Genomic DNA, 51997 nt, shown 5'->3' with positions numbered 1-51997 from the left:
CCAACACCAGGGCCAAGGGGAAAGTGATGCCCTGCCCCCCATCCTGGAACTGGGTTAGAGGCCCACCCAAGGCCACGTATTTGGCCTGATCCCCACATGTAAATCAGGGCTGTCACTGGAAGAAGGGAGAATGGCTACTGCAGAAACCTCAAACCACCACAGCTTGCAAAGCAGTAGCTTATACTTCGTCTCAGTCTCCCCTAACCCACCTCAAGGTTCCTGCTTCCATTCGTCTTGGGCAAGAGGCACATGGTTCCAGACCAGTGAAGCGGCTGGTAAGCAGGGAGAGACAGGTAGGCTCTGATCTGAGATCTCTCCCCACACTCTCCAGTCTTCCCTTTTGGTGGGATGATGTCTCCACTGCCTTCCCCCAGTCCTGGTTTTACTGCCCACCGTTTGCTTCCAACTTAGATATATGAAACACGCATTCCTATGTTGTGTAGCTTCCTGAGACATTTTTTTTAATTCATTTAAATTATTTCTTCCTGTGAGGTGTCCTAGTCAAGTGGAGAAGACATACAAAGAAATAATTACAAAACGATGTGAAGTGTGCTTCCATAAAGAGATATTTAAGCTGCACTGAGAGCAAGTGGGGGGTTTAGGAAAATGCGGACAGCTCCCCAGAGAGAAGGACTTGTGAGCTGGAGCTTTACCTACAAATAGGAAGTTCCCTGTGTGGCCAGAGGAGCACAAAAGGGACTTTCTATTCCAAGAAAACAGTGTGAGCTGTGGTACCACGAGGTCACCCAGTTTCATTTACCCCTCCCCTCTTTTTCCCCAAACTCTAGACACCTCAGGAAAATTCCCTTCCTCTCTTGCTCTTTTTTTCATTCTGAGACAAAAATAGAACTCACGCATGGGCGTCGCATTAAAGTACAGTGTGGTTTGCCCTTGCATGGGGGCAATGAACACCTAGGCTTTTAAAGAGACTGGGCCACTGAAATGACCCGTGGCACCTAAAAAATCTCCAGCTGCTTCTGCCACTTTCTCAGATGAAATCCATTCCTTTTCAAGCATAGGCATTCAAAGCAAACACGTTTTTACTTCGTTAATTTTTTCTCTTTGGCTCAATTACTGTATTGCCACAGAATCGTTTTCTATTTTCATTAACAGAGCAGACGTTTCTGCAACAGTCTTTCGAGCCTGGGGACCATTTATAGCTTTGCTTCTATGGGAAAAAAGTGCTTTTAAGTTCCAAACAACCAACTTACAAATAAATGATTGAACTCAACTGCTTTTAAGCAATGGGCTTCCTGTAATGTTTTGCACACTTCAGTGCTAAAGGCTGGTGTGTGTGTGTGTGTGTGTGTGTGTGTGTGTGTGTGTGTGTGTATGTTTAACATTTCTAAATATGGGTGCCAGGTGTTACATTTTCAGACTGACCAAGTGTAACATTTTTTCCCTCTTAAAGTAACAGAATCATTTCTTTGATGAACACATATATACCTGTTTAAGAGAAAACCTGGTGAAAGAAATGGCTGGGGCCAAAAAAAATAAAGGAAATAGCAATGCTGAAAATTTAAGGGAAAACATATATTTGCACAGTGTAAGAAAAGAGGTTAACTTATTTATTTAACTTTACTATTACAGGTTTAGGCAAAACAGTAAAATGCCTCCAAGTAGAGGGAGAGAAAGGACATCAAAGCCCCCTGAACAGCTTGGTGTGACTTTGAGCCCAGTCACCCAAAGAGATTGGCAAGATGTTTCTAGTCTGTTACAAAGCAAGCCCAGAAGAAAAATTTAAAAACCACACAGTGAAGAGAGCACACAATCTGTTTCCTTAATAAGTCAGTATCATCAGATACTACACACATCAAAAGGGGTGACCATGCGAATTGTTTTCTTTGCATCAGAAAAAGACTACTGGGCTCAATTCTTAATTAATTTCACTCTCCTACTCTCGAATCCGCTCTTTCTTTTCTACATCCTTGACTGATCTTCTCTGTTTAGTTTCTTTATTTCTCTCTCACTTCCTCTAACGGTAGAGGATGACTAGAGTGCTTATAGTTAATGCTCCTGTACCAAAGAAATTAATTCAACTATAGTTTTTTTCCCTTTCAAAACCATTAATTTATTGCTAGTTATTAAAAATTCAGACCCTTTGTAGATACATAAGCATAAAATATAAACATTTTTCCCTATAAGCATTTGTGTGTAATTTTCTATGTACCTGAATAGTAGGCATTTTTAAAAAAATAAAATACTGATATGTATCAAACATTTATAAAGAAAACAAACGAAAAAACAAAACTTCTTTGCCCTTTTGAACAAAGCCCACTATTTCATAGTATGCTGGACTGACTACATATTTGTTTGGGTCCCAATGCAAAACGAAAACGTGAAGACCCGTATTCAAAAATTACTAAGAATTTCAGGATGGTGAAAGCAGATCATTAAACCAAGTGTGGAGCTCTTCTGAATGTGGGGCTCTATGTGACTACACAGGCCACATGTCCCAAGGAGCCGGCCCTGCTGGTGGGTTTTTTGTTGAGAGCACACACGTATAGATACATGCACAATTCTCTAAACTGGTATAGAATTAACCAGAAATTCACACTGAAAATTTAATAATGTGACCCCACAAAAAGTGCAAGCATCCGGTGGTGATTTCCAATAAGACACTTCCTGAGAATTCACTTATTTACAATAACTGACACGGAGAAAATAGTGTAATTCATAACAGCACCTGGGCCAACTGATGAATGGGGTGATCTGGGGGGCCTGTCTTCACACTTTTAGAACTTACTAACTCAGAATGTGTGGCTAAACAAAGAAGAAATTTTGAAGTCACCTTTCCCCTCGGGGCTGGGAGCATTTGTAATAATGCATATGGAAGAGCTGCATGGGTTGGAAACCGTGATCAACTTAGCCACCATGTAACAGATTGACAGAATGGCTGGTAAAGCCAGATTTACAGGATTACCAACAGATTTCTCTGGTTCCAACAAATTAAATCACAGTCACATTTTTCTCCATTAGATATCCCTTACCTGCAACCTAACTGGTGGTTTTATGAGTATTCTCCTAGTTCTTCTTCTGCTGGTCTCGTGGACCCCACCCCACCAAGTCTCCATCCAATGCCTGCACTTCTTTCCCTCCTGGACACTATCTTCCCCTTGTAATAATGGAGTCATCATCCCATGTCCATTCTTGCAAACTTGGCAGGGTGTCAGCGGCATCTTCCTCTGCCCAGACTTCTGCTGGCTTCTCAGGGGGAAAGGGCATTTGTCTGTGGGATGGGGAAGGATGATTGCCTGGACTCCAGTGGTCCCTGTCTCTGGCAGGATTGGTTGCAGATTCTACTGCAGTTCCCAAAAGCAAACATAAGCCACCATCATGAGATTTATACTTTTGCCTCAATTGCCCACTCCAACCCCAATCTAGTCTCCCATGAGCATGAGGAATGCATATATGTATCACTGCTTCAGAGATAAGAAAAAGGGGCTACTAAAAGAGGAGGGACTCTGATTCAACCATTGCACTGCCTGACCTTTAGCCTTTATTCTGCACTACCCATAAAACTTGCTATAAGTTAAATTGTAAAACAGGAAATTTTAACATTTTCTAGGAAATAATTATATTTACAAGACCACAAAGTCCACTCACTCTCCCTCTGGTTTTTCCTGTTTTCTGTCCCTCCATTAAAATTACCCCCCTGCCCCCATGCTGATTCACCTCCCTCTCCCTCAGAACTAATGAATGATTCTAGATTCCTAGTCTTCACTTCTCTTTTTATCATCACCTCCCCCACCCAGATGCTGTCAGATAACAGACGAATAAACAAAAGTCACCAAACCCAGAATGCTCACCAGCAAGGTAAACACCTGCAAAGAAATTGGAAAGATTTCAAGAAAGTTGATAAATATAAAAATCTAGAATTGTGTTGCCTAAGTTAACTGGCAATGCTATACCAACTTGTAAAAATTCAAATGACTTACATGCCTATAGACCTTCATAGTTTATAAAGCTCTTTCACATGTATTATTGCACTTGAACTTCATAATACAGTATGACATAGATGTTATTATTAGGTCCATTTTACAGAGGAGAAAACTGAGGCACAGAGCAGTTAAGTGACCTGCCCACAATTACTCAACAGGAGAAGTGAGGTCAGGTTTCTAACTTGGGAGCCCATGTTCTTTCCACTCTCCCACACAGCTAGTTGTTGAACTAAATTTTCAGATCAATGCACATGTATTTGTTCTTTTTCCAAATAACAAGAGACACAATTCAGAAAGAGCGAAGAGTCTGAAGTTCTGCAGCTTGGACATCCTCCTGTTGCCAAATTTAGAAGTCACTGAACTTTTTTCAAAACTGAAGTAGGTTTCAAATCAATGGAGAAAATACAGATTATTTAATAAAAGGATCTAGGACAACTAGGAAGCTACTTGGGGGAGGGAAGGAAGAAACTTGGATCCAATACCTCACTTTGTACACAAAAATAAGTTCCAAGCAGATTAAATATTTAAACATGAAAATAAAACCATTAAAAAAATTTAAAAGAGAATGTGGAAAATTTTTTTTTTCCTTTTTTAGAATCTCAGAGTGGGAAAGGGCTTTTAAGTATGACACAAAACACAGAAGTCACAAAAGATAAGATTGATATATTGACTACATTAAAAAAAAAATCTATGTTTAAAAAACACCACCATTTACCAAATCAAAAGTCAGAGGAAAAATTGGGTCAAGTGTTTGCAACCTATATGCAGGAAAAGGGCTAATTTTGTCATATGTAAACAAATTCCACAAATCAATAAGGAAAACACTTAATAGAAAAATAGACAAAAGATGGTTTATAGAAATAGACGTAGCCCTTAAATGATTGAAAAGATGCACAAATGCACTCATATGAAAGGAAATGAAAATGGAAACTCCACTGAGATACCTTTTTCCGATGTCAGATCGGCAATGATCCCACAGGTTATAACAAAGTGTATGTTAAGAGTGTGAGGAAACGGGTCTATTCCCACCTCTCTGATGTGTAATCTAAGTGTAAAATTAGTACATCCTCAACGGAGTGCAATTTGCCGATGGGAAATATCTATAAAAATTTAAATGCACATGTGGAGGACTCAAGCCAATTACCTTGTTATCAAGTGTAAATGGTGGAACCTAGACTTGGTTCTGAACGGCATACTACTGCACAGCACCAGAGCTGGAGGACCATGGGCCAGAGCAGCCCCTACCTACGTGTTAAACAGACATTCAATAAGTAGCCACAAGTGCAAATAACGCCTTTAATTTTCATGATAAATGGAAAGTATTTATTATGCATGAGGAGACTGACTCAGAGAGGTTAAGTTTCTTCTCCAAGGCCACACAGCTGCAACGTAAATGGCGAAGCCAGGCTCAAAGCCAGAACCAGTCTCTTTTCTTACAGAATTGCTGCCTCCAGTGGTTGCCTCTGCCCGGTTTATGCTGACATCTGGAACCCCAAAAGCTCCACAGGCAGAGGGATCTGTGGTACACAATGCTAATCCCCAAAATTTGTTGGTCAATTGAATGAATGGTGTGATCCTATGCTGGCCTTTGCAGATAAAGAGGATGCTGTCCCCCTTTTCTGCACAAGGAGGGGAAAAATACAAAGCAGAAAATGAAGGAGTAAAGGCTAAGGGGAAGAATATTAAAATATCTTTAAATAATTTATTCACCATCAGATGCTCCAGACTTTCTCCAACAGGAACTTTGCTTTACAACCCAGAGACCTTTTAAGAGAGAAAATGCTGACACCACATGGTGACAGCGAGAATGTCTGTGCTTGCATGAGGCAACAGAATCATTGGAAATGAAGCACGACAATGCCTGGCCAGCTCACTAAATGACAACAATAATTCAGGCAAATTGGCTTGTCACTGGCACCACTGACAGGGTTCATTTTGCAGCATTTCCCACACGTGTATGTCAGGATTCCTTTTTAGCCACGAGAATCCCTAAACATATTAGGGTAGCAACCCCACTGCTAACTTGTACTTCTAAGTTCTTGTTTACACTGCCTTGGTCTACAGTGTGTGGAGATATATATATATATATATATATATATATATAAATTTAGCACATGAAAATGGATTTATAAGCTTATGTGTAAGGGTGCAAGACCACTTACCTCTGGTGTACAGAGAAAATGTGATCTTTATTATTTTGTCTATAGAAGAGCTGATTTTCTTTCTTCCTGCTAGAATGTGGGGGGAAAATTAAGCTTTAGTCTCATCTAGCCATTTTGGTCCAATTCAATAATTTAAATTGTGCCATTAGGTAACTCAGTGTCTTCCTGGATAATTCCGGGAAATATAACTCCCCCAAGGTAGCGCCTGGGTAAATGAAGAAGCCTGTGGCCCTGTATCCTTGTGGCGCTGGGAACAATGTCTCACAGGGTGGCAGTGAAGTGGATCTGCGGCTTAACAGGGGTTGATGCCTTCTTCTATGCCCTGCTTGGTGTCACCTGGCAAATGCTTGGTGGAGCAAGTTTGACTTGTCCGGAATATTGAGGGAAACACTCCTTCTAAAAGTAGTGAGTTCATTTAGCAAATTTGAATGTCAAAAGGGAGTAGGGAAGGAGTCTGTCTCCATAACTTTTTAGCTTTATATGAAGGAAGACAAAGTACAGTTAGCAATGGCAGCCATCTGCAACAAATATTCTAAACCAGTGGTTTCTCAGCTTTGGCAGTACAGGAGGATAACTGGGGAGCTTGTAAAAAACACAGATGCCCCCAGCCTCACCCCCACCCTCTGACATTTGAATTCCATTATCCGGGATGGAGTCTGGTCCCTTATATTTGAAAAGCTCAGGTAGTGCTATTGTGTAGCCACCAAAGTTCTAAGTAGAGAACAAATGTTTATGTAACAAACAATGATTTTGTTTTTGCCTTTGTTTTTTACCCCTTGTCATGGACTGAATGTTTTTTGTTTTGTTTTGTTGTTTTTTTTGGACTGTTTGTGTCCCTCAAAATTCACATGTGAAGCCTTAACCCCCAGTGCAATGATATTTGGAGTTGAGGCCTTGGGAGGTCATTAGGTCATAAAGGTGGAGATTAGGGTCCTTATAAGAAGAGATGAGAGATGATACAGCAAGAAAGTGGTTCTCTGCAAACCAGTTAATAGGGTCTTCAACAGGCACCAAATTAGCTGGCATCTTGATGTTAGATTTTCCAGTTTCCAGACTGTGAGAAATAAATTTCTGTTGTTCAAGCTACCCAGCCTATGGTATTTTTGTTACAGCTGCCCAAACTAAGACACCCATCATGCCCCAGGAGACTCTAATATCTGGAATTTACTGAATTTTCTCTCAGAGCTGCCAGCTTCCTCTTGGATTTTCCTGGAACTCTCTCCTTTTCCTCCCCATGTTCTCCTCCCAAACTGGTTTTGCTCTCTGAAGCAAACTTCTTTTAGCAGGAGTTCTTTCTGGTGGACCCTCTTCTACCTTTTCTAATAGAGCTCAGACTTACTACTAGTACATAGCTTTATTTTTTTCTGAGACTAAGTAACCTGCTGCCTCAGAAATCTTTTGAAAGGAGCCAGGCTCTTTTGCACCACAGTAGCATATAGTTTATACAAGTTAAAACATTTGGTTAAATATAATCAAACCATTTAGCAAGTAGTTAGTTATAAGCTAAACTATTGTCTCTAAAACTTTAAAACATTGAATGTGAAATTTTCTGTTATTTTAAAAAAGTAAACAATTGCTCACAAACCTTTATGAAAAAAATTACTATGTTGAAAGTGAGCCCTTGCTCCCTTCTCCCTAAATTATTCTCTTTGAGAAACACCCATTCAAAATAAATTTCTCTTAAGTCATTGCATCAAGAACTGAGTTTTATAGCTTCTTCACCAATGTGTGATTGTTTCTGCTGGACCTGGGCGGTTGAACCCCTTTTTCCTCCCAGGTGGTGATAAAAGACTTTCACTTCCTGGCAGGGAATAAGAGAGGGTTTTGGCTGCATCCCCAGCAAACCCAGCTTTAGAGAAATGGTTTGGCACAAACCCTTGTGGGTCTGAGCTCTCCTTTTCTATGCAGCAGGGGTGTGTCATACATAGACTGCTCATTGATCTCTCTATATGGAAGCAGAAGCGGTACAAGGGCTCTCACCTCTGTACAAGGACCCATTGCAGGCCCTCTTGGGTACACAGAGAGGTCAAGGATAGTCTCCTTGCCTTCAAGGTTATGCCCTAGGCAGGAAGATGAGCTGTGCTTGTCTACATGAAGAAAGGTAGTTAGGGGCAGAAGACAATCAAAAGAAGGTAAGTATCAAAGGTGTGTTCTAAGGGAAAGTCCCCGGGAAGCTGGCCCTGAAACGGGGATCTGTGCACTGGAAGTCTATTGGGGATGCCCTTGGGATCAACATCTGTGGCAGACTGAAGAAAGTTGACTCAATATAGGGAATAGTTGGTCCACAGTGCAGTCACAAGACAGGCCTCAGCCTGTCCCACAGGATGTTCTTTAGCTAGAGGAGCCCTTGACACAAGATGGCCTGGCCTTCATGACCTCGCACTCCCACCTGTTGTTGGATGCAGACTGTCCCCAGAAAAGGGCCTGACCTTAAGCTCTTCGACAGCAAACCATCTGTTCACAACACTCCCAGCAGCAGAGGAAATGAGTGTCTCCATCCTGAAGGGAGGCTGTAGGCAGCACACGGCAGCATCTACTCATATCAGTGATCAGGGATCTACTCTGGGGGAATATCAGTGACCTTGGTAGTGAATGTTTACAGCAGGAGGGAGAAAAAGGCCCATTCCTAAGGGACTAGGTGCAATTGGGGAATTTGAAGCATATTATTTTCATCAGGCTCTGTTTGCTATGCATTTCACTCTAATCTAAGACCATCTCAAACCCCTAGAATTACAAACACTACTATTGCATAAAATGTCTCCCCCATAAAATTATCTCCTAATTTCATTTATTATTACCTGATTAATTTTCCTAAGGCACCATTTTTATCACATCCTGCCTTTGCTCAAACACCTTCAACAGCTCCCAATTCTTTGCAAAAAAAATCCCAACTCTCCTATTTCAAACTCTTCCTCGAGGCAACTCTCTGTACTTTCTCTCCTCCATGCCTGATACTCATGCTTTCACCTACTATTCTGTGCATGGCTGGGGTGCAATAAATATTTTAATATATAAGGACTAGAAGTCACAATTGCCTTGTTCTTGCCATCATTTCTCACCTTGTGGACGAAGGTGAAACCCCAACTTATCACTAAAATATAGAATTGCCTTGTGTTTATCAGCATCAAGGATATATAGCTACAGATTGCTTCTCAATGACAAGAAGCAAATTTTCCAAGATTTTAGTCACTCATGAAAATCTTCCAGTTTTCCTGAGGAGGCAGTTCTAAGCTCCAGAAGACACTTGTTGCCAAGAACCAAACACAGCTGTTCTGGCAGCAGAGGAAGTTGGTGCACGGTAAAAAAAAAAAAAAAAAAAAAAAAAAAAACAAACCAAAACAAAACTCTGCCCGCACGTTCAAGGATGGCAAAGTTCCCAGATCCACAGCTTGAAATAAGTAGATGATACAAGATATTTCATATAAAAAAAAATAAAACTGCCGGAAGCAGAAGTTTTCTCTCTCAAACGGACTTCTTCCCGTGCATCTATAGAACGGCAGGACTCCTAGGGATAAGAATAACATTTGTTGCTGGGAAGAGACTCGCTTCTCCACTGAACCACGGACAACTTGTACCCCTCTCTCGTCTTTCCTGCCCATACACTCGCCCTCAATAAAGATCTCTAAGAACCATCATGTGGGTACCAGTATTACCCCAAATGGGAAAACAAATCAATAAAAAGCTAAGAAGAGCAGCAACAGCACCGGAGCGTGAGAGTGGCAGCCAGTGACCAGGTGTGCCTCAGTTTCTTCATATCTGTCATCACTGACCCAAGCCAGGAACCCTGGTCTTGCTTCCCAGCACATGGGAGGAGCAGGGCGAAGGGGAGGGTAGGCCAGGGACCAAACACACACAGTGGACCAGGCAGGTACGTTCGTGTTATATTACTTGTCACTTACAATGCAATGAAGTTGGCCATAATCACTATTTTACAAATCGGAAGCTGAGAATTCCACAGAGTTAAGTGACTGTCCCAAGATCACACACCTGGTGAGTGAAAGGTAGATAGATACCAGACCTGGTATCTAACCTGGTGTCTAACTCCAGGCCCCCAGGCTTAGTGCATAAGTAGCCGTCAATATTTATTCTATTCAACAAGGTGCTGTAAGTGTTCTCGAAAACAAACTAAACAAAAATACAAGCAGGTTGGGAATACATTGGGCTAAACAAAATTAAACAGGTTTTAACACAAATTGTATAGTTTCTCGGCTTCCCTGAATTTAATTCACTATAGAACTTTTTGTTTTGCCTAGGACACTTTGTGAAACTGGCGCTCTCTGGAGCCCGTGTTGGGAATCATTGCAGGACACCCCTCCGGTCTCACTGAGATCCTGAGTCTGTGCTTGAGTGGGCCTGAAACCACTTTTGGAAGAGTCAAGGGAGAGCAAAAAGCCAGTGAGAAGTATTCTGACAGAAACCTCTCAAGTGTATGGGGACATAGGGGCGGGGCAGAGAAGGGAAGGGGGACAAGAAGGCTGCAGTATTATAGTAACAACAAACACTTCCGAGCCATTGTTGCAGGCCAGTACTCTTCAAAGTGCTCAGTTAATTCTCATAACCACCTATCAGATAGAAATCTTAAAACCTTCATTGCACACACGACAGAATTAAGGCACAGAGAGGTTTGGTAATTTTCCCAAGGTCACACAGCTCATAAATGTTGGGGTGTTGAATTCAGGTCGTCTGGATCTTTAACAACTGTATTATACTTGCTCATATTGAAGAGACATTTGAGAACTTGTAGGGTGGAGAGCAGTGGTGATGGCAGAAGAATCATATTATGGTCACCCAAACAGCATAAAAGTTTAGTAATAATAACATAACATCAACTTACATGTGATTTCTAATTTATTCTGTACTTACTGGTGCCTACTGCACAAGGTACTGTTAGATGCTGTTAGATGTGAATGTGACCTACAGGATTCCTTCTCCAACAGGACTTACAGCCCCATGCAAGGTGCACACAAGGGATTAGAGCTTTGCAATACAGAATGACACGTGCTATTGTGGGCCAGAGGCACAGAAGACTGTGGGAGCAGCGAAGGCACCTGACCCAAACTTAGGATAGTTCTTTGACATTTTATAAAGTACTTTCCCCTCTACGTGGTGTTTATGTGTCTCTCCTAAAAAATATATATGGAAATGCTGTGTCAAAAGATTTGGATACCTTAAAGATTTTTTCACACTGTTGTCAAATTTCCCTTTAGAAAGAGTAGTGTAGGCGAATCCCTTTTCCTACAACTCACTTTCATTGGACACTGTATCAGTCCAATGAAGCAAGAGCAAGTCCAGAGCAAGTATAATACAGTTGTTAAAGATCCAGTCCGGACAAAGGAAAGCACACTAGCTAGGTATTTCAACAAATGTAATACAGGGGATTGGTTTAATAGGCAATAGAAGGCTGAAAAGTAAAACAAGTACACTGCGAGTAACTGCAGAAAGCATGTCGCACCTCTAGGGTTGGGGGGAACAAAGAGACAGAATTGGGATTGTTGAAACCTGCAAGTGTGAAGCAGGGGGTCCCCAGGGACCTGAAACACAGACCTCTGAGGAGGGGGTGCTGCTTGTTGCTGCTGGCATTGTAGGAGTTCATAGGAAAATCCCTGCAGAGCTGGGACTCAGACCTCTGAGATGTTTTGGGCTGGTGTTGGTCCCTCTGAAGGGCGTGACAAAACTATGCTCAGTTGTGCAAAAAAGGAAAAGAAAGGGGGTAAGAATAAAAAGCTAGAGAGTGGAGCCAGCTGTTGCCACCAGAGGAAAGAGCCATTACTGAGAAAACCCTGACAGTATCAGCAGGCAAACCAAAAGGATCACGTCCTCCTCTCTCCGGCCTTGCAGTCTCCCTCTAGCGCCCCCAACTGGCAGAGCCTAACATGGAGCCAGCTGACAAAGGAGAAATGGAGTTTGCACAGCCCAGCCCCAACCTCACAGAGCAGAGAAAGGTAGATGTGAAACTGAAAGACAGTCGTCTAATAACCAGGCATCATCACATTTTAAATTTTTGTTGGTAATCGTTTCAATATCAGTGATTCAAAGCAAGTTAAATAAGACATTGGTTAGTATAATATTTTGATGATTTAAGAGTTTCATAATACACATAGATCTGCTTTTAGACCAGACTGGGACTTCTTTAAAAACAAAACACCAAATTACTACCAACTGACACTTATTTAAAGTGCTTCCTCTGTGTCTCGCACTCTGCTCCGTGGGTTATCTCCGTTAGTCCTGATTTTACACATGGGGGAGACTGAAGCTCAGAGAAGTGAAGTAACTTGCTCAAGGTCACAGCTTCAAAACATTGGAGATGAGATCTGTGCCAGCAGCCAGATGTCAGAGCCTGGCTCTTAGTCATATCTCTATACTACTTCTCCATCCCCTTTACTATTTAGGTGACACAATGATTTATTTTTCCCCTCTGGCCATACCCTGGGATGAACACAACAACCTCAGAGTCTTGCCAGAATCTTTTGCTTGCTCCATGCTAGGGGCCACTTTGTAGTTAAGACTGTTGTCATATGAAACTTTCAGCATTTCAGTGACCAAATGCCTAACAGTGAGGGTCAGAATAGACTCTCATCCCCAGATTTTGATCTTTAGCAAGTAAACATGTCATACTAGAATCACAGAGCTGCGTTAAAAGTCCTTACCAGATAATTGAATCTCTTCTGTAACATTTCAATCAACAGTGGTCCAGACTCTATTTGGACACTTTTCATACCTGTAATGTCCCACTCTATAATGTGGCCTCTCTATATTTTTAGACAGCTCTAGTTAATAACAAGTTCTTACTCGCAGAGAGCTAAGACCTATTACTCTGCCGGCTCCACCTGAAGATGTTTTATCTTGCTCTCTTGAACAACACAGCTTTGCAAATGCTTGAAGGCAGCTGTCATATCAGTCTTCCCCTGGTGTGGTGAGAAGAGCTCATATACTTTTGGAGGTAGCAAAAATCTCAAATAAGGTGTCAGCGTGGATGAGCAGAGCTTAGATTTGTTATTGGGGAAGACATACATAAAAGAAAGCTTCTTGGTGGGTAAGTGCACAGGTTTTAAAATCAGACCAGTCTGAGTCCCATTTCTAGCTTAATCATTTCCTCCTGGTGACCACTGACTAGCTCTGTGACCTTGAGCAGGTCGTGTAGCCAAATGGGAATGCTAGTAACTATGAGACAGTGGTACTGCAAGGACTCGCCCCGCTAAGCTGTGTAGGCTTGCCCTGACCACATCGCAGGTGCTCGGGAAATGAGATCGATCAAGTACATCGATGAAAGACACTAATTTCATTTTGCACATAATGTTATGAAAATGTCTCTTTATAGCAGTAATTCTCATCTAAAGATCATCCCATTCCATCCCAAAAGATCAATTTTAGAGTTATATGTCTCCAGACAACCTCAGTTCACTAAAAAAGTGGAGGTACATAGCATTTGGAGTCAGAAGACATGAATTCAAGATCTGGTTCTGCCCCTTATTTTGTGATCTTGAGTAAACTGTCTGAGCCTTGGTTTCCTCACTTATAAGAATGCACTGACACAGCTAAAATGCCCCCATGAAATACGGTGGAGCAATTAGAGGCAATAGATTAGAACACAGAGCAAGATGGATCGATCTGAAAACATAGTTTTAAGTGAAAAAAAAGTGATCAACAGAATGAGAAGCATAGCAATGCCATTTATATAAAATCAAAACAACCACCTACCACGAACGCCTAACACCCATGCAAATTATAGACATTCAATGTATTGTAATGGTTGCCTATGAGAGGAAGAGAATGCAAGTGAGTTAGGAGGTTAAAAAAGGATCAAAAATAGAGAAAAGAGGGGCCTCAACAAATGTGTAAATAAATAAACAAATATATACCTTCCTCACATGTTTATTCTGAGGATCTGACGTGTTTATGCAGAGGAAAGCAAAAGTTAATTTACTGTTTCCATTATGATCCCTATATTGGACAAAGGAGCTGAACAGAGGTAAAAATTCCCCATCGCTTTTCAGTAGGAAGCTGTCCAGGGCAGGGCCCAGGAAGCCTTGCCCTGGCTTCAGAGTCTGCTGGTGAGATGACATCAGAGCTCTTCATGAAGGAGGGGCAGACTCACCCTCACTTGTGGAGACACCACTTGACGGCATAGCCAGAAGCAGCTGCAGCCTCTTTCCATGGATACCATGCCAATGGCCCGTATGGGCCCTCGGAAGAAGAAACCCAGGCAGATGGGTGCCTCAATGGCCTCCCCTGCTCATGACATCAAGTTCCGAGATTTGGTCCTCTATATTTTGGAGAGGAAAATGGGAACGACCCGCAGAGCCTTCCTCATGGAGCTGGCCCGAAGGAAAGGATTCAGGGTTGAGAACGAGCTCAGGTAGGACACCACTGATTTGGTTTGTGAATCAATTTTATGAAGAGCTTCTTTGAAACCCAAGGAACCCGTGTTTTCTTAGGGAAGAGGTAATGTGCCCACCAGTAGAACAGGTTTGAAATCAAAGAACAAATTTGAGCCAAGTAGTTGTGGGAAATAAGATGAGTGTGAACTGAATACAATTACATAGAAACTAACTGGCACCGAAAGATAAGGCAAATTTTTGTGTTTGTTTGTTTGTTTGTTGCTTTGCACTATTATTCACTAGTATGAGATGAGGTGTCTAGAGATGATAAACAAAAACCAAGTTAGAAAACTCAATGCTGAAACCACTCAAGTTCATTTTTGAACGAAACACCACTGAGTTCAATCAAAAACTTTCAGCTACTTTGAAGCAAAAAGGATGGTTCGTTTGTTTGGCTCTTAAGCTAAACAGCTGGCTGTGCTGAGGTGACCAGTGTCTGACAAGCTAGGATGAGTGACTGCAGCTGGCTTTCTATAGGCTCCCCTGTGTGGCCTTGATCTTGCTTTTCCAAAGAGCAAGCAGTCTGAGTGGGCTTTGCAGAGAGAAGGATGCTAGTTGAAGATTCGGGGACAGCTCTATCCAAGGGTGGTAGATACCATGCTGAGAGTGATAAGATCACTCAAGAGAATCCAGACAATAAAGCAATTGAAGCCACCTTTGGGGCCGCCTAGACTGCTTCACTCCCAAACCCACTTACATCCTAGCAATTAGCCTTGTTGTTTTCCTAACTGTTACATAAACTCTTCATTGGCCTCAAATAGATGGAAGAGAAAACAAAACAAAATCCAGAAACCAATGGTATTAGAACCTTGACTTAAATAGTTCCAAACAGAACTGCCAGGGAGCCTGCAATGAATAAAGAATGATGATTAATGCAATTGGCTGGCTTTGATGGTCCAAGGAATAGACAGACCACATTTTTTTTTTTTTCAGGAAAAACTGTAAGAATTTTATGTGAAAATAAATTTCTACTTAAAAAACAGTCTTTGATATTTAAAAGTAAATCTGACAAGCATTTCCTGGTGAAGAAATGTCAGCTTCAAATTGCTAAAGAGACATATGTCAAAAGTCGATATTCAGATATGATAATTTTTACAAGACCCATAATTCATATGAAAAGGCAATGTCACAGAAACATTTTTATTTTTTTCTTAAAATGCCCCATTCAGAAATTCCTGAGTCTCTCATGGTCTCTCTCCCATCTGACTTCTTTTCATATGGTCTCCTTTGCCTTTTCCCGGCCTCTTTTAACCCCCTATCTCCTTTAGGATGTTAAGTCCAAAATATCATTTTGGGCTTATCATCTTTTCCATGAAATCTGAGATTTCATCTAATTGTTAAGTCTGCTTAATTTTACAGACTTACATAAAATGTTGGAATTGGAGGGAGGATGTGGAGGAGATGACATAGGCAAAGAGGCCAAATATCAGAAAAGAAAGAAAAAAAGAAATTGAAAAAACAGAAATTAAAAGCCTTAGAAAATACGGAACTGCTTTTTGCAGTAAAGAAATTTGGCAAGGGCCAGGCAGGAAGGTGAGAGCCAGATGGTCAAGGTGCCACTTACATAGAAAGCTCTCTGTTGCACCGTCCATACTTCCAGCAAGGGCTGATTCATTTAGTTATAGGCACAGCTACAGATACATACATGCGGGCTGAGGCAGGTACTTGGGGAGACGTTGGGAGGCGAGTTTCTTCTTTTGGCAAGAGAGCCGAAGAAGCAGCTCCGTGCCCCAGAGGCCTGGTGCCAGGGACCAAGCCCAGCTGCTCAGGCGACAGAGGAAACTGGTGCGTGGTGAGCAAACTGTTGCTGTGCATGTGATGGTGGCAAAGTTCCCAGGCTGGCAGCTCGGTAGACACATTAACTACAAATGTGTTCTATGGCACAAAAATAAACCACAGAAAGCAGAAGTCCTAGCTCTCAAACGGAATTTCCATACATAGATACCTACACTTTAATTGGGAAGGACAATAGAAATCATTGTAGGGGGAAATCTCTTGATAAGAAATGTAGAGACCTCCAATTCTGGCTCTGACCCTTCCCAGCCACGTGTGGGGTGAGATCCCCTTTCTCCTCTCCGACCTTAGTGTCCAGATAAATGGTCTAGTCTACCTGATGTGACCACCTAATGCCATGATGGATGTCAACGTGCTCTGATAAATTAAACAGTTATACAAGTGAAAAGTGTGATTGGTTTCTTGTTAATTAGCTGGATCCATTGATCTTTACAGCAGAACCTAAGGAGAGGGTTCTCTCTCCATAATATGAACCAGGTCAAATGATCTAAACAAATAGAACAAAGACAGGAAGGAAACCCATCAAAATGTTATAAGTGGTTATTTTGGCGGAGTGGGGGAAGGGTGTAGTAGGGAAGGATTTTAGCTGCTTTTATGCTCTGTGTTTTCCAAATTTTTTACAATAAGCATATATTTTAAAAATGAAAATAAATAAAACTGATTTTTAAAAGAAAGTATGCTTCTCAATAGTGAAGGCTAGCTATACTTCGTCTTTCTAGTAATCAGAGATAGGGGAGCTACGAAAAGAAAAATGTTCTGAAAATAGGCAACAGTCTCCATAGTTCCTTGCACGTTCTTTGGCTGCCAGAAGGATTAAATTTGTGGAAAACTCTGATTCTTACTTTACCTGGGCCTGAACACACAGCTTAGAAATGGCTTACCTGAATGCATTGAACTTTCTGGGGCTCTTTCATTCTCCAGCACATGTGCACTGTATCCTTACATGTGGATTGGGCTTCATTAATATTTATGTTATATTGGAAAAATGTGCTATTCAAGGTGCCGTAGGAAGCTGGTTCTTAACAATATAAATCAGGAGGGTTATCAATTCATGCCATTTGAGGCATTTTTGCACATTCATGAAAAGGATGCTGAATTTTATTCCATGGCTAACGCCCTAAATTTTTGAGCAACTTCATCATCTTCAAGTTATCTAGGACAAGCAAGAGAAGGGTCAGAATCTAGTGCTTATCAAGCTCTTGTTTCATCCTTGCTTCCAGTACTTTGAGCTATTTTAAAATTTTATCTGTCATCAACCCTCCTCTCTGAACACATTAGCGAAGCCTACTCTGTATGTCTTGACCTAAATCATTGATATTGAAGAAGAAAGAGCTGTGACTAAGAAGGATGGCTCTCCAGGGTTATATCACGCAGCAGTTTAACACTTGCTGAGTTCCACTGTTCAAGCAGTAGAAACCCACCAGATGACACTTTCATCCTGCCTAGACCTCCATCATTTGTCTACAAGGGTACCTTTAGAAGGCATTGTCTTGGATGAAAACAGGATATACCATCGTGGCATCATAAATAAAGGGTTCCATTAGTACCCACTCTGCACAGTATTTGTCTGTTTCTGGAGATACAAATTAGTAAAAGACATGAGCCCGGAAAGCAAAAAGTTTGCAATTGGCCAGGGGAGTCAGGAATTGTACCTTTGTTGTCACCTAGAATTAAAAGAGATCATAATGTATTTTCCAAGTATGTACTAGTCTTCTTCTTCTTCTTTTTATTAGTATTTTCCTACACAGCCCTTCACTTTCAGTTTTCTTGTATTGTGTTGGCTTAGTTACATCTAACCTGCCTGCCTGTACTTTACATCTATTCACTATGTAATATTTGATATGTGGTTTCTGCCTCACTCATTATCCCAATACTATTGTCTCCAATGTCCCAAGGAATCTCATGATAGTAAAACCCATGTTTTCTTCACCTGAATGTTCATACAAATTCTCTCCTTGACCAAAGTCTAGAATGGCTTCTAGCAGCTTAAGGCCATGTCCTTAGGATGTTGCCCCACCCCCAACCACCTCTCCACCCCACCTTAAAATGCCTGCCTGAGAAAGCTCAAGGCTGCCGGGAGAATTTACTATTTGTTCCAGCCAAAACCTAGCAGTAGGCAGATGGGTCCCTCAAGCCCCTCTTGGAACTGTTACTTTAGAAACCTTTCTAAATCCTTTCTCTGCCACCTTTGAGATGTAAATCTTCCAACCACCCAGAACTGTCTTCTCAAGGACCAGAGAGGCTCTTTGAAAAGCAAATATTCAAGGAGAGAACTGTCATTCCCATTCTCTGTGGGAAGGTAAAGGCCTAACTTTAGTGGACACCTTTCTCTAACTTGCACCCTGCCTCCTGTCATAAAGATTCAAGAAATTTGTTTCTCCTCTGCATACACGCCAATTAGCAAATCCTGGTGGCCTGGTCATGTGGACCAACCCCGCTTAAAGCCCCTCAGTGCCTTACCCTTAGCACAGCCAGGCTTTAAAAGGGCTCCTTGAAGTTGAGCTTCCATCATGCTGGACCCCCTTCTCTATTGCAATAGTCATTACTAAATAAAATACACTCTTTTTTAACTAGTGTTCCACTTTGTTTATCCTTGACAATGTTCTATCATTTCAAATTTGTGGCATCTGAAATCAAAATATTAAAAGTCACTGTCTGCAAAAGAAACTGAATACCCCATGCAAAAGATGGTACCTGCTCTAGAAAACATGATGGTCGACTAATGCATCTCTAGGCCCCTTCCAGGTCCAATGTCCAAACACATCGTCACTAGTTTCTCTTTACGTTATTTTCTCACTCTTTCCCCCTGGCCTTGAACCTCTCTTACCTACCCCTCTCTACATCTAAGATCCAAGACCCCTGGAAGCCCTCCTAGAGAAGAGAATTTCCTCCCTGGAGCACAAGTGTGGTCCATGGCCTAGGGTTGGCCGCCAGCGCTCCCACTGGCTTTGTTCCTCATCTCCGCCAGTTCTTCATCTCACCCTCTCTGACTCCATGAGGACAAAGGTGTCATCTTGTAGACCTCACTCTCAGACCACTGACAATCTTCTTACACATAGTTGGCTTCAGAAAACATTTTCTCAAAAGAATGATTTATCTGGTGAATATGAAACCAGCCAGAGGAACTTGGGATTACCAAATTAATTTTTTCTACAATGCACCAGTATTACTTTTGTAATCAGCAAAATAATAATGACTTTATTTTTATAAATTCAAGAGCATGTATTTATAGTCCTGCTCTGGTCCAAATTACTTTATAGTTCAAATATTGTGGAATTAAAATTAACGAACATGTTCATAACACCTTTGAAGATGGGCCAAAGAAATCAAGACAAGACTCTCAAGTTTATCAGGGCTGGGAATAGAAACCTGTCTTTACCGGTGCTATTAAGAGTGTGAGATAAAACCAAATAAAACTGCTTTGATTTTTCTCTTTCAGGGATTCTGAAAGAGATCAGTTTCTAAGGGAAATTAGTAGGAGGGTTTTAAAACTGTAAACAGCTCAGCTTAATTGTAAATTACTATTTAAAGTCATTATTTACAAAATAAGCCCTACATCAGATGGGAAGAATCAGAAATCACCACTCCAGGGAAAGAAAACAGATAAAAAGCAGGTGACCATCCATGATGATTGGGGGAGTCAGACTGGGGGTCAGTCTGTCTCCAGGCAAAAAGGATGGCTGTCTCTTTCTTCATGGGGAGTTTTCCTAATTATCTAGAGAAGCAGGACCAACTAGGAAAAGAAAAGCAGGAAGAGTCAGGATACAGGTATCAGAGGGAAGAAATTCAGAACTGAGCTTTGTGATTCATCCCATAACTCAGGGCCTTCTGGACATCTGAGTGCCACATTCATGGTTCTTATAATATCTTTTACCTCATGTGTTATCATATACTTAATGTTTCCTTTCATTGTTCCTAAACGGAATTGTTGAAAATAATTTAGCTTTGTCCTAAGGAATAATATGAAAACCATGAAACCCATAAAAACCATGTCTGATATGCATAATCTAAAAATGTAGATATAAATATATGGTGCATGCTTTTTAAATGCCCAGTTGTGTATTTGCTAAAATCATCTCATGTTCCTGCAGAGAAATGAGTACCACCCTGGGATACATTGCTGTAATTGAGCCCAACGTCCCGCGTGGGGCAATTAAAGAAAACTTTCTTTACAGCAGTGTTTTCTCAAAGTGGAGTTCTTGGGCTGTGGGTGGGTTTTAAAATATGGGCGCTCCCCTGGAGAAGCAGGAGCAATTTTCCCTTTCATTGCATCTGGAAGGGCTCTTGACTACTTCCACCAAGAGTGACACTATGTGACTTTTGAGGCTGGATCATAAAAGGCTTTGTGGCTTCTGCTGTTCCCTGGGTCCCAGAAGCTCATGTAAGGAGTTTTGAGTTCCCTGTGTGAGCGGCCATGGAAAGGTGTTCTGATTGGCGGAGCTGTGAGCCCGGCCTCCCAGCCATCTTCGCCAAGGTGCCAGACATGCAGAGCCATTTGGAGCGTCAGCTCCATCAGCACCACACCGAACAGAAGGATGACCAGCCAAGCTGCCTGAATTCCTGACCCACAGAATTGCAGATATAATAAAATCATTGCCTTTTTTAAACCATTACATTTTGAGGTAGTTTGTTACACACTAATAGATAACTAGAACTGACCGACTACGTCAGAATCACCAAGGGAACTCGTCCAAATACATATTCCTCGGCCTTCGGTAAGATTTACTGAATCTGAATCTCTGGTAATAGGGCCCAGGCACCTGAATTTTAACCCAGCTTCCTGGGTGTCTTGGGTAGACACTAGAGTGTAAGAAACATTCCTTTAGCGCCATTGATTAATAAATTCATATATTCATTTTACCAGTAGTCTATTTATTGACCATTACTGTGAATCTGGCCACGTGCTGGGCACCAGGCATGCTTATAACCCAGATCATAATCAGGCAGATTACAACCCTGACCATGCCCTCGGGGACGCCAGTGAGCAGGAGCAGGAGGGGCACAGTTTGCTTCCGCGTGAGTTGAAGGAGAAAACCCTGCATCTTTTTCCCTGTGGGAAGCTGAGGGACAAATTCTAGTCCAGAACTGCCAAACCTAGTCCAAGACACTAAGTAGTCATGGCTAAGAAACCAGGGGCTCTTAAGGAATTGAATCCACCGGTATTTCAGGAACAGCCCTCTCAGCAGCACCTTGGGGTCTTTGAAAGAGGTTCGGGGCAGCTGCCTGATGCTATCGCTCACCTTTTATTATAAGGAGAAAGCCCAGGCCTCCAGTGGCAAGGCAGGAACTACCTCAGCCCCAGCCCCAGGTTTGTTTGTCCTTGAAAATGACGTTCATGTGTATTTTTTCTCCTAAGTATAAAAGGGATGATAGAGATGGTTCACGACAGAAATTTACAGAAAAATACTGAAACAAACCAACCCTCACTCAGGGGCCTAACCACAGTCTAGCAGAACGTTGAGAGATTGCTTGAGTCATGCACACCTGGGTTTGAATCCTGGCTTCATGTGACCTCTACAAGCCTTGGTTTTCTTATCTGAAATTATATTGCCCACCTCCTAAGACTCTTGTGAGGATTAAGTAAAAATGTACAGTGGGCTCTCTGTATCTGTGGGTTTCTCATCCACAGATTCAACCAACTTCAGATTGATGATAATTTTTTACATTCCAGAAAGCTGATGCCTGAACAATACGGTATAACAACTATTTGCATAACATTTACATTGTATTAGGTATTGTAAGTGATCTAAATATGGTTTAAAGTACATGGGAGGATGTGCGTAAGCTACATGCAACTACCCCATTTTATGTAAAGGGCTTAGCATCTGAGGATTTTGGTATGGGGGAGGGGGGGTCCTGGAACCAATCCCCTGTGGATACCGAGGGACAAGTGTGTGTGTGTGTGTGTGTGTGTGTGTAGCTATTATTTTTTCTAATAGTCTAGAGTATCTCTCTAGTCTTTTTCTTTTATATATATGCCTGTGTGTTACATTATCTGTTCATTGTTCTATAGCATCCCTCCCCTACTTCCCCATGCTTCTGGGTGTCTCTGTTAGAGGCAGGGCTGTGTCCAGGAATATCCTCAATAAAGAGATGGTGATGGTGGAGCAGGGGTGGTAAGGGTGGATGGCGAAGGGCCTGAATTTGGAAGACAAGCCCCAGGGCTCCTCCTTGGCATACCCGTCTCCCTCCGAGGTTTAGGCAAAGCCCAGAGCTCAGAGTCTGCCAGCTTCCCTGTGGCTTCTCCATCTTGGATTGTAGCTATAGCAACTGTTCTTTCAGACTTTCTGGGACAGTTCTACACGTCTTGCAGTCTTATTATAGCCCACATGATATTGGATATAAAACACCAAAACATAAATTCTATGTGACAGCAGCAGGGATAGTGTGAATAATAGTATTATATAGGAAGTGTTATTGTATCTTTATTTCTGCCCTTTGGGGGGAATCAGGTTTTTTGTTTTTTGTTTTTTTTAATAATCATGATACCCATCCAGATGTTGTTTCTTCTGCATAAAGGAGCAGCTCTCTCTACAGCCATGGAATAAGCACCAAGTCACAGAGGGTAGCTCAGTTTAGTCCAGCATACAGGCTTTGGATTAAAATAGAACTAGGTCAAAGCCTCGCTCCCCCAATTATTAGCTGGTGAATTTTTACATCTCCAAAGCTCTCTTTTTTTATGTTTGGATGGGGGTGATAATACCTAGCTCTTAGTGTTATTGATAATAAATGAGGTAATCCATGAAATGTGCCTACAATAGTGTCTGGTACATAGTAACATTCCAATATTATTAATATTTTCAATATTAGAGTACTCAGAGCACAGAGAAAAACCACTGCACCAGCAAACAGGTAAATAGCTGTTACAACACAGCAGTAAGAAATTGTCAGCAAAACACTAGAGGCAGTGACTCTCCTTCTCCCTCTGAGGTTTAGACAAGATCCTAAGGGCAGAAATATAAACGGAATATGTAGTCTTATTAATCCTTTCGTTGTCTTCTTAAAGTCTTCACATAAACAACCTTTCAAGAAGTTTATTATAAATAACTTTTGGAATTATGTGGACCCAGAATAGGGAAGCAGTGAGTCCATCTTCCCTCAACTCTTGTAAAATGTTGTTTTACAACGACTTATTTCTGCAGGGCTTCCAGCGCATCCTGCCACCCAGACAATCTCAGCTCTGATCCCCATTTCTCTCCCAGCGTCGCCTCAGATCCCAACTGTCACCTGGATATTTTCATTGGGATCTCCTACCATCTTTCAAATGCAACATGCCTAAAAAAACTTCAATTCCACTCCCCCACCCTTTCTCCTAGAGAGATACAACTTCCTAAATCCCTGTTTCTACCAAAAGTGCTAGTACTTTACTGTGATCCGTATGCTGGAATAATAGTTGATTCTATTCTCCACTTCCTTTTAGAAATGAACTAATGCCAGAGGTCCATCATTTATCTCCTTTGCCTTTCTTCCTAGTGCTATAGGAACCAGACTGGGTTAAAATCATCTCATATTTGGTCCATTGTTTCATTCTTCTAAGTAGCTCCCCGACCCTCCCCACCCATCACTCTCTCCTCCAAATCATTGCATGTACCAGACTAGTCTTTAAAAATAACAGTAATGCTATCGATGTCCTGCTCAAAAAAACCTTCATTGGCTCCATTATCCCAGAAAATAAGATCTAACCTCCTCAACCAGGCTTCTAAGATCTTTTATAATGTGGTTGCCCCCGCTGACTCAGTCATGCCTACTGCTTCTCATCATAAACTCTTCATCCAACCCAGGCCATTCTCCTACTTTTCCTTCTGGCCTCTGAACCTCTTCTTCCAAGAGGGCCAACGTTCTGCCTTTCAGGTACTTTATTCCTCCGCATACATCAAAACTAGACACAAACCACACTTTTCCATAAAGCCATCCCACCTCTCCCAGCTCACCCTAAGTTTTTTCTTCTCAGCACACCACGTGCAGATCTTGTGCATGCCTCATGTCTTGTCATAACACATCATTAACCATCCGTTTCATGTAAAATACTAATGTCCAGGAACTTCCCTTTTCTTCTTTAGTACCCAACACCTACCACCACCACCACGATTACCACAAGGAACTTAGGGCTGTGAATTTAACAGTGAACAAAAAAAATACCCGATGAATCCAAGAGTCAATCAAGAAAAGGAGGAGAAAAAGGAAGTCAGGGAAGAGAAGTAAGAAAAAGAAAAGAATTCTATTTTTCTCTTGGATGCCTAGATATGCATCTTGCTATCTCCCAGATTCACAGACTATTTGAACTGAAAGGGCCGTAAAAATTACTGGTTCCACTGACATAATGCTGATTGTGAAAACTGGTTAAAAACTAGAAATAACACACTTGACCCAGAAAAGACAATTAAAAAAGGATAAATATCATTTAATCGCTGTGTGACCTTCAGGATGTCCTTTTACTTCTCTGTTCTTCAGTTTCCTCATTTTTAAAGTGTGAATGACGTAACACTTACTTGAGGAGCTATGTGAGTATTAAATGAGATGATGCGTGTAAAGTTCTTAGACACTGCTGAAACATAATATGTGCTCAGTAGTTTTTAGGGAAAAGATCCCTGCCCGTCTTACATCACAGAGTTGTGCTTTGAAAAACGTGTAAAGCAGTCATTCTCAAAAGCTGGTCACCACCTATTAATGGGGTGTGCAATCAATTCAGTGGGAGGTTATAAGCATATCTACATCTATGTCAATTTTTATTTGGGGTCATGTATGAAATGTATTTCTAACTGTGGGTGACAAATAAAAATGAAATGGCATACCAAAGCCATATGTAGAGTGCTAGGTTCTATTTTAAGAACAATTCTATCTTCCATCTTCTCTGGACCTCAGTTTTTTCCACTGACACCACAATATTGCTAATGTTTTCTTAATTTTTCTTGTGTCTGACATGTAACATACACCACTGTTGCTACAATAATTAAAATAGAGAGAATTCCCTTGCACGGAGGTCTAAATTCTCCGTGCCCATAGTCAAGTCTAGTGTGCGTCTTTCTCCATCAGATGGAGTACTCCGAACACCTTGAGAAAAGAGGACAGCGTCTGATTTTGAAAGCCCCTTCAGCTGGTAACTTAGTCTTGCCTTCTGCAGTGATTCCGTCACCCACATTGTGGCAGAAAACAATTCTGGTTCCGATGTGCTGGAGTGGCTTCAGGTACAAAATATAAAAGCCAGCTCACAGCTGGAACTCCTCGATGTCTCCTGGCTGATAGAGTGTATTGGAGCAGGAAAACCGGTGGAGATGACAGGAAAACACCAGCTTGTCGTAAGTGCCACAGTTGTGATTTTCAATGTCCTTTGCTTGATGATTAGGAACATGGGCTGTTGGATCAACAGGTCTGGGTTCTCTGCTTACTGCCTGTGTGACCTTGGGTGAGTCACTTAGCTTTGCTGAGCTTCAGTTTCCTCCTCTATGATATGAGATAACAATAGTGTCTACCTCATAAGATGGTGCTGAGGACTAGAATAGCATACACGTAAAGCATTTAACACAAAGCCTGACCTATAGTAAGTATTTAATAAATGGCAGCTATATTTATAAACAAGTCTATACACAAGTATTTCAAAATATTAAATTTTCTGGTAGCCAGGAAAGTAAAGGGTTCCTTTTTTTTTTCTTACTATGACCATTCATAAAGAAAAACAATTAAGGAAGGTAAGCTCTTAATTCAAAATTCTTCACCAATAGTGCTAGACTCCTGAGGAAGGAAGTTCAGACCGTAACTACATCAGTTCATGGAAAAGGAAAAGGGTATTTAAGTGATGGTCCTTTCTCACGTTTTTTTTCCCTGATTGCAAAAGGAATACATAGTAATTATAGCAAATTCAAATATTAGAGATTCAGATAACTTAAAATTTGACTCTCCTATAATTTTATCCTCTTCCCCGAAACAATTGCCATCCTAGTGCCTCCATTTTCTTCGTACCTATCTATTATTATTACTATTGATTATTACTAAAAATGGATGCTTACACATTTGTTTAGGCAAGAAGAGACTTTTCAGCTAGCTCCAACCCCGAGCCCCAGAAGATTCCACCACTTGCTGTGCAAAAGATCTCTCCGTACGCGTGTCAGAGAAGAACCACTTTAAACAACTGTAACCACATATTCACGGTAATGGGGCTTTACAACATCCAGAGTAAATGAAGCACTTGCAGCTTCTTTCCATGGATCTACAAATTAAATTATAAAATTTCCTGAAAATCTAGGAAAGTTTTCCCCAGCCTCACCCATCCACCTACCCAGGTCTGATCTCTGGTTCTTCTTTCTGTCAAGAATAGGTCTACTTCTGTCACCGACAGGGATAAATATATTTGAATTATATTCTTAAAGGTGATAGATTACTACCTATTGAGAGTTGTCAATATTGGGCACAACACTTGTCAAAGGCAACTACTCTGAAAAAATCAAAAACTATAATTAGTCCAAAACATAGTAAGAGCAAATTACACAGAAACAGCAATAAACAGCTTTTACTGGGAAACCAGAAGATTAAGAGACAACAGACCTAGAGTCTTGCCTGTGTGACATTACCTATGTTGGACAAGCCAGTTCCTCTCTCTGAGCCTCAGTTTCCTTATCCATTCAGTTAGAAATTAGCTAGATCATCTCTTCAGCCACATTGAGCCCTGAAGTTTGGCAATTGTGTTTCAAATGACCCTAACAAGCCCACAGCTGCTTGTCCTCGAGCCTAGAGGCAGTCCTCAGGTGGATAAAACATGCAACAGTATATCAAATACAAAACTTCTCATTCCAGCCCCGCATGTGCGAGGAAGACCAGGAAATTGGCAGCTACTGGGCACCATGAACACGATGCCACACAGCGGCAACTACTTCCTCCTCTGCTAAAAGTGCAAACATGCCTTACCTTAAATAACCCCAGCCTTGGCTCTGTGCCATCTATGATTACACCCGTTTGTTTCAACAAGTTTTTGTTAAGAGCTTACTGTGTTTCATGTACTAGCTAAGAGATGGAGGATACCCCGTGATCAAGGCAGAATCCTGGCCACAGGCTGGTGGGACAGTCAGCACGCAAAGTAGGAAGGGTCATGCTGAGTAATGATTCGTAGGATGCTGTGACCCTGAGATCATGTTTTGGTTCAATCATTCCTGAATACCTACCTAATGGCATCGAACTCAGTTTCCTTACAAAGCACTCCATGGCCTGTCTTTTCAATTCAACTCCACTCATCCAACGAGGGAGGGGTACGAGGGTACTGGAGACCCGATCCTGACCTTCAAGGAAAAGGTCAGGAAGTGTTCCCATGCTTAAAGGAGAGCAAGAGATGTTTGCGAGGGACCACTGGCTCAGGGGTTGGAAAAAGACCGTGTTTTACTCACCTGGTTTTATTCTTCAGGACGCCTTTGAGGTACTGGCTGAAAATTATGAGTTTAGAGAAAATGAAGGCTGCTGTCTGGCATTTATGAGAGCAGCTTCTGTACTTAAATCTCTGCCATTCACAATCATCAGTATGAAGGACACAGAAGGAATTCCCTGCCTGGGGGACAAAGTGAAGTGTATCATAGAGGTAAGGGTGAAATGGGATTTGTCACACCTCCTAACAGATAGGCAGGGAGGGAGGGAGTGTGAGGGAGAGGAGAGAGAATAGATTTTCCCGTCAATTATGTAGATGTATTCATGACTTACAGTACTTTCTCTTAATAGATCAGATTAGATAGATAACAGATAGATAGATAGATAGAATCCATACTCCAATGTTATCACATCTGGAGCTACGTGGTACCAGCTAAGTGGAAAAAGAATTCTCCCATATTGTTAGTAATCACAGTGAGAGAGTCAAGTGATCTGAAACCTCAACAGCAGATGATGGTCTGATTTCAAATGCAGGCTGTGTGAAGGACCTCAGTTCCATCAGGGAACGTCACCCTCCAGAATGGTGGTGGATATAATAGATGAAAAGTCTTCTTGTTTCAGCAAGTTCACATCCATTGAAAAGAAAATGATCACGAGAGTGTTCGGATCCCAGGTTTCGTGAGGGCGTTTAGGATTGTTAAATGCTGCAGGACGCGAGTTCTGTGAACCTTGGTGACAGTCCAGGCATGTACTGCAGACACTCAAAAGGACACTTCCACTCAGCCAGTGTGCTCTTGGGGGGAGGATCTGTGGGCACGGGACCAAGCTCAGCCATTGCCTTAGGAGCTTATGGACAGTATAAGGAGGATTTTAAAAAACTAATAACAGGAGAGTTCTAGTCAAGATGGCACAGTAGGTAAATGCTGTCCTCACCTCCTCTCACAACCACATCGAAATTACAACTAACCTACAAAACCACCATCATTGAGAATCGCCTAAAATCTTGCTGACCCAAAGCCCTACAACTAAGAACGTGCAGAAAAAGCCACCTAGAGACTGGTAGGAAGGGCAGAGACGCAGAACATGCTGGTCCCACACCCACGTGTGACCATTAAAAATCAGGAGGGATATCTTGGCTGTGGTGATCCTCATCAGAGGAGTGAGAGGTCCCAATGCCACCCCAGCCCAGGTTCCCAGTGCCAGGGAGAGAAGTCCCCATAATTTCTGGTTGTGAAAACCAGCGGCGATTGTGACTGAGTGAGACAGAGAGCAACTGCACCCCCAGCTGCTCCTCTTAAAGGAACGTGCAAGGACTTACCATCAGAATCACTGAGCTCCAGTGCTGGGGCAGCAGATGAAAAGGTGGCAGGGACATACGGTGGGGAACTGAGTTGTCTGGCTTAGGACAGGGGCTGGAGGGGCAGCTTTCTCCTGGATGGAGAAGCTGGCGGAGGCCACTTTCTTTTTTGTTGAGCCCTCCTTCTCCCCAGTGTGCATATGCAGTTGGCCACCGTATCTGTGAGTCTCCATCAAGCTGACTAAAGCTGTTCATTCGCCACACCCTGGTGATTCGAGACACTGCCCAGCCCAACTTTTGGCCACACCCAAGCTACTTCCCATGCCTTTTTCATATAAATCACCTGCCTTAGCTCATGCTGCAGATTTCCTAGGATCTCTCAAAGGTTTGTAGAGCCCAGATAAGCAACATCTGGCCTGAACATGTCCTCTACCTCTGACTGAGCAGCCCTAAGGCCGGCACTAGTGGCAGCTGGCCTTGGTTTGCAGCTTGACCTCTTGAGGTACGTCCATGCACGGTACAGGTGGAAGCCATCTGCAGATTTCTTTGTGGCTCCTGCTGGATGGACCCAGGTGGGGCACAGGCTGCGGCAGAACTTGACCAGCAGCGAATCCCCTCTAAGGTGGTCCTGAGGCTAGCGCCCCCAGTGGCCAGCTTTGAAATGAGCTAGAGCATCACCCAGCTGCCTCCAAGAATGACCCATGCAAGGGGCAGATTGGGCAGGCACCAGAGCCCTGCTAAGGCAGATCCTACTCTGTAGGGTCAGCCCCTGAAGCACAACTCCTCCACTGTAGTCTCAGCCAGTCTTCACAACCAATGAGCCCAAGGGTCAGTCCCTCTTATTGATGTGCAAATAGCAACTAAAACTCAACTACAACAGGAGGGCACACACAACTCATACAAGGGACACACCTGGAGTGCGTGGCTCAGATGACCAGAAAGACTGTGCCACTGATCCCCACAGCACATCTACTACAGAAAGCTACTCTACAAAGACCGGAAAACATGGCAGCCCTACCTAATACATAGAAACACACACAGAGGGGCAGCCAAAATTGGGAGATAAAGAAACATGTCCCAAATAAAAGAACAGAACAAAGCTCCAGAAAAAGAACTGACCAAAATGGAGACAAGCAATCTACCAGACACAGAGTTCAAAACACTGGTTATAAGGATGTGCAGTGATCTCAGGGAGAACTTCAACAAAGAGATAGGAAACATAAAAATGGAGACAGAAAACAAGGAAAAGAACCAGTCAGAAATAAAGAATACAATAATGGAAATGAAGAATACATTACAGGGAATCAACAGTAGATTAGATGAAGCAGAGGATCGAACTAACAATGTAGAAGATAAGATAGCAGAAAACACAGCAAAAAGAAAAAAGAATCCAAAACATTGAGGACTGTTTAAGGGGCCTCTGGGACAACATCAAGTGTACAAATATTTGGATCATAAGGGTAACAGAAGGAGAAGAGAGAGAGAAAGAAATTGAAAATCTATTTGAAGAAATAATGACAGAAATCTTCCCTAAGCTGATGAAGGAAATACATATAAAAGCCCAGAAAGCCCAGATAGTCCCAAACAAGATGAACCCAAAGAGGCAAACACCAAGACACATCATAATTAAAATGCCAAAGGTTAAAGACAAAGAGAGGATCTTAAAAGCAGCAAGAGAAAAGCAGTTAGTTCCTGCAAGGAAGACCCCATAAAACTATCAGCTAATTTCTCAACAGAAATTTTGCAGGCCAGAAGGGATTGGCAAGAAATATTCAAAGAGATGAAAAACAATGACCTACAACCAAGATTACTCTGCCCAGCAAAACTATCATTTAGAATCCAAAGACAGATAAAGAGCTTCCCAGACAAGAAAAAGCTAAAGGAGTTCATCACCACCAAACCAATATTACAAGGAATCTTAGAGGGCCTTCTTTAAGATAGGGGGGGAAAAAGAAAAGAAAAAAAAAAAAAATATATATATATATATATATATATATGAATAATAAAATGGCAATAACTACATACCTATGAACAATTCCTTTCAATGTAAATGGATTCAATGCCCCAATTAAAAAATAGGGGGAATAAGTGGATAAGAAAACAAGACCCTTACACATGCTGCCTACAAGAGACTCCCTTCAGATTGAAAGACATGCACAGACTAAAAGTAAAAGGATGGAAAAAGATATTTCATGAAAATGGAAACAAACAAACAAAATCTGGAGTAGCAATACTTATACCAGACAAAATAGACTAAAACAAAAGCTATTACAGGAGACAAAGAAGGACCTAGTAATCCCACTTCTGGGTATTTGTCCAAAGAAGTCCAAAATGCTACTTCAAGGGGACGTGCTCATCCGTATGTTCACTGCAGTATTGTTTACAATAACCAAGATATGAAGGCAACCTGGGTGTCCCTGAATGGATGAATGTATAAAGAAGAGGTGGTACATATATACAATGGAATATTACTCAGTCATAAAAAAGAAGGAAATATTGCCATCTGCAACAATATGGATAGACCTAGAGGGCACTGTGCTGAGTGTAATAAATCAGACAGCAAAAGACAAATGTCATATGATTTCACTTAAGTGGAATCTAAAGAACAAAATAAACAAACAAAACAGAAACAAGCTCATAGATACAGAGAATATTTTGATGGCTGTCAGGTGGGAGGAGGGTTGGGAATGGGTGAAAAGGGGAAGGGATTAAGAAGTACAAATTGGTTGTTACACAGTAGTCACGGGGATGTACCGTGTTTCCCCGAAAATAAGACCTCATTGGACAATCAGCTCTAATGTGTCTTTTGGAGCAAAAATTAATATAAGACTGGTATTACATTATATTATATTATACCCAGTCTTATAGTAAAATAAGACCCAGTATTATATTACATTATGTTATATTATATTATATTATATTTATTATATTTATTATATTTATTATATATATTATATTATATTATAGACCAGGTCTTATATTATAGTAAAATAAGACTGGGTCTTATACTAATTTTTGCTCCAAAAGACACATTAGATCTGATTGTCCAGCTAAGTCTTATTTTTGGGGAAACACGGTAGGGTATAGCATAAGGAATATCGTCAACAATATTGTAATAAATATTTATGGTGTCAGGTGAGTACTAAATCTATCGGGGTGATAGATGGGAGGGGTGTTAGGGGCAGGATGAAAAAGGTGAAGGTTTTAAAAAGTACAAATTGGTAGTTACAAAATAGTCATAGGGATGTAAAGTATAGGGAATATAATCAATAATATGGTAATAACTATGTATAGTGCCAGGTAGTCAGGGGTTACTTCCTAAATTACATAAATGTCTAACCACTATGCTATACACTTGAAACTAATATAAAATAATATTGAATGTCAATTCTAATTGAAAATTTTTTAAAGGAGAGGAAAGATCAATAATAATGTGTTAGCATGGTAGTGTCAGATGTTTGCTGGACTTATCATAGTGATCACTTCTTTAGCACAGGGAAAATAATCAATAATGTGGTAATAACTCTGTATAGTGCTAGATGAGTACTGTTGAATAACGATGATGTGTACCTGAAAGTAATATAATATTGTATGTCAATTATATTTTAATAAAAATCTTTAAAAACAAAGAAAATGATCACAAATATTTAGACACACTTTGGTCAGTGACTATTCTGGTTTGGTGTTCTGTAGATTTGGACCCAAATCATTCTGCACCTTTATCACTGAGGGTTGTAAAGCGATACTTGGAAATATAATGATCTGGGATTTTCAATATTATAGAGAAATGTCTTCTTTTCTCCAGATCACCTAGGGAAACATCCTCCACACAATGGGTGTGCATTTTATAAAAAAATCAAGCTACTAGAATCTATGAATTTGAAAGTCTTGGACTATGATTGTCCAATATCACTAACTTAAAATATTTTTCAACTCTCCATGCAGGAAATTATTGAAGATGGACAAAGTTCTGAAGTTAAAGCTGTGTTAAATGATGAACGATATCAGTCCTTCAAAGTAAGTGTGATTTTACTTATATTTATCAAAAACAGTTTTTCAGTTAATCCTCGTTCTTATTCTAGGTAATTATATTAGTCAGCCTGGGCTGCCCTAACAAAATGCCATGGACTGGGTGGCTCAAATAACAAATATTTCTTTCCTCACAGTTCTGGAAGCTGGAACTCTGAGATCAGGGTGCCAGCCTGGTTGGATTTGGGTTAGGGCTCTCTTCCTGGCTTTCGGATGGCCTCCTTCTCAATGTGCCTGCACGTGACAGTGTGCAAGCTCTCTGGTGTCTTTTTTAAGTGCACTAATCCCATCTTTAACGCCCCACCCTCAGGATCTCATATAAACTTAATCGCTTCCCAAAGGCTCCATCTCCAAATACCATCACACTGGGGGTTAGGGCTTCAGCACATTTATTTTTTGTGGGGGAGACAATTCAGTCCCTAGCAGTGGTCTAGGAAGCAGATGCCAACATACGCATTGCCATGCTATGGTAAGATACAAATTGCCTCACCTTCCAGACGTCTGTCACTCATGGGTACAAACACCAGGGGACACTAGAACCATGGGACGAAATAACCTTCTCTTAAAGAGCAAACCTGCGTTGGAAAGATCCTTACTGCTTCCTTCTCCATTTTGAAGCAGGGTTCGCTACCTCCCAGTGTTTCCTACCTTGCAGTTGCAGGAGGCAGGGACTTCTGCCAACCCCTTCAGTTCAGAAGTGCTGCACAGTCCTAAAAGGTGGTTGTGGGCAGGAGCCCAGGCTTGGAGTGCACACAGACTGGGTGTGAGTCTGGGCTGTGCCACTTACTAGCTGTGTGACGGTGGAAAATTTTTACAAACTACATGCACATCCATCTTTAAATTCAGGGATGAATATGCAGAGCATTCGTGTGTGTAAGGGACGCTTGGCAAAGGGGAGTGCCCGATAGGCCTAGCTGTTGTCACAGATTGACAGCACTGGCCATCCCTCAGTCAGATTACACTGAAGCCCTATGCAGATGCCAGAGCCTGCCTCCTCATGTTTGTTTCATTTATCAGAAAAGGATCCTTCTGAAACAAAAATGTTTTTTAAAAAATCACCATCACACCCACATGCCTGTCATATCCAGGAGAAACTGGGTCAGACATTTACTTACACTTTTTCTCAATCCCTTGACTTTCAAAGTATCATTTCATTGTCATAATGATTAATTTTAGAAACTAAAGGCAAATCTTTCTCTGTTTCAGCTCTTCACTTCTGTATTTGGAGTGGGATTGAAGACATCTGAGAAATGGTTCAGGATGGGTTTCAGAAACCTGAGTAACATAAGGTCAGATAAAACCCTGAAATTCACACGAATGCAGAAAGCAGGTAAATCGTTTCTCCTAAAAATCTCCCCTTGTTAACATGGGCTGGGCAGGTTGCAGTAGAGCCGGAAGTCTGGTGAATTTCAACTCTAATCTTGGTGAGCTGGGTCCCTTGTTTGGCCTCTTTTCATGCTATGGTTGAAAGCACACGGTTTTTTGCCATCAGACAGACCTGGATCCAAATCCTGGCTCTGGCACTCTGCAGCTCTGTGACCTTAAGCAAGTTTGTTAAAATCTTTGGGCTTAAGTTTCCTCATCTATAAAAGGGAGGTAACATTGGGACTTAAGCAGGAAATAAATCAGGTAACACAGGCAAAGCCCCTAGCACTGTAACTGGCACAGAGCAAATACGCTCTTCTCGGGGGCTGTTGTCATCCCTTTATCCAGTTGTCGAACCAGGTTGCACTGTTGATCTGGTTCTGACTGAGCCGATCCTTCTAGACATCTGGGTCCCAGTTGGGTAAGAGGCATGTGTGAGGAGCAAAGGGCAGAAAGATGATATGGAGGACGGGGGAGTAAAGAATATTTGAACAAACTAGAGTTGTTGCCCGGCACAAGTATGGATCTGCTTTAGAAACTGTAAAACATCAGAACATAAAGAGAAATGGGGAAAATCTAGATAGAGGATTGCTCTACCCAACCAGACTCGTTAACCTGAGAAAAAATGACTATGTTGACACAAGTATCTGAAAGCCAGAGGGGGGGCAAATGGGGGGTGGGGGGTCTTCCAGAGGTTGAAGGTGGCTTGGTCACTTCCATTTATGGAGGGTCCTCATTAACTTTTTTTAAAATGAAGAAATGCTAATACAGGGTCAAAAAAATTGTACGTGCTTTAAACATTTACTTTTAACATGCAATAGAAATATGATAAAATTGGGGTTTGAAAGGGAGTCACAACCACCCCAGTCCTGAGCACTACGGCTCTGAGTTGCAAAGAAAGACGAGTCATCAACATTTTTATTGATGTTAAAGTAAGGGAATCTTCTACAAGAGGAAACCAGGAAGAGAAAAAAAAAAAAAGCTGTCTTCTGCTTAAGTTATGAAAAGAAACAAGCAACAGGAGAGGAAACAAATCAAATCTTGGTGGTTTGTACTAATGCTGCTATAGGAGACCCCTACTCATCTTTCATAAAGTTGCTAACCTCTGAGAGATTGCGAAAAAGCTTTATAAGATACCACATAAGAAATAAAAGAATCTAAGAAAAAAAAACCAACAGTATTTATATTCTGGGTTCCTGAAAGTATACCAACCAGCTCTAGAGATGAAACTTATGCAACTTTACTAACAATTGTCACCCCAATAAACTTAAATTAAAATAAAATAAAAAGAAATTTACGTAAGTACTAAATATAAGTAGTAAGTGGCTTGGAATGATAGTAAGGACTTTCAACACATAGAGAGAACTTTGGGGGAGGCAATGAGTGAGTGTTTGACTTCGATGAAAAACCCTTATCAAATGACACCAAATGCTCTCAAGATCTAAGTAACTTCCAATTCCCCAGCTTTGTAAACTGGAATTTTCTCTTCCTCTTCAGCTCTTTGAGCCCACTGAGTGAAGCAGCTCGCTTAATCAATTAGTGATCACCATCAGACTGTTTAAGACTCTTGTTTTATGCAGAATTCTAGGAATACCTTCTTATCATAGCTTAAAACGTCTGGCTGTATGTATTCCGTTAGCTGCACTGCAATGAATGGCATTGTCAATGGGAATAGTTTAGATTACCTCCAAGGGTAAACTAATTGAACACATTGAAAGTATGATCCATGGGTCAGATGGAAAACTTGATTCGGTTTTACTTAAAATTGTACTTGGTTTAGTTCCCTGAGAATTCACATGCCACATTGGCCTTGAACAGTCAATGCCTGAAATATAATAGCACACCGATAACATTACGCAGTGTAATAAGTTTCTGGTAATAAGTTAACCTCCCCAACCATACCAAAAGGAAGTTGCTTTCATGGGTGTCAACAAATTATTGTAGTCTCTCCATGTCCCTACCTGATATCTGCACATTTTATTTAAAAAATTGTGAATCATGACTCTTGGGTTACATACATCCTGAGTAAGCAAAGGAATCGTATGGTTACCAAGTAAGTTGTACTTTGAATGTCAGTCATGATGAAAAATTTGGTATCAATAAAAAGCTTAATGGAGCATTGCTGTTTATTTTGTTCCACACATTAATGAATTATGTATTTAATTTTATGAAATTGATATTTTTACTGTAGTAAGAACACTTAACATGAGATCTACCTTCTTAGAAATTTCTTCCCCATTGGTACCACAACTATTTATCCATTGCCTGTTGATGGACATTTGAGTTATTTCCAGTTTTCAGTTATTATGAAAAAAAAAAAGTGTTAGGAATATTGTTGTACCCGTGGATATATGTCCTCACCTCCCTCGTGCATATACATAGGAGTGAAATTGCTGAGTCAGAGGGAAATAGCTATTTATTTAGCGCTAGTAGATACTATCAAACAGTTTTCCAAAGTGGTTGAACCGCTTTACGCTCCCATTAGCACTGTATGAGATTTTCAGTTGTTCCACATCCTCACTCATACTTGCTATTGACAATCTTTTCTGTTTTGTCCATTCTGGTGTACGAAAGGTGTTATCTTATTGTAGTTTTAGTTTGCATTTTTCTAGTGACCTTTTCAAGTGCTTCTTGGCTAATTCCTCATCCAAGAGGTGCCTGTTCAAGTCTTTTCCCTTTTTAAAAGTGTGTTATTTTGTCTTTCACTTATTGATTTGTAGGAATTAGTTTATGTTCTGGATGTAAATCCTTGGGCCGACAGATGAAATTCAAATATCTTCTCCCAGTCTGTAGATTGCTTCTTCACGTGCTTAATAATGTCCTGCAATGAGCCAAGTTCTCATATTTAATGAAATCCAAATTATCAATCTTTTTGTTATAGTGGTTTTTTCACTCTGTTTTAGAGATATTTGCTAACCCACAAGATTATGAGGATATTTTCCTGTTTTTCCTTCAGAAGCCTGATTCTTTTAAACCTTTGCATTTAGGCCTTTGCTCCACATCACATTAATTAACAAATTTTAAGTGTACAATAGAATGTCGTTAATGACAGGCACAGTGACGTACAACAGATCTCTAGAAGGCAAACCTACCCTCTTCCTGTTCTTGACGTTAATTCTTTAATTCAATTATCGCTTCCCATCCCTCTTTATGCACTGTCTTCTTTAAATAATAGGGCACAGCTTATTGATCAGGAGGGCTGGTGCTTCAATAGGAAGTCAGATCTGAACAGCTTGGTTTCTACAGGGATATGAAATATTGTGTCTTTCTTAGTCAGGAAATTGTAAGACTTTCCATCAGAAAGCAAAGAGCCATTGTTACCATGAGACGTTCACAACCAGGAGAACAGAAATAACTGGTCTCTGTGCAAACTGTTTGGTGTTAATGCCCGTGGCCATGTTAGCTCCGTGTGGGGGCAGAATCCCACCCCGCTGAGGGCTGGTTGTTTCACACAAGACATGTCACTCTCTCCACTGACGTGTCCAATGCCTCTCAGGATTCCTCTATTACGAAGACCTTGTCAGCTGTGTGACCAGGGCAGAAGCAGAAGCGGTCAGTGTGCTGGTTAACGAGGCTGTCTGGGCATTTCTGCCGGATGCCTCCGTCACCATGACAGGAGGATTCCGGAGGTAAGTAAGGGGGGCTGCTTCTGTCTCCCCTGCTCTAACCCCTTCAGTGACTCCCCATGTTCAGAGTTCAGTTCTGAAGATGGCACAAAACGCCTGGGGTGGTCTGGCGCCAGCCTCTCTCTGAACCTCATGTTTCACTCCAGCAATCCTACATGGCTGTCATTCTGCACACACATAGCTGTGTCTTGCCTCTATGACCTTGCTGTCAGACCCTTCTGTTTGTACTGGCTGTCCTCAGATTGTCACCTGGCTGACTTCTCCTTTGTCCTTTAAGACTCAATTCAGATGCCACCTCCTCCAGAAAGCCTTCTTTGACTCCCTCCTCCCCATGCTGGGCTAGGCACCCTCCTCAGTGCTTTCTGGACAGCTGCCCAGTAGTTTGTTTGTATGTGTGCTTTCCCCAAGTTTTTAGAGCTTAGTGCTCCATAAGGACCGGTGCAGGTTGCCTGGCACAAAGTAGGCACTCAAGAAATATTGGTTGAGTGAATGAATGAATGAATGAATGAACTCTTCACAGAGATATGTGCTGTTGTTGGATATGGAAGCCTCCATTTCAGAAACAGACTCCTTCCCTCCCACACTCTTCCCTAATTCTCCCTGTGGCCATCTTACATGGTGACTGTTGGCTGTTCTGGCAAGCGGGATTTGAGGTGAGGAAGAAAGTGGGAAGAGAAGATCAAATCTAAGAAAATGCCCTTAATCTATGTCATAATTCCAAGAGCCCTATCTTACGTTATATGAATATAGTTCTTGGTTTGCTTGTTGTCATACTTGTCTGTGTGTGGAGAGGGGGAAGGTGCATGTGTGAGGGTATAGAAGAAATAATCTTTGTCATTTTTCACCCAAGTGATCATATACATACTATGCCTGATTTTTTATTTTTTCTGTGTCATGTATTTATTTTGCAAGGAATAGAGTTGTGCAACCAAGGATATTTTGTTTTAAAAAAATATCATGAGCATTTTGTGTTGCAAACCTTAAGGGTATAAAGGCATATAAACAAAGGTGACTTTTAAAAGTTAAGAGCTAAAAATCCAATTTACTTCCATTTTATGCTGTGTTGTTGTTGTTGTTGTTGTTTTTTAATCAGGGGTAAGAAGATTGGGCATGATGTAGATTTTTTAATTACCAGCCCAGAATCAACAGAGGAAGATGAACAACAACTTTTACCTAAAGTGATAAACTTATGGGAAAGGAAGGTAAGAAGAAAAATCAAAACTAGATGTTTGGCCACTCAAGCATTATATTAATACTATTGAATTTTACATTATTTGCCTCATAATTACATAATGAGCACCTAATTCATTCTCAATTATTTGCAACAACTATCACAATGTCACCTGACACACAATGAGATGTACCCACTTTGGGTCCTAGCGTCCACGTTACGGATACGTACCTTGTTTAAACACCTTTGTCCTATTCTTGAAGGGGCCAAGTTGGTTTTGTCTCTGCCTTGGACATGCAGAGGCATTAAACCTCTAAACAAAATGAGAAGCACGTGCTGTGAAGACCTGAGAAGTGTGAGAAGAGGCAGAGCAAGTGGAAGGGTCAGGCAGGAGGGCTAAGACTGGGATAAAATCCGTCTAAGAGGTGGCGCTGGCACACTGAACTCTACGCTGGTCAGTGACCACTTTGACCTTGTGCTGAGATGGGAAGAAGGAAACTAAGGAGGGTAACTTGGGCCCGGCAGAGGTCACGGCCCAGGGCCCCCCATCCACTGAGGAGGTCACATTTGCCACAAGCCGCCCATCACCCACTGCAGGAAGCAAAGGATGACCCTGCAGCCAGAGCCACCGGAAGGGTCCTGACCCCCGCTGGACTCTGATGAGAGATCTACTTCCCAAAGAGACCAGAGGGCTCTACCCAGGGACCCGGCGGAGCCTGGGGCTGGGGTTTTTCTGGCACAGCCTTGTCCTCCCTGACTGATGCAGCTTCTGCTGGGGGTAGACCAGGCTCCTTGATATGCCAGAGAGAGAAGCCCTCAGATAAAGTGAAAATAAGAGTTAGACACACACAACCCTGGAACAAGGAGCACCAGAAGTGAAAACCCAACTTTGGAACTAAACGCAAAGTCACCTGTGAGGCCATCCAAAGCCCTCTCTGTCCCTCTCAGAAGAGGGAACCCAGGGCGGCCAGGGACCCTGGGAGTGAATGTAATAGGCCAAGCCAGGGGGAGGCAGAACGAGGAAGCGTCAGCTACCCCTGGGTGTGCGCCACTACTCTGCTCAAGCAGGAAAGATGAAAAAATTCTCAGGGATAGACAGCACGACTCGGGGACCCTGCTGGCTGAGGTTTGGGTGGAGAAGGTGCTGCCTCTCTCCCCACCCCAGGGCTCCTGCGAGACCTTGGCTTGACCTTGGTTTAGAGGCACCATCCTCTGAGACTGTGCAGCCCAAGACAGGGATGGGGTGGGGACATGATGACAGGAGCCTTCTTTCCACTGGTCTTACCTCAGTTTTGAGGCATACTGCTGGTCCCCAAGCAAAGAAATAGGCAGGAACCAATGGAGGCTGACATGAAACATGTGGGTTTTAGATTTGGAATTTTAAAAACACAACCCTGCCATTTACTGGCTGTATGACGCAGGATGCTTACTTAATCTTTCCAAGCTTCTCTTTCCTCACCTGTAGAACAGGGATAACAAACCTTTCCCATTCTGTTAACGGGGAGGATTAACTAACAGAATGAGATGAAGCACATGGCCCCGTGACTGACACATGCCTAATAAATGGTGGTTGATATCATGATCTCTCATGCACACTTACTTCTTGAACTCTGCTAGAGAGTCAGGTCCTGTGCCAGGTGAGGTGATCCAGGAGAGAGGAGGTGCAGGCCCTCGTCCTCTCTCGTGGACAAACAGGGCCTCAGGGAGGAGACGCCCTGGGGTAGTTGGTGTCCCAGCTCTGCTTGTACCCCTGCAGCCCCAGGCCTGGCCCCCAACACCTCAGTTGTGAAACCAGCACACGAGTTCTTCACTTTTGACTTCCGCCTTGACTCACTCCTAACCCCTTCCCTGCTTACCCAAAACTGCCCTTTCCAGATTATCATTCCATCCCGCACAGGCACACGTGTACATCCTGCACAGGCACACGTGTGTACCTACTCATACACCTCCAATGTTTTAAAACACATGCAGAGCAGAGTGAACAGCCCATAGGGATTGGTGTGGGCCGCCTAGCACATGACTCTAAATGTGATTCTAGTAGGAGACCTCGTGGTCAGGGGTGGGAGAAAGAGGGAAAAGAGCTTAGAAATGATCTCTGGGCGAGGTCTCCATCCCAAAGACTCCATTAGCTTGAATCTCACTGGCCACCAGCAGTTCAATCCAACCAAACAGGGGAGGTATGTGTGGTTTGGGTTCACACCCCGTGCGTGGGACCTTGGTACAGGGCCCCTGACTCTTCCCCGCGGCCACATCCCCAGTTTATGGAACTGCCGAGTGATTGACAGTATTGACAATCATTAGAGAGCAAAGAATATTTTTGTGTTGAAAAAATGGATTTGACTTTGAATGGGGAATGGAGAATCTTCTGAGAAAGTGTTGGAGGGAATTGAAACCATAGGGTAGGTGGATCCTATCAAATTGGCCTCGAGCTGCAGCCTTGCTGCCCTCCCTGCTCGGCTGCCCTCCCTAACTGCCAGGCAATGGAGCCTCCTTCTTTGTGAGAGGGGAAGCTAAGAGCCCAACACATGTCTCCTGCCACATGTCATCCACGCTGAGAGCTTGTCCCGTGGGGAGGGAGGAAGCAAGGAGCAGGCAAATGCCTCCCTCCTTGCCAGGAGTCCCTCAATTTCCGGTAGAAAAAGAAGACTACGCTGATGTAAAATCCAGTCCACTTGTGGGTATTGATGAGGAAGCTAGAGCCCAAACCTTCAAGAGTTTTCAAAGAAGGAGAGAAGTTACCTAAAGAGAATGGGGGGCAACAAGGAAGGAAACGGTAGAAAATAGAGATGCCCTGCAGACAGCCCAGGCCAGAGAGCGGAGGCGACCACAGGGGTTGAGTGTGTTTGACAACCGTGCCCCAGACAGAACTGCCTGAATGTGCAGACAGGAGCACGCCATTCAAGGGGTGCACCGGTAATACCCTGCAAAACTCAAAGCAATCCCCTTGCAAAGCTAGCCCCTTGCCTATTCCAGCCAGAGCGTCACCACCATGTGGAGAGAGTGTAAACACTGTTAGAAAGGCAGCTTTGTGGATTTTTTTTTTGGGGGGGGAGAGGTGTTTTTGCAAATCTGGCTCCAAAGTGAGACTTGCTAATATTTTAATAGCTCACTTTTCAAGTGTACATAATTCAAACTTACACCAAAGGCTGCTATAGTGTACTAATTTTAGTAAGTTTTATTAAAAAGTGGAATTGTGTTTTCCCGAAGGGTTATTAGATTTGGCCATAGCAATATCTGTCACCTCCCCCAGAGGCTCTTCCTGACATCGTGCTCCTCCCCGCCTTCAAATGGTGTCTGTTCTTCCTGACACCTTTCCTGGGGGACGCACTGAAGGGTGAAGAGCTCCTTCTCTGAGATCAGCAAAAGGAACGGTGTCCCCTCCTCAAAGCGTTAGGTCGAATTGAAACAATGTCTCATTGCAGAAGAAATGTAAAGCACTTCTAATAATAATAAACTGAACCAGTCATGTCCAAAGCGTGGTCCTTAGACCAGTGGCATCAGCATCACCTGGGAACCTGTTAGAAATGCACATTCTCCCCCCTCCCTCCCCTCCACTGAATCGCTCTGGGGACAGGGCCCTGCAAACTGTGCTGTAAACAAACTTTCCAAAATGCCTCTGATGATAGAATTTGAGAACATGTGACCTAAAGAGTGCATGATAACAAATCTCACTCCCTAATAGCTACGATTGAATTATTTTGAGGCTATTTGCTCTTTTAGTTGCCACTCAGATTTAGCAGTTAATTGCATGTTTCTGCTTCTCCCTACCGTATATCTGCCCTGTGCCACGAGGAATCCCCCCTGAGCAGGTAAATCGGAGGATGGCAATTTACTGGACACATCTTGGAATCACTAGTTAACTTGGAATCACCAGGTATAAAGTTAACTTTCTAACGAGGCAAAGTTAAAGAGATGAGGCTAGTTGCGAGCCCTGGCCTGCCATCAGAACTTGGAGGTAGATTCTCCCGCAGCCTCCCGATCCATGGACCCTGTCCAGCGGGGACTCTTCCTGATGGCTTTCTGTTTGTTTTCAGGGATTGCTTCTATACTATGACCTTATGGAGTCCACATTTGAAAAGTTCAAGTTGCCTAGCAGGAAGGTGGATGCTTTAGATCATTTCCAAAAATGCTTTCTGATTTTAAAATTGCACCATCAGCGCGTAGACAGTGGCAAGTCCGGCCAGCAGGAAGGAAAGACCTGGAAGGCCATCCGTGTGGACCTGGTCATGTGCCCCTACGAGTGCCGTGCCTATGCTCTGCTGGGCTGGACTGGCTCCCGGGTAAGTGCTACCTGGATCAGTGGGACAGCGGCCTAGAGGAGTGACAGTGGCCTGGAGGTGGGGTGACAGGGAGTGGATCAGTGCCCAGAAACCTCTAAATCGAGCATTCCACCTGCACATGGTCAAGTGTGACAAATTAATTTAGAACAGTTAGTCTCAAAGTGTGGTCCCCTAACCAGCAACATCAGCCTTACCTGGGAACAGGTTATACGTGTAAATTCTCCACCCCACCCAGACCTACTGAACCAGAAACTCTGGAGGTGGAGCCCAGCAATTTGTATTTGAAAAAGCCCTCCAGGTGATTTGGATGCAGCTGAAGTGAGAGAACCATTGAACTAGAGAAAGCAGCACGCTGGCTAAGAGCACAGGTTTGGCCATACCAGACCCGGTTACACGTCCCTGCATTGCCTCTTACCAGCTGGATGATCCAGGACCAGTTCCCTATGTCCTTTAAATTTAGTTTTCCCATCAGGAAAGTGAGGGTGATGACCTCAGCGACCACCCCAGGCTTCAGGGACTCAATGAGATGAAGCTGGCGGGGCCCTCAGCACACACCAGGCCCATAGATGCTCAGCGCTGGCCAGGTGGCAGCCCCCAGCTCCAGTCGTGTTACAGGCACAGAGATGGCGCCCCTGATTTGAATCTCGTTAGCATGTCCTCCATTCTCTGAACAAAGCCCTCCATACTATTTCACCAGGATCCCAAAGCAGCTGGCTGTTGCTCTAAAAGAAATGAGTCCTTGGAGGGTTTGATACGGATGAATGACATAACACAAAATAATTGTCCTCAACCTTGGGTTAAATGTCAGGTGTCTTTGCTTTGGGGCCGGAATTATTTCAGCACAGTGTCTTAGCACCAGAATTTCTTGCCCTAACCAGAAATATTGGCTGGCATCTTTTATTCATAAAAATTGGAAAAGCCGATGAAGCAATATATCGTAAATGCTGTTTGTTTGACAGACATAAATCTTTGGGAATGTAGAGTCTGTTGAGAAAAGGGAAAGTTCCAAAAAGAAGTCCAAGGTTATACAAGGTCATGCCAGTTAGGAATCACTGGCAGAAATGGTTGCCCTTTGTCCATTTTATTTTTAACGCAGGTATATTTTCAGCCCATTTCAGTCTCTTCTCTGAGTTCTCTGAATTTACTGCCATTGGTTCTGTGGGCACTGACAGAACACTAAGCTCTGCCACTATTTAGCTAAGTGACTTTAAACAAATTATTTAACCTCTTCAAGCCCAGTTTCTCCATCTGTATTGTGGATAACAGTGCTGCCCACATCCTAATGTTGCCATTGAGTTAAGTGAGATGCTGCGTGTGTTTAAGTGTGGTAATGGCTCAGCAAATGGTAGCTACTTGTGTTATTATCTTTAGGCCCCCACTTACCTGACCACTGAATGTGGTGTGTTTTGTTCCCGGTGGATACGTGTGGGTGGGTGACCAGGATTAGGTCTAGTCTAAAATTTCGTAGGTGAGAAATTCAATTTTACCTTTTTACCCAAAGATTTCAGGGCCTGGAAAATGTTCTCAAGACAAATTCAAGTCATCCATGAATCTCACCTCAGCTTGGGGTCATTCATTTAAAAAGTTGTCTGATTGCTAAGCTGACTAAGCTTCCTTGGGATCTTTGTAGCCCAAGGATTTCCTGAGCAGAATACGTACGTCCATAGGGACACATTAAGCTGAGATTTTTCTAGAGCTATTCAGGTATGGTGCAACTTCTGGACTGGGCGATCAATAGTTAAAAACCAAAGGAAATTTCTATTTTCCTCTGAATCATGTTTCTTCAAAATAGATCTGCTTAATTTGTCAACATGACTTGATTTGCCAAGATTCCTTCAAGAGTATTGTCCATGTTTTTTGTCAGGTGTTGGGAGAAAACATGGCCTCTCCACGGGAAACACATAGATGACTCATTCGCAAGGAGCCTAGGCTAACCCAGGCCCTTTACTAACCCAAATGGCATCCCTTCACCAACTTTAAAGAGCATCTCTTCCTTAAGATACCTTTCTGTCATTTTCCAGAAAATTGTCATAATACACATGCACATCTGCAAAGACTACAAATGTGATTGGCACCCTCTAGAGTTTTCACAGCGCATGTCATGCAGGGTGTCACGCGGGGTCTCTGCTCCTGCTCCCCACATAACGCAGGACATGGTGAGGCCAAAAAGGAACACCCACGGAGCCACAGATAGGGGAGTCACACCACTATATTCTCGCTGGTGGCTGGGTTGGAGACACAGGAAGCAGAAGCCACAGGATCCACAACCCGCCATCTGCTTCTCTGCCAACCAACCTCACTTGCTAACTGCAATCCCCAATCCACAATCCGCCTCGCTTGCTAGCGTAGCCACCGCAGTTATATCAGTGGCAAATGGCTAACCGGTAACAGCTGATGGCCAACTAGTCACAGCTGATGGCCATCTACTCCCCGAGCCAGCACCTTTCCACGTACGGCCGAGAGCCTGGAAACTGCTCTCTGGGACTCTGTCCCCACAGCAGACGACTTGCACAACTGTATGCAGCAACCCTCTGAAATTTGTTGTGACTAATGATACAGCCAGACTGTAGTACCATCGCCCCTGCTTGGTGTTCAGCTTTCTTCATCTGAAACATAAGACAACGTGCTTGCCATGCCTATCTCACAGGGTTGCTGGGAGAAACTAGAGGTTTTAGGGCAGAAGGCAGGACTGTCTGAGTCCTAGCTCTATCATCAGCTGTGTGGCCTCTGGTAAATCACTTAGGCTCTCTGGGTCTCCTTTCATCATCTGAAAAATGGGACTAATAACAGTGCTAACTTCACAGGATTATAATGAGAATTATATGAGACAGTGCTTGCATCTGAGCACAATTTTGAGTTCAATTATGTACTTAAAAGTGTTCTTCAAGAAGTGATGTTAAGCTCTTTTAGAAGCAGTTAAGTACTAGCCATAACAGAGCATATCAGAAAATTAATATAAAGTAAGAACTCTGTCCAGTGTTAGGCACAGAGTAAAGTGCCCATAAATGTTAGCTAGGATATCATTACCCGGAGGATTGCCACAACCTTCCTAACTGGTCTCCCTGCTTCTGCCCTGCCCTCAGCGAAGCGACCCTGTTACAATGTAAATCAGGTCAGGTCACTGCCCTGTTCGAAACCTTGCAGGGGCTCCCCGTTTAACTGAGAGGAAATGCTGCAGGTCTTACAGTGGCTCACAAGGCCCTGCATGATCTCCGCACCCTTTTATTTCTCTGAACTCCGCTCCTACTGCTCTCTTCCTAAGGCCTCTGTTCTAGCGGTTCCCTCCGCCTGGAGTGCTCTTCCCCCGGAATCCACGTGGCTAACTCCTTCACCTCCTTCAAGTCTTTGCTCAAACCCCACCTTCTCAATGAGGCTTGTCCTGTGCCCAGCACTTACCTGTTAAATTAACATATCTTATAATTTATTTATCCTGTTGCTGTGTCCTATCTGTGTCCCCTGCTCACGTCCAAGCCCCATCAGGGTAGACGTCATTGTTTTGTTCACGGTTATATTCCAAGCACCCAGAATATACCCGGCACTTCGTAGATGCTCAATAAATATTTGTTGAGTAAATATTATTACTCTGCAAATGAATGACATCGTTATAATTCCTAAGAGTCTATGGGAAAATGCCCCTGAGGTTTTAGCAGAGGAGTCCAGGAATATACCTCTCCCCACACAGAACTGGGGAGCCTCTCACTGCCCCCCCCAGTCCCTCTTTCTCCAGACTCCCCAACACACAGTGTGAGCAGCCATTATTCTGAGTGCTGGCGGGGGCACAGGAAGAAAGTGGCCCAGGGCTGGGGAGGAGGCCCTGTGCTAAGCACCACTCCACTACTTTCACAGATGAGCAACTACAGCACCCAGAATCTGTTTCACCTCAATTCTTTCACAACCCTGGCTTCCCCTCTGCCGCATTATAGAGGACTTCTGGTTGGAAAGTCTTGTCTTCTCACACACTCAGGTGACGGTCTAGAAGGGCAGTTCCCCGCCTCAGCCAGCTTTCGTAGAATATAATACTAGGAAATGGTTCCTTGCCACTAGAGGGCGCAACTATTCCATAATTTTTTCCTATTCCCACGTGGAAAAGACAGTATTTCTACATCTATGCTTCTCTCAGGAAAATTAACCCCAATGACAACTTCATTTATTGTCCTCCTTTTCCAAGTACTTCCTGTCCTCTAGCTTGGGTTTCGGCTTTTGCTCCCTGCAGCCTCAGAGTCCTCGCCTGATTATAGGAGATGCTATTCTGGAGCAGGTGCTAGGGCAGGTGGTTCAGACCATCAGTTTTAAAGAATGTCATATGAGAAGATATTAGAGCCAGAGGTGACTTTACTCAGGCACTTCTTCCATTCGCCTGCTTAAACAGCCAAGATTCAGAGAGGCTGGGTGATTTGCCGAGAGATGCACAGCCAGATAGGGACAAAATCCAGGCTGGAATCTGGGTCTCCTGACTCCTTATCCTCTTTTACAATAATGATATTCCAAACTATTATTTATCCAGCATTTACTCTGGACCAGACGTTATTCTGGACGTAATCCTCACATATTTATTTACTCATTCAACACACATTTGCCACCCATCTTACATGTGCCAGGCATATTTGAAGAGGAATATAGTTATGAACCAAACAAATCAGATTCCTGATTTCAGAGCTTACATTCTAGTGTGTGCGTGTGAGCACAGAGCTCTGTCATCGTAGAGCTTTGCCCTGAGGGAGAAAATCGCTTTGAGAACGTTTAGTGGAGTTTAATTCCATTTAGTGGAGTGTTTAATGTTGAGATAGATATTTCATTATAGGGATTTAGATATCTCTAAACACATAATACTGAAGACATTCTGGACTAGATAGTAACTTATTTTAATTATCTCTTGTTCAGCAGTTTGAGAGAGACCTCCGGCGCTATGCCACGCACGAGCGGAAGATGATACTGGATAACCATGCTTTATATGACAAGACCAAGGTAGAGTTGTCTCCCTGAGATGGGCTACTTTGACCCTCATCCCCAAGTCTGGCTCCCTGAGCACTTTTCCTTGTAGTGTCCAGGTTCAATTTCCTTTGCCCTGAGAGTCCTGTTCCCACAGAACACAGCTGAGAGAAGTTGGAAAGATTCTGACGGGAGCACAGCCCCCAGCTGGCCCAGAATGCACCTCAGGGGCATTGGGCTCAAAGATGATGAGCTCATGGGGCCCCCAGAACCAGTCCAGCAGTGAACATTAATTGAGTTTTGTATATCTTTGGTATTTGCAATGAGTAACTCCAAAGAAAACCAAAGATCCCCCCAAATCACAAATACCGCTCAAGCACCCCTCAAATGCAGTGGGTGGTAGCATTTTGAGTGAATAGATGTCATTAATGAGAGTCTATTGCAAGAAGGAGAGCAACAGAGCTGCCCTGGGATACAGCTGAGTGGTCAGCTAGTCTCACTCACCAGCCATGTGACTCATTGGGCGTGCTAGCCATGCAGTGGTCATGATTCAAATTCATGCGCCAGCAAAATGATAAATTACTGTATGAATTATGAAGAGTTAAATATTCAACGGTTAAATCCACAAGTACCAGGGTCTACTGTTCTTACAGTGGTCAAGGACACTGAGCTCTGAGGGGAAAGGAGACATAAAGTAACTAAAATTGTTTCTGCCCTCCAGGAGCTTATAGTCTACATAAGGTGTATTTAGTTAATGCTGTCTCAGGTACAAGTGTCAGAAACCCACTCCAAAATGGCATAGGCAAAAAAGGGGGAATTTGGCTTATATACTGCAGTCTCCAGGGTAATATTTACTTCAGGTGTGGCTGTATCCAGGCGCTCAGGCAGGTTTGCCTCAGTGTTGGTTTCATTCTTAGGCAGGGTTTTCCCATGAGTCCCATCCTTTCAGCTTAGCTACCCCAAGAAAGACGAGCCCCTTTCCTAGTAGTTCCAGCAAGAGTCCTAGCTGATGCTCATTGGCCAGGCCTGGGCCATGTGCCCATCCTTGAACCCATTCCTGTGGCTCTGATTGGCCAGGCTTGGACTGTGTGCCCCTCCCTGGAGGTAAGACCAACCCCACCTGACCCTCATGGACTGGAAGTAGGGAAGGAGGGTTTCCCAAAGAAAAATCAAGGTGCTGCTATGAGAAGCGAGGGCTGTGGATGCCAGCAGGAATGCATCAGATGTCGAGCGTATGAGTGGGAGTAGAGGCAGATTCACATAAACTTACTTAGGAATACTTACAGATTGACATAGAATAAATAGTTCAACATAAGCAAGAATCTCCTGTGTGCCCAACACTGTGCTATCGACAAGAAGAGACAGAGGAGAAGTGGTGCTGGGTCTTAAAAAATCACGTGGTGGGAGCCTGGTGGGGGTGAGGGCAGGTGCGGAAGGCCAGGAGGAAAACCGAACACCTACACGTATCCTGTAATTGCCACTCCCCGTTACCTAGAGCAGCACTATTTAATTCTGATTGCACGTTAGAATTACCCAGAGCTTTTAAATAGATCAATGACAAGAACTCTCCTGAGATTCTGATTTCATTGAAGCTCAAGCTTCAATGCTTTTTAGAAAACTTCTTCTAGTAGTTCTAATGAGCAAGTGTGGTTAAGAACTACAGACCCATAGGAAAAACACCAAGTGCCTTTAGCTGAATATGTAAGGCTGTCGTAATTTTACCTTAATTTATTAAGTGATATACTTTGGGGTGGGAAAATATAAAAATTACAGAAGTCAGTTAAGAAGGGCTTTTATGCTCAGAAGAAGGAATTATGTTTTGGCAATAATTCATTCTGACAAGACCGGTTTACAAGTAAAACTTTCACTATGTCAGCAATGAGACAGTTAACAAAAATATCTGAATGCACGCATTTCTTGTTATGCTTTCAGAGGATATTTCTCAAAGCAGAGAGTGAAGAAGAAATTTTTGCACACCTGGGATTGGATTACATTGACCCATGGGAAAGGAATGCCTAGAAAGTTACCAACATTGTTTTCTGTTTCTTTGTTCTTTTTTCAGGTTAAATAAATTAGGCTTCATAGTATAGTGAAAGATGCCTTAGAAAGTTGGGGATTCTTTAAGTCTTACTGAAATGCAGCGTGCCTCTAGAAATAAATAGTTTTGGAAACATGACAAGGCACCACCTGGTAATAGGTTTATGCTCTAATAGGCCATTTGTACAACTGTGGCTTAGAATTCACAATGCTTGCTGCCATAGAAACTGTGTTGTAATTGGTGGCTCCTCTTCAGGGAAGCTCATCAAAGCCCACTTTGCCCATAGTGTAGCTGAAATACTGTGTAGTTCCAATAAAAATAGGAGGACACAAGATGGTGGAGTCTTCATTTTTTCACTCAAATATTATAAAATGCTCTTACGTAAAAATGTAACAAAATGGAAAAATAAAGTTTAAGATTTTAAAAAAAATAAAGTTTAAGATTTATCTCAAGGGGAGAAACAGGTGTCATAAGAAGATCAGCGGTTCCGAGGCAGGAATCACGGAACGAGGTGGTCAGAGCTTGATGTCTGAAATCCAGGTCTCTCCATTATATTAGTCTCTCTCCAAGAGAGGACTGGAAAACAAGGGAAGAAAAATGAACAACAAAATGACAATGCCAGAGATAAATGGCTGGTTAGCCTAACAGGTAGCCTAACAGCGACCTGGTGGGCAAGATGGACAATACAGGCTTAGAAACTGTGGAGAGAGCCCTGTGGACCAGGAGGCCAGGAAGCCTACCAGAGGAGGAAGGATCCGAGCAGGTGTGAAAGGTTGGGAGGATCTGGAGCACCTTTCTTTGCTCTAGGCTGGAACTTTATCAATTAGGTTGGTGAATAGTGCAACTCAGCCTTCCCCACTGCCTCCTGCTTTGGGAGCAGAGCGCCCTCTGGTGGCGAACAGGAGAATCTTTGACGGCAAGTATACAACATGATTAAGGCATATCAAGTAAGAAGCCCAAGAATATTGAGCAGGGCCTTGGAGACCTTCTAGTCCATCCCCCTCGTTCAACGGAAGACAAACCAAGGTCTAAAGAGAGGCACCGGCCTGCCCAACACCACACAGTTAATTAATGCCAGAGCTTTTGCTGATTCAGCAGAGGATATGCATTTGGGCTGGGTTCCCTTAATTACTAGCTGTGTGGCCTTGGGCAAGTTACCTAACCACTCTGAGCCTCCATTTCCTCTTTTGTGAAATCAGGATGATAATGAGTCCTCCCTTTGTGTCTGCTGGAAGATTGAGGTAATGCTGTAAAATGCTTGATTTGGCATCTGTTTGCATTGGGAAAGATTGAGGAACAAGTTCATAATTACCTTGGGTGAAGGGACATCTAAAAATATTGTCAGTACTTTTTGTAAAGTACCAGCAGTTAGTACCAAGTCCCTGAAGATAAAACAGGAGGTGGTGAAGATTAAGGCCAATGTCCTGGCTCTTGGACTCCCAGACCCGAAGCTGCCTGGACCAGCTGAAACTCTCTAGGCACCAGGCCGAGGGTGATGGGAAGCAAAGGTCTGGTCCAGTGGAAGACAAGAGCTACTTTACGGGAATCTCCAGATGCTCACTGCCCTTTATCTCCTAGGGAGCCATCATGGAGGTCACTTTCATTTGTTTTGAATATATTTTTTATCAATCAATTCATATT

At 42.7% G+C, this 51997-nt stretch overlaps 1 protein-coding gene across 2 annotated transcripts; it reads left to right on the top strand.

The window, feature by feature from the left end:
- The first annotated feature begins 14154 nt into the window (after positions 1-14154).
- On the top strand, positions 14155-50688 carry DNTT (DNA nucleotidylexotransferase). 2 transcript variants are annotated; one of them, XM_033130084.1, is made up of 11 exons: positions 14155-14459; positions 25397-25571; positions 26292-26420; positions 27665-27835; positions 32864-32935; positions 34154-34277; positions 37809-37941; positions 39032-39140; positions 43144-43389; positions 48271-48354; positions 50251-50688. In XM_033130084.1, exons 1-11 carry the CDS (start codon positions 14257-14259, stop codon positions 50335-50337), a joined length of 1533 nt encoding a protein of 510 aa, XP_032985975.1. In that variant the 5' UTR covers positions 14155-14256; the 3' UTR covers positions 50338-50688. The 2 variants fall into 2 exon arrangements, with proteins under 2 accessions (XP_032985975.1, XP_032985977.1); XM_033130086.1 differs by having other exon boundaries at positions 14195-14459; positions 48274-48354.
- The last annotated feature ends 1309 nt before the right edge of the window (positions 50689-51997 follow it).

Source organism: Rhinolophus ferrumequinum, chromosome 16 (genome assembly GCF_004115265.2).
Source record: "Rhinolophus ferrumequinum isolate MPI-CBG mRhiFer1 chromosome 16, mRhiFer1_v1.p, whole genome shotgun sequence".
NCBI classification, from domain to species: Eukaryota; Metazoa; Chordata; class Mammalia; order Chiroptera; family Rhinolophidae; genus Rhinolophus; species Rhinolophus ferrumequinum.
Note: the sequence above shows the minus strand (reverse complement) of the source record. Positions and strands in the feature narration are given on the sequence as shown.

Coding starts and splice junctions, on each gene's coding strand:
- DNTT (XM_033130084.1), top strand. CDS start 14,257: ATGGATACCATGCCAATGGCCCGTATGGGCCCTCGGAAGAAGAAACCC. Junction 14,460..25,396: donor AGGGTTGAGAACGAGCTCAG/GTAGGACACCAC, acceptor TGCCTTCTGCAG/TGATTCCGTCACCCACATTG. Junction 26,421..27,664: donor ACTGTAACCACATATTCACG/GTAATGGGGCTT, acceptor TTTATTCTTCAG/GACGCCTTTGAGGTACTGGC.